General features: G+C 37.8%; 2 protein-coding genes across 3 annotated transcripts; one reads left to right on the top strand and one right to left on the bottom strand.

Annotated features, from left to right (window-relative positions):
- The first annotated feature begins 15,497 nt into the window (after positions 1-15,497).
- Positions 15,498-58,772, top strand: cnksr1 (connector enhancer of kinase suppressor of Ras 1). The gene is made up of 21 exons (XM_067455146.1): positions 15,498-15,696; positions 18,285-18,442; positions 21,236-21,438; positions 21,564-21,648; positions 29,043-29,084; positions 33,850-33,969; positions 35,069-35,128; positions 36,260-36,328; positions 36,877-36,996; positions 42,027-42,115; positions 45,890-46,002; positions 49,879-50,000; positions 50,199-50,232; positions 50,323-50,498; positions 52,067-52,140; positions 52,543-52,614; positions 55,108-55,181; positions 56,107-56,180; positions 56,304-56,406; positions 56,520-56,698; positions 57,132-58,772. The coding sequence occupies exons 1-21, from the start codon at positions 15,645-15,647 to the stop codon at positions 57,450-57,452; spliced, it is 2,340 nt and encodes a 779-aa protein (XP_067311247.1). The 5' UTR covers positions 15,498-15,644; the 3' UTR covers positions 57,453-58,772.
- A 3,339-nt stretch (positions 58,773-62,111) lies between these two features.
- cldn23l (claudin 23-like) lies at positions 62,112-66,484 on the bottom strand. 2 transcript variants are annotated; one of them, XM_067455145.1, is made up of 2 exons: positions 66,153-66,484; positions 62,112-65,144 (listed from the first exon to the last, which is right to left on the bottom strand). In XM_067455145.1, the coding sequence occupies exon 2, from the start codon at positions 65,083-65,085 to the stop codon at positions 64,408-64,410; it is 678 nt and encodes a 225-aa protein (XP_067311246.1). In that variant the 5' UTR covers positions 65,086-65,144; positions 66,153-66,484; the 3' UTR covers positions 62,112-64,407. The 2 variants fall into 2 exon arrangements, with proteins under 2 accessions (XP_067311246.1, XP_067311245.1); XM_067455144.1 differs by having other exon boundaries at positions 62,113-65,144; positions 66,234-66,483.
- Positions 66,485-66,891: the final 407 nt, after the last annotated feature.

The raw sequence follows: 66,891 nt of genomic DNA, 5'->3' as shown, positions 1-66,891 counted from the left end.
TTCGCATGCGCGCGTTACGTATACACCGAAAAGTAGCTCCGGCTACTGGCAGCGTGACGTTTGTCGGCCAATAAACGAGAAAAAATAACCACGGGTCATTTAAAACGTAAAACCTCTGGGAAATCACCGATTGTAAACACGAAAAAACGTTGTTTGATTAAACATTTGCTCTGCTTTGAGCACCGTTGTGCACATTCATCCTCAGAGTGGAGCAGAGCAAAACCACAACCTAAACAATTCTTCCGCGAGACGCATTTTTTAACCGCGCGGCTAGAGGGTTACATAGTGCACACACATAGGTTATATAGTTAATTGTTAGTTATTAGTATAGTTATTTAATATAATTGAACTAAGGATCTAATCCTGGCTTATTCTAAGCTGTTTCTGTAAAACCAGGCCACACACATCAGAATCTCACAGGACAAATGAGGTCATCCGAGTACTTTTTGCCTGCTCTTTTATGAATACTGTAAATTTGAGCATTTTACTCGTCACATATTGTTTTTCACCTAGCCTATACTATAAAGTATGGAAGTATGTGATTTCGGATGCAGCCTTATTGTATTTAGCCTACATTGACACATCATACACGGTATATAGCCAGTAGCCTATATTAATGTAAAAAGGTATTTACTTCAAAGAATACCTCTATAGTTAATTTTCAAAATACATGGTAGGTAATCCAATGCATTGGTGCATTTGGTAGTTCAAGGGCTTTTGATTAGGGTGCATTCTTATAAAATATGCATACTTTAAAGTAGATCATAAAAAAGCAGGCAAAAAGTTGTATATCCGAAATATGATATTTTTTTCATATTCAAAATATATTAATTTCATTATTTTTATTGTCTTGTCTTTTATTTTATTATTTTTCCTTTAAATGAATATTAAAATTTTCTTTATTAATTCTAGTTATTGATGCTATGCTATGCAATTATTTATTCACCATAATCAATAAATTCCAATCAATCAATAAAGTTGATTTATTTTACATGTTATTGATTTTTTAACCATTTACATATTGTACAATATACAGTGATTATATGTCTGATTATTTTCAAATGTAATATCTTTTGTCTCTTCTGTGCGGTAAAATGGAGTAGATGTTTTCTTTAAGAATTAATTATGCGATGTGTCTGAAATAATGCAAGATCTGTGATATTCTCTTAAAGGTCTTAAAGGTGTTAAAACCACAGTTGCTTATTAACTTATTCCGTGTGCCTTATAAGAACCATGGTGACCTAATAAGACCTGCCAGGGTACATTTGATATCTTGACTGCATCATTAAATGATTGCAAGAGCAAAGAACTTCAATAGGTTCTTTCCCTAGTCCCTTCCTGTTACAGTCATATAAAATGTTTAGTTTCAGATGACTCAGGGCTTCTTCTGCTGCTGCTTTTCTTTTTCCTCTCCTTGCATTCTGCTAATATATTTTATGCTATATACTTTCTCTATACTCTGATCTTCACAAACTTCATCTGATAGATACAATACTTTAGATTTTTATATGTATACATTTATTTTATTTATTAATTTTGTGCATTTTATTTTATAAAATGTGTTATTCCTCATTCAAATTTGGATACTGGAAACATTTTTTTATTGAAAAAGTATCCCCACTCAAAAAGCAGATCATACAAAAAGAAGTTTGAATGTGATTATACAAATTCAAATGAATTAGCCACCAATTCACCAAAACAAAAAATACTCTGTGTGTGTGTGTGTGTGTGTGTGTGTGTGTGGGTGTGTGTGTGTGTGTGTGTGTGTGTTTGGATGACTTGTCCTTCCATCAAGATTTCAAATGGTCTATCCCAATAGAGTAGTGCTGGTATATTACATCACTTTGCGGAAGTGAGTTAGCAGTCTAGCACTTCCAGTTCACTCATTGCGTAATCATTGGGTTTTATTAAATGGGAATTTGGTTAAATGGCTGAAATAATGGTAAACACAAGCTTATGACACGTTCACGTTTTATTCTAAGACATAAAATACATCAGTATTATCTCACTCATGATTTTTTTTGAAGCTGCTATGTCTTGAAAAAGGCGGTTGCTAACAAATGGCTAAATGGGACTACAGAGACTGTCGAGGAGATTAAACGTCATCACAAATGAAGATTGTTATGTTGAAATCCGATGGCTCAGACAGACCTCTATTGACACCAATGTAATTTCCTCTCTCAAGACCCACAAAGGCACTAAAGATGTCGTTACAAAGCCCATCTCACTACAGTGGCTCTACAGTCATTTTCTAATGCGGCGAGAATAGTTTTTGTTTGCAAACCCCCCCTTCCCCAAATAATGACTTATATAGTGATAGCCGATTTCAAACCACCACTTCCTGAAGCTTCGGAGCTTAATGATTCGCGTATCAATTCATCGATGTGTGTCAAACTGCCAAACTGCTAAAATCAAGTGACTTCGGCGATCTGAACTGCTGATTCGATACACTGATTCATAACAGTTCAAAGCTTTACGAAGCAGTGTTTTGAAATCGTCCATCGCTATATAAGTCGTTATTTCATTCTTTTTTATACTATAATAAGGAACTTAAACAACTGTTTGTCTGCACAGCGTATGTGAACGGCCTGATGACGTGTGATGTCTGCGTGAACAGGTTTCGCAGTGGTATGCTAACACACATTGACTGGCAGGGAACACATGCTATCATCTCATTCAAACCAATGCAATGATTGAACAAACATTTTATGGCTTTTACGCCTTATTGCCATATTTATAAAAAAAATACATTTAGAACGCTTAACACAGTGAGCGCTATCAGGATATGAGGAGACTTTCAACCAGCATAACCAAAAATGTTTCTGTAGAGAATCACCTTTAATGAACTGAATATCGCTGGTTCTAAAAACAGCCGACAGTTTGATTGAAGTTTGTCAGGGAAAATGTATAATATTGTAGTGTTTTTTGATCCATAAAACAGTTTTGCTTCTCAAAAAAAACCCTCTACTCTCCAACAGTGACATAACAATGCATTTCAGTTGCATTTGACTGGCCAAATAATCATAGTGCATATTGAGCAGTTTTTCCTCAAATACTATCAAGAAAAGTAGAGATCGATGTAACAAAGTATTCCCCAGTACTGGCACAGTTTCCTTTTCATCACGCCAGGGATTGCTGGTCTGTATTGTCTTGTAAGCTTGCCCATTTTGTTGCAAGGCAGCGATATGCCAATACCTCTTGACTTTTTATTCTCTCAAAGGAAGCAGAGAAGAGCAACTGTTGCTTCTCGCTGAGAGTGGTTACCACTGGCAACCACAGACCATCTGCCAGCGTGCCGGTGAATCTGTTGCCAGAGTAAAACAGTGCATGAATGGTTGTCTTTATGAGATGGTAGTGGGTGGATATGGAGTGTGCATGGTGAGGGTGTTTCATTGAGTCAAATGATAGCACAAAGCACAAAATGTTTTTAATGGCACTCAAATACAATAATGATAATGTAGGGCTATGTCAGGCTAATCTGTGACATTTTTAAAAGGCATCATGAAGACCTCAATGAAAGACATGCAACAATCCTTAGTGCAGACATAAAGTTAATTGTCTATCAATCTTTTGCACAAAAATAAATAATAGATATTACAAACACTTTTGTTACCCTCTGTTGTGTGTGTGTGTGTGTGTGTGTGTGTGTGTGTGTGTGTGTGTGTGTGTGTGTGTGTGTGTGTGTGTGTGTGTGTGTGTGTGTGTATTCTGCACTATGCAGCAGTACAAACAGCTATTATGTACGCCACTATCAGATGCACTTGCTCAGCTGTACCACTGTCTTAAATACTCTTTACTGTTGCTGTTGACTGGGCCATCGAGGACCTGGCAATCTGCCTGCCAGCCTGTTCCCACAATTACTGTACTGTAAGCCTCTTGGAATCAAAGGGTCTGCTAGGACAGCAAGTGGTTCTAATGCAGTGTGAGCACCATGACTTTCTGAGCAAGGTGGTTCTCCCTATTATTTAGTCTAAAGAGCTTGCAAGAGCCTCTAAACACACCAGCAGGCATCCAAAGGTTTTTTAAAGAATAAAAATAAATCTGAAACCCACATACTTAATGCAGGAATTATTTTTTATTTGGTTGGTTTGGTATTTCTAGTTCCTTTCCAAAGCTGTTTCACAGCGCCAAGTCTTTTACAATTCATCCAGTTTGACCTTGAATGAAGTGCAGAAAAGAAAGATTAAAATGCACTGCTGAAATACTAGATGCATACAGGCAGTAGAAGCTGAATGAATTCAGATTGAGGTATATATTTTTGCTTATATAAAATAGTACATTGCATACCATTTATATAAACATACACAATTTCCATATTGGGAAAAAATACATATATAAGAGAAGTGTGAGAGTCTTTGTATGAGCATTAAACATTAAGAACAAAAGGTTTCTTAGCTCCAAATCTGTGTGTGTGTTTTTGTTTTTTATTACTATAATGATATTAGTGGATTAGTGCTCAATAATGCCACCTAGATGCCGGTGATATATCGCACACTGCAGATAATTACAGCTCATTTGGTCTGGTGTGCAATTGATGTTGATGCAAAGCCTTGCGAAAAAACCTGGCCAGCCAGAACCCTCTAGAGAGTATTGTTTGTTTTATTCCCCATTTAAATAATCACATTTGTTGCCCTGAAATGAATCAAATTAATTATGAAGCTAAAAGCAATCTGAAATGCAGCACAGGTTTTTAAATATAAATAAATAATGATGCAGCTGTCAGTCATATCCAAAAGTAGGTGGAAAAATATGTAGTTTCTATTAAGTATATATATATCAAATGTCTTGTTATTTCATTCATTTATTTACTCTTTTTTTTTACATGTATTTACATTTTTCATTAACTTATTTATTTATTTAGTCATTTATTAGTTATTTCTTTTTTTATATAATCTTAATGGGTTGTTTATATTAATTTTAATTTGACTCTTTTTCTTTAAACATTTCCACATGTGGTCCCCAGACCCTAGTCTATGGGTGTATAAAACTTCAAGATGAATTCCTGTTTAATTAAAGATTTAATTAAACAGGTCTTGATCTTTTGACATATAAGAGGACTTTTACTAATAGAACACCAAGTGCCATAGCTTCCTCAAAACATCCTCCTCGTGAACAAATTATTTATGTATTAAACCTTTAAAAGCGCTTGTTTGAATACTGTGTGATTGGTTATGTCAAAATGGACAAAATCATTTGAATATGACTGCCTCCTGAGCGAGACATCGATGAAAAGTTTAAGCATGATGAATCATTTTTAGACATGAATTGGCACCTAATAAATGCTGTGATGTTATTTCCATCAAGAGGCGCATACATTTTTGCTCAAGATCTTCTATTGACAATGCAAGAGTCCAGCACTCCTCCTGCACATCCCAATGACTCTCAATGAATTTAAGGTCTGGACTCAGAGGTGCCAATTCATGTGTGAAAAGGGTTCTTCATGCTGCCTCCCAACCATTCACAGTTTGAGCATGACGAATCTTGACATTGTCATCCAGAAATATGGCCATGACGTTTCTTCCTACATGGTTATTTAAGAAATGAAAAGCTACACACTCCATCAAGTTAGAAGAACTGTTGCCAAAATGCCAAACATACAAAACAAATAACATGCTAGAAACATGATAATCACTCCAATAATGATCCAGTCATTGATTCATTTGTCTATTTAAAGGTGGCGTATGTAAGAATGACAGCTAGTGGTTGAAATGGGTACTGCACTCCAAATTTTAAAGGTGTCATGAACTGGCTTAGCCTAGAAATCTAGACGCACCCTAGCGGCAGCAAATCTAATCTGCCCGCGAGTGTCGTCTAACAACTGTCAATTTACTTCTGAGCTGTAAACGCCAAACTCTGGTCGGGCCAATCACATCGTGTATAGAGTCAGTGGGCAGGGCTTAACATAGTGACGGCCGAGTTGCGCTTGCGTGCTTCTTGTAAACACAGAAACTGGCGAACGCCGGTCTTTCGAATCAGCTTTGACCGCGACTCTGGAAGACTTGGCGTCTGGAAGACTTTCTAGAACAAAGAACGGCACTGAAGTCATTCTTAAGAAGGGAAGATGTGTTCTGAGTTTTGCCGACCGGATACAGTGAAATTTTAATCTGTCAACGAGCTCTGCTTCACCTTTGTTGCTCTGGTTGGTGGTAGCGCTATCCTATCGCGTGCAGAGGGAGTTTGAAAGACAACCGTTTATCCCTTCCCTCGGATTGAGCCCTGTCAACGGTGAGTTTCCAGACCAAACATCTTGATGTGGGTCTAGCTTGCTTTATATATATATATATATATATATATATATATATATATATATATATATATATATATATATATATATATACTGTTGTCTGGGGTAAACTAATGACGTTTGAGTGGTTTTTACATTCAAAAACATCATAACTAATAAGTAATAGGCTATTTTCTACACTGGTTTTGAGGCTTTCTCCAAAACGTTGGGTTCTGATGGACATGCAGCACTGGAGACTTAGAAGTAAACGCCCACGACTAGGATTGGATAATATTTGCATATTTAGTGAGCTTAAGCTCCGCCGTCAGTCCACATGATGGAGAGGAGAGAGTGAGGGAGAAGCGGCAACCAGAATGATTTTTTTCGATCAGGGCTCGTAATCGTCTTTATCAAACAAACACAATGTTTTATTTCTTATCGGCATGCGATTGATTGGACTATTTTTATATTACACATAGCCCGCAAGATATAAGACGAGAAAAAAAAAAAAGCGCGAACCGCACGCACACACATACACGTTCGGGTACTGGATTAGACGTGCTGTAGAGGTGTGTGTTTCGTTGCGCACTGACGTCAGTATAAAGCACAGGACCGTTTTCTGGGCCTGGTGTCTATAAAAGCTTTTCTTTGACTAACAAGGAAGTTTTCAGCTCTGAAACTTACCGGATATTCTTATATTACCATGACCTTTGATATATCAAAAGCTCAAGGGAAAGTTGATTCCTCAATTCATCACCCCTTTAAATATTGTTTGCCCCGCCCCCGCCCCTCCTCCTCAGACTCGGGTTGCCAGTTTGAGGACACAGTCAACAGGAACGAGCCCAATTGACAATGGATACCGAGGCTTTTAGGTCGGGTAGAATCTGCGATCTCTGACCCAGTGTGTTTGCTGGCTTCCATGGAAGCAATATGCTGTGTTTTCCAACAAATGGCAACCTGTGGTGTCGAAATACTATTGGGTAAACTGGCAATGTGCGTTTGTGCATTATCACACGGACAAAAGCAGAGCTTCTGACACAGACCGCACATTTCAAAGTAGAAAAACTGCAACTGTAAAACTGTATTTTCAGAGAAACAAGTATGTGACCTTAGCATCTTTCCTAAATCTCTTCAAATGATATTTTGTGCTTTAGTACAGACAAAAACTTACATACAGCACCTTTAAATCCCAAAAATGTGTTAGGCAATGTATAGATGTATTTGGGTTTTTTGTGTGTGTGTGTTTTTTTTGTGGTTGTTTTTGTTTTTTTGCAAAACCTTTATTAAGATTATAAGTGAACCTCTAAGTGAAAAAAAATGTATATAATGAAACAACCCATCTAATGACCTCTTTAAACATTACACAGCATTTCTGACGCTATTTTGTGCAGTGATTTTACATCCCTACGCTGCTGTTATGTGCCATTTATTTGACCTTAAAACCTGCCTAGGAATTACCTGCACTTCCTCCAACCATGGGTAATTGTCTGTGTGCTTGGTGCTGTTGATCTGATTTCAAGCCAAAGGGCTGCATCGCTTCACCCTCAACGACCCCGGGGAGTCCCTGTCTGGATCACACTCAGGCTTCAGGAGAAGATGACTCATACTTAACACATTACATTGCAGATGTGCACAATATATCAAGACATGCCACAATAAAAACCCTGGACCATTCACGCAAAAATACATACAATTGTCTTGCATATGCTCGCTTTATTGTATTTCTGTGTGTCTTCCTCCATCTTCACACACACACAGAAACTATTCAACAGGATGTCCGCCCGCCTCCCACCCACACTACATCACACACACCCATGCGTGCATGTGAATTGTTGGACTATCAGTAGGAGGTGTGTGTGGGCGTGAAACAAGCATGCAACAGACTGCGGGAGCCAAGAAGCTGCTGTGGGCAGAATAATCACTGGACTGCATCAACATCTTAATGACAGTTATGAGTGACATAATTGAACATGCACACTAACCCTGCTTTATTTGAAAGAAATTTAGCATGTGGTGTGTTAATAGTATTGATGTTAATATTCCAAATGCATAAATACCTAATATTTGCATTATACAGCTTTAGCAGTCTTTCTTAAATGCAATGGGTCTCTTGTCTTGTTTGGCAGCATACAGTAATTTGTAACATTTATATAGCAAATGTGCAGCACCCTCCTGGATGATGCGACGGCAGCCATATTGCGCCAGAACGCTCACCACACACCAGCTTATGGTAGAGAGGAGGATATGGGGATCAGGATATGGAGAATATTAGGAGGCCATGATAGACAGGGGCCAATGGGCAAATTTGGCCAGGATGCTGGGGTTACACCCCTAATCTTTATCGAAGGACATCCTGGGATTTTTAATGACCACAGAGAGTCGGGACCTCGGTTTAACGTCTGATCCGAAAGACGGTGCTCTTTGACAGTATAGTGTCCCCATCGCTACACTGGGGTGTTAGGACCCACACAGACCACAGGGAGAGCGCCCCCTGCTGGCCTCACTAACACCTCTACCAGCAGCTATGGTTTTCCCAGTTGGTCTCCCATCCAGGTACTGACCAGGCTCAGCCCCGCTTAGCTTCAGTGGGAAACCAGTCTTGGGCTACAGGGTGATATGGCTGCTGGTAGTGCTAGTTTAACAGAGTTCAAACCCTGCAGATTTATGAGCTATCAAATCACCATTGTGTGTGTGAGCATTCAGTGTGTACTGAGGCACTCCCCAAGTTACTAGAGTGTAACAAGAGCTAACTGACAAATTAGTCTATAATGGATGTAGTAGGCATAAAGGCATTAGAAAATGTATTATTATATATAATTTAGTTCTGTATGTTTTGACAGTATAGCAACCTGCTGCATACTGCACAATATAAGAATAGTGTTGTCACATGACCTCAGTGCTGCATTTTTTTTCTTCCGGTAAACACTATTAGTTAATTGCTCAAAAAATAAAGGTGCTTTTTTTGTTGTTTTTTGTTTTTTGCCTTTTTGGATCTAATCCTGCATGTGCAAAAAAATATATATTTGGCAATCCAATCAAACAATGAGTCATGAACATGTTTGGGTTGAATCTAAAAATTAAGTAACAGTCATGATGTTTTTAAAGGATTTGTTCACATGTTCACAAATGAAACTGATGTCATTAATGACTCACCCTAATGTCGTTCCACACCCATAAGACCTCCGTTCATCTTCACACACAGTTTAAGATATTTTTAGTCCCAGAGCATATGCAGTCAATGCCCACTTTACTGTCCTTTTCAGAAAGGGAATAAAAACATCATCAAAGTCCATATGAGACATCAGTTAGTTAATTAGAATCTCTTGAAGCATCGAAAATAAAAATTTTGTCCAAAAATAACAAAAACTAAAACTTAATTCAGCATTGTCTTCTCTTCCTTGTTTGCATTCAAACCTCAAATAAAGTTTCAAAAGGTTGTGAATCAGTGAATCGATCGATGATTCAGATGATTCGCCAATGTCATGTGATTTCAGCAGTTTGCGGAATAAAGTCGTAGTTTTTGTTATTTTTGGACCAAAATGTATTTTCGATGCTTCAAGTGATTCTAATTAACCAACTGATGTCTCATATGGACTACTTTGATGATGTTTTTATTCCCTTTCTGGACATGGGCAGTATAGTGTGCCTACACTTAGATACGCTCTCGGACTAAATATAAAATATCTTAAACTGTGTCTGAAGATGAACGGAGGTCTTAGGGGTGTGGAACGACATTAGGGTCATTAATGACATCAATTTCATTTTGGGGTGAACTAACCCTTTAAGGACCCAGATCGCAACATTGTGTCAGCCCAGAACCGGCCTACATCTGACACACGTGGAATGATGATCTGGCCCACATGTTGCGTGGAATGATGGTCCCCTCCTTGCCAGGCCATTGCAATGCCACATGTCAGCCAAGAGCAAATATATAAACCAGAACTGACCTTATCTGAGCCACAAAATGGACTCATCTCAGCTTCACTAAACCTATTATCATCATGAAAAAGCCTGACGATGGCATCATCCCACTTTAGCATGTGGGCCAGATCATCATTACACATGTGCCAGATGTGGACCAAATCTGGGCTGACACAATATTGCTATCTGGGATACTGCTCTCATTTTTTGACCAAAAAATAAGGCAGATGTAAAAGAAAAAAAAGAAAAGAAAAAAAACACGGTGCACCACTTTTCTCCCTTCCTAAAGGTTCTGTGCTAAAAGTTTTTACACATGTGCGTTGTTACTCAGTCAGCGTGTCCTAGACTGCCTGAATCTGAAAGAATACCCAATTTGTGACCTTTCAATCTGAATTGAATGTGATAGGGTAACACAGCATTTACCACATATTGCAATGGTAACACTATTTCTGTACATTCTGTTCCTGAAGGCTGCATGCAAAAGCACAAACAAATACAGCACACTGATCAAAAGATAGATGTGAAGCTTTAAAGGGCTTTGGCGATTGTATGTATATAAAAGGAGACCAAATACATTTGATTCTTCTTCTAACTTGTAGTGGTGTTGTATGTGTGTTTATGCTTTTCTATCCTGATGGGGACTTCAACCTGAATGCACACAGACCCATGGGGACTCACTGTGCGGCGCTTAATTGAAGTCCTCATGTGGAAACAAGCTTATAAATCATACAGAATGAGTTTTTTTTGAAAATGTAAAAATGCAGAAAGTTTTGTGTGATAGGCAGGTTTAGGGGTAGCGTTAGTGTAAGGGGAGAGAATATACAGTTTGTACACGATAAAAACCATTACATCTATATGAGCGTCCCCACAAAGATAGTGACTCAGACACGTGTGTGTGTGTGTGTGTGTGTGTGTGTGTGTGTGTGTGTGTGTGTGTGTGTGTGTGTGTGTGTGTGTGTGTGTGTGTGTGTGTGTGTGTGTGTGTGTGTGTGAAAATCTTCCCACAAAAACATTTTTTGGTCAAAAGAAAACAGCTTGTAAAGCTAAATCATATTAAGTGATTTTTTTTTAATGCAAAGTAGAATAGTTTGCACAGTATAAAAATCATTAGGTCTATGGAAAGTCCCCATAAAACATGAAAACATAATGTTTGTGTGTGTTTTTCTTTTTTCTATTTCAACTTCCATTTAAAATACGTTATTGACATGAAAAGTGTACCAACAATAACAATACAAACATTTTAGTGCTAAATAATAAATAAAATATTGTAAAACACACACGCACACACACACACGCACACACGCACACACGCACACACGCACACACACACACACACACACGCACGCACGCACGCACGCACGCACGCACACACACACACACACACACACACACACACACACACTTCAGCTGTTGCCAAATGTTCCCCCACCCCCATGAAGTGATGATTCAGTGATGTCGGTTTCATTTTGTGCACCGGGCTCCCCCGCTGGAAAAAAAAAATCTTTTATGTAATGGTGAGTTTCCAGTTCATTCATCATCACTCTGGAAATGTAAAGTCAAGCTGAGCACATTGCATTGTGGGATTCAGTATTCAGTGCATTGTGGTGGGTTTGTATGCTGCACATTTCGGCAAATATATAGTCCATGTCCATATAGTACTGTGCACAGTATAAAACTGCATACCATCTCCCTTTAAACACAGCATGCCATTCTCAATAAGTTATTATTGTTCAGCTAGAGAGGCCATAGTTGGGAGGCAGAAGGGAGGTTTGGGAAAGTAATGAGTCTCCAATCGAAAATATCCTGCAACATTTTAAGCCATCTTGTGCATTAAATACATCTTATATGCAAAACACAATAACAGTGCCTTTAAATGCTATCCAAAACTATAATCACAGCCCATTTGAATACATTAAGGTAGATTAAAATGAAATAGCATGGTTTCTTTTTGAGAGTAAGAGAGCGAGTGTGGTTGATTTGCTTCAAATGTGCATTTCTTGTGCCATCAGGAAGTTTATCCGTGTCCTCTGTCTGCCAGGTGTGAATTCATTCGCTTCGGCGTTGCACAATTAGTCTTTTCTTAGCAGCCACCTTGAGAAAAAGAACCTGCAAACACTAATTATGAAAAACACAGAATGGATCAGGCCATAATAGATGTCAACATCCAAATGAAAGCATCAATAAAATTGTGTTCAAGAGAAGTAGAGCGATTAGGAAGTGTGCCAGAGGATCACAATAAAACTAGTTAATTATTGGTTAATCAGACATTTTCCAAATTTCAAATTATATGACAAAATTTAGTTAGTAATGTAATCCACTGTAAAATGACTCATTTTAGGAAATTTATTCTTACTGGTTTTACTTTTGACTCATTTATGACATTTATTTGAATAGAATAATCATGTACCACATTGATATAAAAATACAAAGAGAAAGAAAATATATTCCATTCCTTGTTATCAACAACATGGAGTGCATTCAATATTACATTACATCAGGCTTTCCTTGACTGCAGGGGGTTGAGTTAAAAAGCTACTAGTAATTAAATGAATTACAATTACTTCATTTTTGGAATCTGATTACCTTATTTCAAAGTGGCAAATGCATTAAAACAAATATGTTTAACCTCAGAAAAGGCCTGTGATTGTCATATGGTTTTTTTTAGGGAAAGTGACGTAGAATTCTTCACTGTTTATTTGGATCTGGATTTGGGAAGTGTGCTGGCAAAACAGCAGTTTCTTACATTTAACATGAAGAACCTGATGAGTTCAGACACGCAAAAGACTGAATGGTATTTGGCTACTTCGTTTGAAAGGGAGGACGAAAGCCTCAGGGTCTATCTGTTATATTTTATACTGCAGTTAAGAGAACCAGTACACAGCTTGAAATTAGTTCAAAGTTCAATTTCAAATGGATGTGATACAAAATAAATGTTGGATAAAAACATCGCAGCCAAATTCTTTCACTGGAACAAACATTCATATTATTTACCATTTCCATATCATTGGATTAATGAACTTCTATTGAAAGAGGAAGCGTGATGTCAGCCGAGTAAATTTACAAACAACTTTATTGAAAGTGCCAATTTTCAACCATCAGGTCTTCATTTTGTGCCTGATGAAGATCTTATGGTCAACACATTGTGCTTTCAATAAAATTAGTTTGGAGCTGTAAATTTAGGGCCCTATTTTAATGGTCTGGACTGAAGCGTATGGCACAGGTGCACTTCAGTGTGTCGAATCCACTTTTGTTTAGCCTGACAAGCCAGACCTACATCAAGATGTTTGGTCTGGAAACTCACCATTGACAAATGGGTTGTACCAATTAATAATCTTAATGAGTCAGGGGTGTGCTTTGGACGTAGCGTGCAATAAAATAATCTGAGTCTCATCTCCCATTCCCTTTAAAAGCCATAGCGCTTGCACCATGGCGGAATTTGCGAACTGAAAGACTGAACGTTTCTCCAGAGAGGAATCCTTTTATTTTTAATACTTAAAAAGTGTGCGCTGCACGTCCCGTGTGTAATAACACGGGCATTAAATAACACTAAAAATACTGCGCTAGTGACTTAGAGCAGGTTTTTGTTGGTCAATAGTGTAGTCAGTTGCCTCAAATTTGCAACGTGCCAACAATGCACCTGAACACACCTTGCTTTTAGACCATAGACATGAAAATGAAAACAGTTGCATTGCACCGCACTGTGTATGATAGGGCCCTTAGTGTGCAGAGGCCACGCTTCATTTTGATATATTATTGTTATTTTTGTTGTCCTGCACCTAAGCCCAATTAGGGTGCATGGAATGTGCCCACCTTTTTTGTATTATTGATTCTTCATTAATGAACTTCTATGCATTGCAGCAAAATGCAAAACCTTTTCGTAATACTCTGTCGCTCGTGAATCTGTAGAGCTAGATTCTGACTGAGAACAAAGGATTTTGAATGATACCCGGTCAGGACATCTCTGTGGACACAATGCCGCCATAACTCAGTAAAACTATTATCAAAGAGTTCAAGAGCTTCAAGGATATGTTTCATAAGGCCACTCAGTGCTCGGCCGCCTCTGTGCTCTGCAATAGAATGCAAATCAAATCATGCACTTGCTCTGCTTTTGAAGCGACTGCTCTTTTATGTTGCACTATCATCTACTGCTCCATAGCCATATGTCCTGATTCATATCATCTCTGTGTTATTGCCTTATTGCACATGCATAAAGGATGCACTCTGTTTATGCTGGATCCAAATGGGAGGAGTGAATTATAGAGCTTATGGTGCATGGTGCTTTTAATACGTGTCTTATCAGATTTGAACATTGCCGCATTTAAAAAAATAAAATAAATGTATTGTGCACTTCCACACACATAACACCTAAACCATGCATCTATCACACAGACATTAGGAGGCGCTAGAGGGTAGAACAAAGCCCTGCTAATAAAAAACAAACAAACAAACACTTAAACCAGCCTAATTGTTTTTGCTGGTTTAAGGTGGTCTCCCAAACCTCTTAAAGCATCAAATTGCATTAGACTGGGAGACTTAAAATAAATATTTTTTAATTATCACTCAAGAACTGTTCTTTTTTCATAGGGCCATGTAAAGTCTTGACTTTCTTAAACTATTAACTAGACAATTGGTTTTCCGCATGTGTAAAATGTGTTCTGCAAATAATGACAGATGTTAATATATATATATTTCAATATAAAACCATTTTACGTTAGTTTGACCCACCATGCCACTTTGATTTAGAAAATGATGTCAGGTTATGTCAAACTGATAAGGTTTTTGGGGCTTAAATAAAGTCAAATACACAATGTAAACAAGTAATTGTTAACTATTGCTTTATTGCATTAATGTATGCGTGGATGATGCCACAAAAGACTTTTTGCAAAAATAAATTAAACAAACAAATGGGAGCATGTCCTGGGCCCCCCGCTAAACGGTTTTACACCTCACAACCAAAACTACGCCCTTGCCTACGGGAAACTATTTAACTCATTAAATACCAGTTTCCCCCATTTAACCTGTATTTTGTCATTCGTATAGGGCCACCAAAAATCCTCTCAAGAATCAATTATGACAATAAACAGCAGTGGTTAAAAACCAATCGGAAAATAGGCTATACAGTTTATTTCCATCATGACAGTAAATATGTACATTTCGGCTTAGCTCGGGAAATTGGATTTAAAATAGTTTTACTCGCTAATGCCAACAGAAAGGGCTAAGTCGAATGACCTACAGAGTTAATTAAGCTGATCAAAACACGTGCAAGTTGGCAGGGAGGGAGTCTGAAAGACATCAATCTTGCGGGGCAGCGAGCGAGTGAACAGATGAACCCCGCCCAGCAAACTGAGACAGGCGCAGTGCGCGCGGACACCAGCGCCGCACACCATTGGCTGAGAGCGCAGCTTTACCTGTAGGAAGGTGTGCCAAACAGACAGACAGCAGGATGAACTTTTCTTTGCTCTGATCAACTTCAGGGATTTAATTTTATGCTCCTAAGGTCATGGAGCCCGTCACGTCTTGGAGCTCCGAGAGAGTCAGCGAGTGGCTCAAAGGTAACGGGCTGTGTTTATGTTCATGTCTGTGTCTGTGTGTTTTTAGAGACCGATGGGTTATTATATGTAAGTCGCCTGAGAGATATGGCCGAATAAAACAGGAACGACACAAATCCCTAAGGAACGGAAGGTGTTGGTGGAATGAGGAAGCGCGTTTTAGTTTGTTGATAAACGCTCGGGCGCAAATAAGTTACGCCAGCTGAACACAAGAGCGAGTTAACAAACTTCACGAACAGTACTGTATCGATACGCCTTATATAATATGGAAAGCGATAAAATCTGCTGCTGTCATTCTCTGCGAGTCCAGACTGGCCCACACATCGTTCTGTATGTCTCTGTTGCTCTCGCCCAGTTCTGATCCATGTTCTGATCCATGTTCTGTGGTTTCACTTTAACACTCGTAGCATACTCTAAACAGTTATTTATTTTATACTTTACTTTAGTTATTGTGTCGCTGTGTGTTTGAATTGTAGTTACCTTAGTACTGTAGTATTGCGTAATACTAATGAATCATTATGTGGTTATGTTGTGCAGTTGCATGTGAGTACACAGCCTATATTGTCCAACCCTAAAGTGTAAAGTATAACATAAATTCTGCACTGCTGAACTGTGTTTTTACATTGTTATTGTCTTTACAGTGGCTTGGTATACTATGAGTTAAAAGAACATTTTATTTTTTACTTAAATTAATGTTTCTGAAAATCTATTTTAGTGTAGGCACATACCTTAAAGGCACAGTTCATCCAAAAATGAAAATCCTGTCATTTACTCAACCTCAAGTTGTTCCAAACCTGAATGAAATTCTTTCATCTGCTGAAAGAATCACATCAGTTCTACACATCAGTTGTTTGGTTACCCAAATCTTTTGGACTTCTTTGAATAAATATTATATCAGCACAACTTATGTGCTGCTTATAACATTTGATCAGCCTCAGTCAACTCCTAATTTACTGCTCATTAACAGTTATAAGGTAGTTAGCGCTTAAGTTAATTTAGGTATCAGGTAGGACTAAGGGATGTAGAATAAGGTCATGCAGAATAAGGCATTAATATGTTCTTTATAAGTACTAATAAACAGCCAATATCCTAGTAATAAGCATGCTAATGAGCAACAAGCTAATAGCGAGAATTTAACCATAAAATAAAGTGTTACCAATTATATCAAACATATATGAAAACAAAGTCACATTCACTGTGGTTAGATTGCATTTTATATGGAATTTAATTTGAATTTTAAAACAAAACATGGTAAAATAATGTATGTGTGTCATAATTCTAGACTAGAGAATAGTCTCACTCATATGGTTATAAAATCTTTTGGCTGTGGATGTAGTTGCGTAAAAATCTTACACAAAGGAATTACCTTCAGGGCCTAAAATCTTTGTGTTTCACCAGCTTAGAGAAAAAAGCTTCAACTCTGAATGTTTTGAGTGTCACACGTGTGTATGAGGATACAGTAGTTTACAGTAAAGTATGTGCAGACAAGAATCCGTCTAGTAGCTTCAGCCGGATCTTCATTTTGATCATTCCAAAGTTAACAACAGAAACTGATTTCAGATCAGGGTTATAAAGTGCTTTTTCCTAAAGTAAACACATAACAGGTGTGTGTTTTAACATGACTTTGTTTCGACAACAGCTGGCCGCATGGGCACGGCTTCAGTGTGTGTGACCCAGATGTCTCCTGGGCACCTTCTTCGTGCTCATTTCCTTCCATTATAACAGATCTGTGGAATTTTTTTCATATGTGTATATGTGGATTGTTTAGTGGGTTGTACTTGGGCTCCTCATGAAGCCATTTCCTTTCTTTCATAATGTGTTGGCATATCTCTCTTTCTACTCGCTACTCGCTGACATAAGATTTTTATTTTATTTTTAATTAAATGTATTTATAATTTTCAATTCTCTGTTATAACAGTGACAGTTAGGCCATATATATTTTCTTTTAACTTTTTTTGTTAATCTTTTAAAAAATGCATTTAAGTACAGAGTAATATTTGTTTAATGGTTTTCAAAAAGGTATCTCACCAAGGCTGCATTTATTAGATAAAATACAGTAAAAACTTTGTGAAATATTAATACAATTTAAAATAACTGTTTTCTATTAGAATCCATTTTAAAATGTAACTTATTCCTGTGTCAGAGGTCAAAGCTAATTTTTCAACATCATTACGCCCAGTCTTCAGTGTCACATGATCTTTCAGAAATCATTCTGATATGCTGTTTTGTTACTTGTTAATAAGATTTCTTCTTATTATTATTATTGTTAATATTATTTATGTTGTGCTGCTTAATATTTTTGTGGAGATTGTGAATTGTTTTCAGGATTTTTTGATGAATATTTTGTAACAATATGAAAGTCTTCCGTCAGTGTACATCCTTTTGGAATAAAAATATAAACAATTATATTAATTGAATTATAGCATGCTGAAATGTATTATTTTATGTATTTTTAATTTTTTAATTTTATGCAGTAAGATTTGGTACTGTGATGAACTCTCTCATGTGATGTGATGAATTCTCTCTTGAACTATTGATGAACTGGAATTTTTCTGTGCTAACTTTGTGATATTTCTGTGTGTGTCTGTTAGGTCTGGATGCTCCTCTACAGCAGTACTCAATCTCTGAGTGGCAGCTCTCTGGCTCAGATCTGCTGCAACTTTCCTCTTCCAGGCTGGAGAAACTCGGAGTGAATAAAATCGGACATCAGGAGCTAATACTAGAGGCTGTGGAAAAACTCTGTGCTTTGGTAGGATATCTCTCTATGTGTGTGTGTGTGTGTGTGTGTGTGTGTGTGTGTGTGTGTGTGTGTGTGTGTGTGTGTGTGTGTGTGTGTGTGTGTGTGAAAATCTTTGTGAAAACTTCAAAAAATGCTCCCAGTTGACTAAATAATACCTTAATTCACACTTCAGCATGCTTTCAATTCTACATTTAGTCTATTTATTATTAGCCCTTTGTTTAGAACAACGGCTGTGAATGGTACGTTTGGATTTGAGTGTATGATTTGTGAATACAGGGTGTAATTGTTTAGTAATAATCCTGTTATTCAATCCATTAATTTACAGGAATACTGTAGCACTTAAATAACTATCATTTTTTAAACAGTTATAGCATTATAAATGTCTATATACTATATGTATATAGTCTGTGATCGAACTACTCTGTATACCATCTCTCTCTCTCTCTCTCTCTCTCTCTCTCTCTCTCTCTCTCTCTCTCTCTCGCGCTCTCTATCTCTCTCTGTGAATTTCATTGCATCTGTGAGAGTTGCGAGAGTGAATTATAGTGTACTTTATGTGCCGTTTTAAGAAATAAAAAGTAGTCATTTTAATTTCATTTTCAGAGTATAAATGAATGTGTTAATTTCTGTCTCGATGACTTAAGCTTCCAGTGAGCTGACAGTGGATGTGCTCCATGTGGTGTAAATGTTTTGCCCGCTGGGAGGATTAATGTGGGCCTGATGGTGCCAGGACTCCCTGTGTGTGTCATAACAGCAAACTTAATGCTGTGTGTGTGTGTGTGTGTGTGTGTGTGTGTGTGTGTGTGTGTGTGTGTGTGTGTGTGTGTGTGTGTGTGTGTGTGTGTGTGTGTGTGTGTGTGTGTGTGTGTGTGTGTGTGTGTGTGTGTGTGTGTGTGTGTGTGTGTGTGTGTGTGTGTGTGTGTGTGAGAGAGAGAGAGAGAGAGAGAGAGAGAGAGAGATAGGAAACATGGCAGACAAGACATTCCTTTTTTACTAGTGAGTGCAGGACACTATAGTTCATTTATGTAAGTGAGCATAGCAAAATAAAGTAAACTGTGACATATTTTTATCCAAAAATTCTTCATAAAGTGGCCTAACAGTAAAATTGCACACAAAAAATGGTACCAAAATAATTTAGACACTTTGACCTGACCATGCTTTGCTCAGGTGTTTTTCTTTAATTGCTAATGCGACCTTTTACACCACAGACTGAAGAAAAAGAAGCATCTCTTGGTAATTGGTTGGCATAAATTGATATTATCTAATTGTGTACTTAAATTTAACAGCTGACTTGTGCACTGTAAAAAAAAAAAAAGTCTCCAATTGAACATTTTCTAGTGACTGATCACACTGAATTGAAATTCTGTGAACTGATGCAATTTAGACCATATTTATGACTTGAACGACAACACATGAACGCATGAACGACAACACAAAGTTGCAATTACAAGTGGTAACTCTGAAGTTTCTGAGTTGGGGGAGTCAGTGTCTGTAATGATAGTAAATTTGTTTAAATGAAGAGCAGTATGACAAGAGAAGCATGTCAGAATTCATAGTAGGCAAAAAGTGCCTGGATGAAATACTTCATCCGGCGAGATTCTGAAGTGTGCATGTTATGGACACTTTACTATCTCATGAGACCGTGGGCAAATTCCATTCGGAAGTGAGCATCCCTATGCCCTACTCACTCTGAAGGGCATAGCCAGCTCTTGAAGTGGGGACTTTGGATGGAGCAGGGCACTTGTGTCATAATGAAGCCGTTTGGAAGGCACTTAGTGAAGGGAACAATGAAAGACTATGTCATTTCCTCATTAGCTTCAAATGGAATATTGCCATGACAACACTAGGCAGCGACAACAGGAAAACCATTATTCCTGTTAATATAACACAAATAAGTGTACATTTATATTGACTTTTTATATAACTTTTTATATTCTATAATATTGTACATAGTCATGTCGCTGGATTTTGAATACTCACTGTCCCAGTGTGTACAGTGTAAAAACATTTTTTGGTTTACCTTAAAAAAGTAAGTAACCTGGTTGCCTTAAAACTTTGAGTTTATTGAAATTAAAAATTTGAGTTGATACAATGAAGGACATTTGTTTAATACATAGAAACTCAAAATATTATTGTATCTAAACCACATTTTCAAATCATGAAAATAGCACTATTGGGCATCTTTCACTGGGTCATCAGAAATAAAACACACACAACTACCCAATATGCTTACGAAATCTTTTAATAATATTTTAATAAAGGTTGTCGAATCTCAAAAAATGTTCATTGTATTAAATCAAATTTCAATGAACTCAACCTTACTTATTCATGTACATGATAGGCCTACTGATTCACAAGCTCAGAAGCTATAGGGAGCTAATCGAGACACACACCAGATTCATTTCATACTATATAGAACATACTTTTTAGCACTCGCAAGGAAAGTAGGCCTACTTCAAAATACGTTCCTGCTTAAAAGAGTATGTGATTTGGACACAACCTTACAAAATGAGCAGAGGAGGATTGAAAACCACAGGAATATATAACAATTACATAAAAAAGCAAACAACACACCTGATGCGCATTCTTTATTCATTATTTTCTTGAATTAAACTGTAAAAAAGCTACATCGCTCTCATGCTCCAAACAAAGTATAAATGCACCTGATGCCAAAATTACGACTTCCCAACTTGTAAATTTGAACTTAGAATACGAATGGAGCACACCATTCCACTTTAAATGCAAAAACACGTTCTGAACACTGTGTGAATGGCACCTTACATATTCCCCATGTCTGCGCAGACATACAGTGTTGGGGGTGACAGTCTGCGCAGTTTGACGGAGAAGCTGCGTGCAGTGGCTCACACTCTGCAGATGAGCATACAGGGGCGCTGGCGTGTCAATACCATCGATGGACAAAGCGCCACCAAGCTGCCGGAACAGGTACTGCAGGCGGTGGTGGACGTGATCACAGCGTCCAATGGACTTGCATCCATGCTCAGCAGGTGAGAAACCACAGTCTGAACCACAGAGCAATGTTTACCGTGTTCGTATTCAGGCGATGAGTTTGAGCATTGAGTAGTGTTATGATATTTTGTTCATTCTCGGCCATCATGCATGTCTTTCATAGGTATCAGTTTGCAGAGCAGACTGGATACACAGCAAATGAGAAAGTCACCACTCTTTGTAAAGATCTGGATACCGCAGTGCATAAGGTGAGTGTGTTCATGTTACAATGCTTTAAAGGCAGATATCACCCAATAATGAAAATTGTGTCATTGGTTGCTCCACCTTAGTGTTGTTACATATGACATACATTCCTTCTATGAAACACAAAAGGAGATTTTTATCGGAGTATCCAAGTGGCTTTTTCCATGCAATGGAAGTTAATGGGGCGGTGGCTGTCAAGCTCCGAAAAAAAGAGGAAAAAACACCATAAATGTGTCTTCTGAAATCATTCAATAACTTTTTGCAAGAAACATACAGAAATTGAGATTATTAATTGAGAGTATCTAAATGTAAGATCAGGCAATAGTGAATTAAAAATCGGTATGAAGTGAACAAGATCAAATGGATGTTCTAGCCTAAATATTTTTCAGATGCATTTTGCATGATGTCCAGTAATTTCTACGTTTGTTTGCTTTGTGCCTGATGCTGACATTATGTGTATTTATTCACTGGACTCACTGGACAGGCTAAAACTGTTTGAGAGGGAGAGAGTGTGAGAGAGAGAGAGGAAGAGAGGAAGAGAGGGGAGGGGCATTAATAGACAGTCTATGAGAACTGAAAGAGGTTTTGCTTGTGTGTTATTCACCTGTGGTGAGCGTACAGAAGAAGAGGTCACGTGGTGTTCACTTCTTGAGAAGAGTATCTTTCAACTGGAGGTGGGATAGTAGGTTTGTTTTCTATTTGTTGTCTATTGACAATTTTATACTTCAATAGGTTTTGATTGCTTTCTTTTCTTCTCGTTTTCTGCCATTCATTCAATTATTCAACTATACTTTTACCTAGAAAGTTTCATAAGTTTAACAGTCTAACTGTACTTGAATGCACACAGACAGACCCAGACACTCAGACATATCAAGGATAAAACATGTTGACTTGCTCGCAGTGTCGTTGGTAATCAGATAGCATCTATTTCAAGATTTGTGTTTGCTTTGTCATTCGAAAGGCATCTGAACCATTTGCTCCATGTTTCTCGCAGATGTCTTGTTCGCTTTAAAGTTTCAAGGACTTTTTTGGGTGCTGTTTGTGTAATTACAGAGAAAAATGACAGAAAATGGTTTGAATTGTTGGTGATGTGACTCAGTCTTCCACTCTCAATTTAGCATTGCTAAAGAGGGGAAGGAAAGTGTGGAAATGATAAAGAAGCTAAGTGTGTGTGTGTGTATGGAGAAACAATGTGCAATGTGCACACTAAGTGTGTTGACACTTGATGCTATCAGCTCCTTTCGGTCAGCTGTCACACACACTCAAACACACACCTTGTAAATCACTAGGTAGTTGTTTTCTCTCCTGTGTTGGTTTGTCGCTGAGTTCATTTTCCTAAGGATGATGGGATCATTTCCAATTGAACTGCATTGTTTGTATACTTCCTGTTTACACTACAAACCATATTCTGTGTTTATTATGTGCAAATGCTTTCTTGTGCAGCAATCAGTAACTTTTTAATGTAAGAATGGTAGCTGTAAAAGAAGAGTTAATGTGCAAACTGAGGGCTGTTCTGGGTCACTGATCAATCTTACATACGGTGGGGTCCAACACTCTTGAGACCACCAGTGAAAATACACATTTTTTTCATGAAAAAAAAACTTACCGACCCCAAACTTTTGAATGTTTTTGGAAGATGTCTGTTATGCTTACCATGGATGCATATTTGATCACACGTTACAGAAATCATTTTAAAATGCTTATTTGGTGCTCAAGAAAACATTTTTGCTGCCTAATAGTTTTGTGGAAACCGAGATATATATATTTTTTAACTTTGATTAATAGATAAAAATAACAGAATTTATTTGAAATTTTATTTTGTAACATAAAATGCCTTGACTCCTGATCAGTTTAATGCATTCTTGCTGAATAAAACTATGAATTATTATTTTTTAATCACACCTTTTCCAAACTTTTGAACAAAACTAGTGCATATATATGTTCAAATAGAAAATGCAACATACAAATATGATCCAATATTTGTTTTGGTTGCATAAGATATTAGATCTAGAACAGATCTCGAAATGTAATATACTGTATAGTGTGTGTGTGTATATATATATATATATATATATATATATATATATATATATATATATATATATATATATATATATATATATATACATATACATATACATATATATACATATATGTATATATATAATATATGCATGTGGTAAATCAAAACAGATCACATCTGAATAAGGCAAGACCATTCAAGTCTCTATTAATAATTACAGTGGAATTTTAAGTCTAAAGGTTTCTGGGAATAGAGTGTTTATTCTGCTTACATTTTAATAAGTTTGTGACATTTAACGCCATAAGGGGGAGTGTTAGAACAGGTGTTAGGGGACAGGTGGGCCTCTGAGCGTCATAGAAACCACGTCACCTGAAGCCAAAGGTTACCATGTCAAGCAAACCTTTTGGATGATACCAGTGTGTGTCATACATGGATGACTGTGTCTTGCTTACTGGTGGTGAGTGCTGGTCTTGATGAAAAGATGAACAAATATTCAGTGTCCCCAGGGTTAACCCAGATATGAAGGGAAGCTCTTTTTTATCAGAGATATAATTGCATCTGTGCATGTTTTGGTGTGTTTGTCTGTATTGGCAGCGCTCCCCCGGGGAGTGTGGAATAATTAGCAGTCAGCTGATGACTTTTTCGAAAATAAGAGAGGGAGGAGTAATGAACTTAAAAAGAAGGAGAGGTGAAGGAGTGCAATATAAATTAATTAAAAGAGAGATGAGAGACGGGGAGTTAGACATAGGGTGTAAAATGGAGATACACACGCACGCACTGTACTGAAATAACACATCAGTGATTAAGAAGAAAAGGTCACGTCGATCAGTTAGAGGTACTGTGTGTGCTTGTTTTATCTGTTTTACCCTAAATACACTTTCCTCTCAACGTTCATGTCTGAAGTTGCTACAGAAATATATTTTGTATAATATTTGCTGGTTTGTATGGAGAGGAAATGGTTGTTTTATTTCATAAACAGTCTGTCTCGTGGATTTTTTTTTGAAAATGTCTCTTCTGTAGAAGGCCTCAAATTAAGGTTAGAGTTGTAGAAGGCAGTACAATATGTAAGCTTCATAGACATACTGAAAGGCCTGATTGATAATGTTAAAGTGCCCCTATTATGCTACAGTATTTTAAGGGTTCTGGAGGAACCTTTTGTTTTGGAGGAATCCTACATGTTTACATGCATCAAAGGTCAAAAAACACTTTTCTCATAATATGCATTGCACATCACAATGTTTTTCAATGATTCTCAAACGACTCGACGGATGAATCAGTCTCTCTAAATCCCTCCTTTCTGTGAGCTACTCTGCTCTGATTGGTCAGATAGCCCAGTATGTTGTGCTTGGTCTATCGCTTACAGCGCGTGCTGAAAGCGAAACGCCTATTAACATAACTGAACTTCAGCTCAGGAGGTTTCCTCAGTCCTCCTCAGTGATTGTAGACAGTATCGTTAATGCTGATTTTACCATATCAATCCGAGTGCGAGTCCCATGATGAAGCATTGGAAGAACTAGTTATTCAACCCGAATTTCCATAGCAAGGATGACTTGAGCAGGATATTTCTCGAACGCTACTCATTTTGAGGTACATTAGATGTTGCAACTGTAATTCCTCATCAGCTTTTTCAAGTGTACATCCATCAACAAACCCATGTATTTCTAACTTATTGGTGTGCATATGCGGGAACTGTATCAATAACAGTGCATACGTTAGCTAAGCACTAACGTGAATAATGAATGTAACATTAAGTTTGTAAAACAAGTCTTTCTCCATCCTTTATCTTTTCTCAAAGTAGTGACCCACAGATGATTAGCAAACGTACTTCAGTAAGACATAACATGAGTTAGCAGGTTAGCAAAAAAACACAAAACTACGTATTTTGACCTAGTAGAAAATACATCAATAATTATTCATGCTTACAGGTTGTGATTCTGAGGATCAAGGTGGTCCAAATAAACTGTCCATTGACCCATCTTTCAAGAGCAAGCATTTGCGAATCTCGCATTGAACTCTGAGATATTGAGAAGCAGTAAAATCTTGCGTTGAAGGGCTTGTCAAGTTGTTCTTGTATGTAAACTTTATTTATTGTGCACTTTCAACTTTCGACTTCGGCAGAATGTTTACATTCACAAACTATATTACACACTGCTTGAAAGGGTCAAAGTCAATGGAAAGTTCCCACCATGATGGGAAAACAAGCAAGTGTGTTGTTTATGCCTTGGAGAGCTGTAAATGAATCCATGCAGGATGTGAGGCAGATCTTTTTTTAGTATCCCTAGGTCTGCTGGCCTGTGACCCCTTAATAGAGCATTTGATTTAGCTGTTTGTCTCTGCCTAGAGACAGACGCATTTATATAGTTTGGTGTGCTCCATTTTTGTCATTTATATGCAGCTGCAAATGCAGTTATTTGTCATGCCAGTAAACCATAGAAAAAAGAGAGGGAGAGGAAGATGGGGAGACAACAGCTGACCTGTGTTTTATCACTGAGGGAAGCTATCTTTCTCTTTCCGCAGTGTTGAAAACAGAGTTAATGACCATTTATACAGTGTGAAATGAGGAGCTTTGTTTAGAACTAACAAGGTAAAAGCTTTTAAACCGAACGAAGCTCCTTTGTGTGAGGATGTCAGCCTCAGTAGAGCTAAAAGACAAGGCAAACAGCAGAACTGGGGAGAAAATTAATATCAGGTGTGTCTCACACAGATGTCTCTCCTTTTCACTCGTTGCATGCATGCAAAGAAAATAAGGCAGAAACTAGAAATTATCAAGACAAAATTTCTATAGTGACCCCCCCCCCCCCCCCCCCCCCCCCAAAAAAAAAAAAGGTTTTAAATAGCAGGTACTACCCATTGGTTGATTGGCTTTTGAAAGGTGGGAGTTCCATTAAAAAAAAACAGATGTACTCTAAATGTGAGCTTGCAGTTGATTTATACAAAATGTTTAGAGGGAAAGTTCACCCTAAAATGAAAATTGTGTCGTCATTAACTCACCCTGGAGTTGTTCTAATGCCAGATGCCCTTCTTTCTTTTATGGACAACAAAAGGAAAACGAAAAAAAGAAGTCACGCTCGTCCGTATAATGGCAGTAAATGACAACCAGCAAGCTTTTTTATAAAAGATCAGCATCACAAGTATCGAAGAATGATCCAATACGACATGTGGCATATATTACAAGTGTTCACATGGTAAATGATGGGTTTAGTGAAAAACAAACCAAAATTTAATGTATTATTTAAACGGGACCTATTATGCAAAATTCACTTTTAATAAGGTGTTTTAATATGTAACATGCATTGATGTGTGTCTGTAGTGTGTGAGAACAACCAGACTATAATGATAATAATCCCCTCAAATCAAATTCCCATAAATCAAAAGCAGTCTCTTTCTAACGAGCTGATTCGATCTGCCCTTTTAGCATAGACCCAGCCCTGAGTGAGAAGCAGAGAGTCCGCCATTTCTGTATGCTTGCTGTAGCAGCAGGGGCCTATTGCAAAAAACTAGGATATGGGATTAAGCCGGGATATCTTGGTGATCCTGCCTCAATTTATCCGCTAATATACAGTTATCTTTCGTTATTGTTATCGTTCTTGGTATGAGTGTGCCTTCAGGGTATGTTTAGAGCGGCAGCTGTGTACTAAATTTTGCATACAGATGACAAGATCACCAAGATATCCCGGCTTAATCCCTTATCCTAGTTTTTTGCAATAGGCCCCTGTAGTTGTACAATGTCTGTTTTGATGCTGGTCGCCATTATATGGATGAGTGGGACATCAAAAATAAAATAACTTAAAAAATTCAGTTGACAGTCAGTTCTGTGTAAATCTGTGTCGTTCCTAGCTAGTTCCTAGTAGTATGAGATTTAATGTGGTAAATCAGCAAGATGGCTCTCAAATCAACACTAAGTACTGACCTGTGCTTGAACTGCAGCATAATAACCTATAATAAAAAGACTCTTTGGCAGTTTTCTTTGACAGGGTGTGAATTTTGAAGATATATGCTAAATTGCATTAGAGACACGAGCAGTGTGTATGTGTGTCCTGTTTGACCTTCCACATCCTGTCATTCCATTCACTTTTACGTTTACATCTGTTTCCATGACAACGGCACACCATACTTCCAAAAGCATAAAAACCTGCTTGGAAGCACAACTTATGCTTATCCAAACACCTGCAGACAAAGCAGATAATTTCTACCTTTTAAAGTGAAATCACTGCTCTCTCTGCTGTGTTAAAGCACCAACTCTGTCAGATCACATGTTTTAACTCTGTTTTGTTTATAGAATATCTATCTATATTTATCTATATCTGTCTATATCTGTATCTATCTATATCAATCTATATCTATCTATCTATATGTCTGTCTGTCTGTCTGTCTCTCTCTCTCTCTCTCTCTCTCTCTCTCTCTCTCTCTCTCTCTCTCTCTCTCTCTCTCTCTCTCTCTCTATCTATCTATCTATCTATCTATCTATCTATCTATCTATCTATCTATCTATCTATCTATCTATCTATCTATCTATCTATCTATCTCACTGTGTGTCTGTGATCTTAAAATTTCTGTCTATCCATCCATCTGTCCGTCCGTCTATTTCTCTGAATCTGTATTCCACCTGCTGATATTTTAATATTCTGACTTGTTCCTACTTGTGTGCGTCGCTCTGTCAGGAGGGGAAGTGACACACTTGTTTAATGTAACGAGAAGTGAGCCATCGGTGTCACACACGCCCGCAAAATTCTTCAGCTGCATGCCTTGTCATATCCTCTCGCTCACACACACCTGAGTTCAGTAAGTACATACTTGTATGTCTTAGATGGACTAACTGAAACCGTTCAGCTTATTCAAATAGATCTGAGGTTGGATTTGAGATCTTATTTGTTTTGGTTTTATTTGTACTGAACTTCATGGCTGAGTGAGTTGTATATTGGCTGAAGTGAATCTGTTATTGGTCTGTTTTTTCAATGTTTATCTTTAGGGATGTTACATAAGATTTGGCTCATCAGTAAATCTGGTCTAAACACTTTCTGTTGCCACCGATCCTCAGCAGCCACCCTAATCCTTTAATTAGACTATGATCTACATGTTCCGGGTATTATGAGAGGAGAGTGTGTTTGCGTGCATGTAATCTTGCTCTTAGTTCAGCTGCTGTTGTGGATTTAATGGTCTGATGGTTGTTGGCTGTATGTTAGTGGTGTGTAGCGTCACTTTGTTTAAGGAAGTGTTTCATTGAGAGGGCTGAATGAGCTGAATCAGCCAAGAAGTGAGTGGGCTAGATGAGCTCTGTGTTTGTAAATCTCGAAATTGTGCATCAAACTACTCAGTGGGTGGAAGCACTAGCATTTTTAGTAAATGTTCTCTCTTCTCTCTCTCTCTTCCCTGTAGGAAACCGCTGTGTTTGAAAAGGAGAAGGATATCATCTCCAAAGTAAGAGATCATGGGTCTTCTGTTTTCACTCTTACTTTCCACATGCCGTTACCTTCCACATGTCTTACTTTCCACATGTCAAATATATACTGATCAGGCATAACATTATGACCAGTGAAGAGAAAAACACTGATTGTCTCTTCATCATGACACCTGTTAGTGGGCGGGGTATATTAGGCAGCAAGAGAACATTTTAGCTGCGTTTCCACCACAGGAACTTTACCCAGGAACTACGAACTTTGGGGTGGTACTTGGTGTGTTTAGACCGCAGGAACCAGGGTCTAAATGAAGTTCTGGGTAAATATTTCCCCCCCAAACGGCCCTGCTCGTGAGATAGTACTTTTTCAAAGTTCAGGAACTTTCGAGGGCGGGACTTGGGCGCTGAACATGCTGATTGGTTTAGCATTTTATTTCAACCAGCATCAAGTCTTTTGCAAGGTTCGTTCTGCGTTCAGTAAATATCAGTCTTGCTCTCTGTCTGATGGCGTGCATTCGTCTCAGCCATCTCACGTGCAATGTCCGTAATAGCTGATAATAATATACATTGTCATTTTAAATCTAGCTTTACAAGCTTTCTGAATATGCTAGTGCTCTTCCGCCGTTTGTTAATTACCTCTTTAGTAAACCTATACATAACCAGCAAAAGCAGCACAGCTTGAATCTCTTCCATACTAGTTATTAATTTTTTACAGTCTTTACAGTACAGTCTACAGTCTACTATGTAAACGACGTGTGCGTCCTTACATGATGTGACAGCGCGCGCCGCGCTCATGTTGACGAGAGAGGAAAGTTCATTTTTCTGAGGGGTAAACTCTTTATTTCGTAAATTATGAAGATAATGTTGGAATAATGACACAGCGTATATTGTCCCAGGCAGTTTTTACTTTAACCGTAACTGCGCCGACAGAAGAATAAAAAATTTTCTGAGATAATTATTACACTTTACAAAAAAAATAAATAGCTTATATAATGCTGTATTAGTCCTGGTGGCCGTTAAGAGTTGCTATGGCTACAGTTAACACATTCCAGCTGGTGGAGAAAACAGCGTTGACATTTTTGATGTGGCAGACAAACTGCATGTCACAAAATGATTGCGATCGGTTTAGATAACGTCTCAGGTAAACAGTCCACTAATTCTAACAATCTGAATGAAAAAAAAGTAAATGTAAATGTAAATGCCTGTAAATGTGGATAGTATTGCGCAAAAATGATTACTGGCCGTCACTGACTTGGAGGAGCAGTCGCGCGCAGTCCTACATCACCAGACTAATCTGCCTAATCTTCTCGGAACTTTAGATCGCGGTGGAAACGCAGACAGTTGCAGGTCTGGGGGGAGAAAAGTTCCTGTAAAAAAAAGTTCCTTGTACAAATTGTTACAAAAAAACCCACAAAAAGTTATTGTGTAAGAAGCAGGAAAAATGGGCAAGCTTAAGGATTTGTGATAGCTAGACAACTGGGTCAGAGCATCCCCAAAACTGCAGCACTTGTGGGGTGTTCCCGGTCTGCAGTGGCCAGTATCTATCAAAAGTGCTCCAGGGAAGGAACAGTGGTGAACTGGCGACAGGGGAATGGGCGGCCAAGGCTCATGGATGCACGTGGGGAGCAAAGACTACTGTAGCTCAAGAAGTTAATGCTGATTCTGATAGAAATGTGTCAGAATACACAGTGCATCACAGTTTGTTGCATAAGGGGCTGCATAGCCACAGACCGGTCAGGGTGCCCATGCTGACCCCTCTCCACCGCCAAAGCACCAACAGTGGGCACGGAGCATCAGAACTGGACCACGGAGCAACTGAGGAATCTGTGGGATATGCTGAACAAACAAGTCCGATCCATGGATGCCCCACCTCGCAACTTACAGGACTTAAAGGATCTGCTGTTAAAATCTTGGTGCCACATACCACAGCACACCTTCAGGGGTGCATCTATAGTGGAGTCCATGCTTTGATGGATCAGGGCTGTTTTGGCAGCAAAAGTGGGACCAACATAATATTAAGTTATTAATGTCATTCCTGATCGGTGTATGTATATAGTATATATATATATATATATATATATATATATATATATATATATATATATATATATATATATATATATATATATATATATATATATATATATATATATATATAAAATATATAATATATATATATATATATATATATATATAAAATATATAATATATATATATATATATATATATATATATATATATATATATACTCATACATATACAGGTCCTTTTTTAAAAATTTGCATATTGTGATAAAGTTCATTATTTTCCATAATGTAATGATACAAATTAAACTTTCATGCTTTACCTTTAAACATACAGCTCATGAAAACCCAAAATTCCTGTCTCAAAAAATAAGCATATCATGAAAAGGTTCTCTAAACGAGCTATTAACCTAATCATCTGAATCAACTAATTAACTCTAAACACCTGCAAACGATTCCTGAGGCTTTTAAAGGTCCCGTTCTTTGCGTGTTTTCGAAGCTTTATTTATGTTTACAGTGTGCAATATATCATGAGTTCATGTTTCGCGCGTAAAAAACACAGTATTTTTTACACAATTGACTTATCTGTCCAGCGCTGTTTTCTCTCCTAAAAATGGCCTGATGATTTCCTTGTTCTATGAAGTCCCTCCTTCAGAGACACGTAACGAGTTCTGATTGGGCCAGCGCTTCCCGTGTTGTGATTGGCCAGCAGCTAAGCGCACTTTGCCCGGAAAGGTCCCGCCTCTTACCATAACGGGGAGATGCAAGCGCTGAATGCGCGCTCTTCTCCACGTGGGAGAGCAACAAGACCACGCCCCCTATTTTACGTGTCCTTGTGGGTGGACGGTTCTAGTGACGTCATTCATGAAGGAAGTGCAGGGGTGTAGTCCAAACCGGCCGTTCGCTGTAAGCTTTGAAAGGGAACTTCTGGTAAATAAAATATCTCGCTTGACATTGAACTTTGAGCTTTATAATTTTACAGGTATTATTTATGCTCTAACAGCAACATTACACACTAACTAAAGTTTGAAAGATGGAATCGCGAAGAACAGGACCTTTAAAAACTCCCAGCCTGGTTCATTACTCAAAACCGCAATCATGGGTAAGACTGCCGACCTGACCCTGTCCAGAAGGCCATCATTGACACCCTCAAGCGAGATGGTAAGACACAGAAAGGAATTTCTGAACGAATAGGCTGTTCCCAGAGTGCTGTATCAAGGCACCTCAGTGGGAAGTCTGTGGGAAGGAAAAACTGTGGCAAAAGACGCTGCACAACGAGAAGAGGTGACCGGACCCTGAGGAAGATTGTGGTGAAGGACTGATTCCAGACCTTGGGGGACCTGCGGAAGCAGTGGACTGAGTCTGGAGTAGAAACATCCAGAGCCACCGTGCACAGGCGTGTGCAGGAAATGGGCTACAGGTGCCGCATTCCCCAGGTCAAGCCACTTTGGGCTACAGAGAAGCAGCACTGGACTGTTGCTCAGTGGTCCAAAGTACTTTTTTCGGATGAAAGCAAATTTTGCATGTCATTCGGAAATCAAGGTGCCAGAGTCTGGAGGAAGACTGGGGAGAAGGAAATGCCAAAATGCCTGAAGTCCAGTGTCAAGTACCCACAGTCAGTGATGGTCTGGGGTGCCATGTCAGCTGCTGGTGTTGGTCCACTGGGTTTTATCAAGGGCAGGGTCAATGCAGCTAGCTATCAGGAGATTTTGGAGCACTTCATGCTTCCATCTGCTGAAAAGCTCTATGGAGATGAAGATTTGGTTTTTCAGCACGACCTGGCACCTGCTCACAGTGCCAAAACCACTGGTAAATGGTTTACTGACCATGGTATTACTGTGCTCAATTGGCCTGCCAACTCTCCTGACCTGAAGCCCATAGAGAATCTGTGGGATATTGTGAAGAGAAAGTTGAGAGACGCAAGACCCAACACTCTGGATGAGCTTAAGGCCGCTATCGAAGCATCCTGGGCCTCCATAACACCTCAGCAGTGCCACAGGCTGATCACCTCCATGCCACGCCGCATTGAAGCAGTCATTTCTGCAAAAGGATTCCCGACCAAGTATTGAGTGCATAACTGAACATTATTATTTGAAGGTTGACTTTTTTGAATTAAAAACACTTTTCTTTTATTGGTCGGATGAAATATGCAAATTTTTGGGGGTTTTCATGAGCTGTGTGCCAAAACCATCAGTATTAAAACAATAAAAGACCTGAAATATTTCAGTTGGTGTGCAATGAATTAAAATATATGAAAGTTAAATTTTTATCATTACTTTATGGAAAATAATGAACTTTATCACAATATGCTAATTTTTTGAGAAGGACCTGTATTATATAAACACAAACTTTTGTTAGATATGATTAATTGTGATTAATTAATTTAAAAGCCCTACTTTATTTATATAAACATTCTTTATATTCTTATATTTTTACAAACGTAATGCATATCATAGTTATTTTGTTTTATCATGTGAATGGTATTGGCACAGAAATTACTTTATTTTTTGTACTTTATTACATAAAATGTGATAACCTTCATTAAAAATGTGGTATAGCTGAAGATTTATTTACTGTACTAAAAAAGAGTCTGTACTGTACAATGTTTAAATTAAACTAAGCATTTATTTGAAATATAAATATTTTGTAACATCATAAATGTGTCACTGTTTATTTAATCAAATGTGTCCTTGCTGAATAAAAAGAGATTATCCATCTTCAGTTAAACTGACATCTGTTTTTCTTTTTCTCTCTTTCTTTCTAGTGTCGTCAGTTGGTAGCAGTGTGTGATGAGATTTTGACAGTTAGTCCGTTGTCTCTTCTTACCCATACTGCACAGCTGGAGAGTGTTGACCTGGTCCCAACCTCACCAGGCGATCACGTGGTAATGTATCTTATCATATATAACTCAACTTATTTAGAGTAATTCATTCTTTCTCTGTTTCATCATCTCTCTATGTTGTCCAGTTTGCTTCCCTGTATTTCTCGGGCATTTTAGCAGTATAAGATTCAAATCATTTTCTAGATTCATAATTTATTAAAATACTTTGGTGCTGTTAAATTTACACCTTAGTTTTGCAAGTGTTAAAAAACGAATCATGCTTATTATAGATGTACAGACGGAGTTAAAACCAAATGCATCTTCTTTCTCCACTCTATCTCTTTCGTTAAACACATTTCATTAAAATGACCATAAATCATTTCTATTCAGACAGTCCTTGTACTTTGTATTGTATTCAGCTAATATGTTGCTGAGGCTGAAGCCATTTAGAGAGAGTTTAATTATATAAAGCATATCCTTTCTGTACCTTAAAAAAACACTAAGCAGCTCCACAAAAGAGAAGCTTTTCTGTGAGGTGTCTTTATGTTTTGTATCTCAAACACACAATGCAACATGCATGATTGCATTGGCAGTCATCTCTGGAGAATATCTAATAACACTACACTGTTCGGTATGGTACATCATACTTTAATGTCAAAGAGACGTCTGTCTTGTGATTCTTGCTAATGAAAAATCTGGAAGACTCATAAGGTCCACATTTTGATACATTTAGCCTGCGTGCTTTAGAGAAACAAGAGTCAGAGGATATAATAACAGGACATGATTGATTAGTATTGATCTGGCAGATACTAATAGAGATTGGACCTCCCTGGTTCATTGTCTCTTAAGCAGGCTGTCTCTGTATTTACAGCACATTTTCAGCAGAATCAATACTATTTAGATCAGACTTTGTTTGGCATCTTTTACTGCAACCGATTCATTGACCAGCCCCGGTTTGAACATACCCCCTCAGTTCTCCCTTTGAATTTTTTTTCCCATAATGCTTGCCGATCTGGTAGGAAGGCTGAATATTATAGTGAACCAGCAGGGTTCACAGACCAATTAGCAGCCCAGACTCTCTTTTATATACGCCGTTGAATTATAGTTTAGCTGAGGTCTAAGATAATCTTGGCTTGATATGCACATTATTTCTTTCACATAGGGAATTGAGATCACCACCACAGGATCCACAAATCATTTTGTCACTGGAACAGCAGCTGAGGTAGGACAGGTTAATGGTACCCCAGTGCTTCATTTTTTTTTTTTTTTTACCAAGATGGAAAAGTTTTGTTATTTAGGTAGAAAATTAGTGTTTTTCTAGCATAAACATACCTCTGTCCTCTGGGAGATAGATACGTGAGGGTGCTTGTGAGGGTGCTTTTGAAGTCTGCTGTAAATGATCCCGTAAATAAATTGACGGCACATATGTCAGTCAAACTCGGCTCTCAGAACAGTGTGACCTAAATCTGAACTGCCTCTTTGGAGAAAATGGGCTAGTTGAAATGAGAATTTTGTGTTTGAATGTTTTTTTGTTTTTTACACATTTTTCTTTCCTTTATAAGAAGAGAAAATGATGTAAGCTGATATAAATCAAAGTAAACTGCTTTCCTTAGGGTCAGAAATGGGGGGAGAGGGGAGTTATGATGTCATTTCCTTTAGTTTCATTAAATATATTGGATACAGAAAAGAGGCATATTTAATCATTCACACAAACACAACTTCTAGGCAAACAGTTTTTACATAATCTACACTATCATTCAAAAGTTTTGGGGCAGTGTGATTTTTTTTTTTTCTTTCCAAAACATAATAACATAACAGTAAAAAGTAATATTGTGAAAACATTATTTTAATTAAAAAAAAATGTATACATGTGATGGCTAGGCAGTGATTATGCCAATCTTCAGGGTCACATGACCCTTCAGAAAACATTCTAATATGCTGATTTGTTATCAGTATTGACAATGACAGGATTCAAAAGAACAGCGTTTATTCGAAATCGAAATCTTTTGTAACGTTATAGAAATTTGTACTGTCACTTTTGACCAATTTAATGCATCCTTGCTAAATAAATGTATACATTTATTATTTACAACATAATAAATGTATACATTTATTTAAAAAAATATACTTACTGACCCCAAACTTTTTAAACGGTAGTGTATAATAATCATCCAACCTTAAAGATGGAGGACGGAGATGTTGTATACAAGATGCACTTGGTTTCAAAAGGGGCATGTGTCAATTTGAATGGGCATGATGCTTCTGTTTGTGGGTTGTTCCTTCTAATATTCTCAGTAGTAGTGTGTATAAGAACACTTTTGTGTTGTACATAATCATAAATCCTGTCTTACAGTCTCCTTCAGAGGTCTGCGAGAAGGTTTTAGCAGGAGATGAGGTCATTCAGGTCAACGGACAGATAGTGGTAAGTGGCAGGTAACAATCCAATGCTAATGATAACTGTACTAATAGTAATATGCTTGGTTATTTACACAAACACTTCTATAAGGAAGGAAATTAGATAGGGTTCTAATGAAACGGGCTGAGTCCCAAGTTAGCACAGTGAGACTTCCGTCCATTTGATGACCTGCCCACTGGATTTGAGCAGATGTCTTTAGCCCACTAAATTGGATTATCATTAGTTTGTGGCCCAGTGCCCTATTATTACTGAAAGGCACACTAGAAGAAAGACAAACGTTGATGCTTTTTCATTACACTTTGTGAACTGATACTTTGTGAATATAACAGGGTTGGCAATATGTTTTGAATAAGAAATGTCTCTGTGCTCTGTGCTCCGTGCTCTGTTATATAACTTTTAAAAAAATGTTTTTAATGATATTAATTAAAAAAAATCTACCACATTTTTCTGAAAATAGAAAGGTGCCACATCAAGCTTAAGGCGCAAAAAAATCTCCATTTTGGATGCACATATACATTTATTTAATCCAATGTGAATGATAAATACAATTCCAGATTGGCTGGAGCAGGACGAACCTGGTTAAAAAACTGGAGGAGAATCCAAATGGAGTAACTCTGGTTTTGAGGAGGCTTCCAGGTTTCCTGAAACGTAAGGAGAGCCGAGCCAAGTCTGAGGTAAAAGCTCATCCTTTTATTTAACAGATGTCAGTTTAAGCATTTTCAAAATACTTAACATATACAGCGCGCACGCACGCACGCACGCACACACACACAAACACACGTTTGTTTTTGTGAGGACATTGCATAGGTGTAATGTTTTTTATACTGCACAAACCAAATTGTCTATCCCGCTACACTCTAAAAAATGCTGGGTTAAAAACAACCCAAGTTGGGTTGAAACTGCACCGACCCAACAATTGGGTTGTTTTAACCCAATGGTTGAGTTGTTCTTACCCAGCAATTGGGTTGTCTTAAGCAACATTTAACCCAACCACTGGGTTAAAACAACTCAACCATTGGGTTAAAACAACCCAATTGTTGGGTCGGTGCAGTTTCAACCCAACTTGGGTTGTTTTTAACCCAGCATTTTTTAGAGTGTACACTGCCCCTAAACCTACCCATCACAGGAAACATTCTGCATTTTTACATTCTAAAAAAACCTCATCCTGCATGATTTATAAGTCTTTTGAAAAATGGGGGCATGGGTAATGGCCTCATATTTCACCCTCTCCTTGTAATACCTATGTCACACCCATGTTATTATACACATTTGTGTTCTGATAGTCCACAAAAACAAGCACACACACACATAGTCAAACCAAAAATTATACAGACACCAGATATCATTTTTTACTAGTGATTGCAGGACACTATAGTTCATTGATGTAATTGAGGATAGCAAAATAAAGTAAACTGTGACATATTTTACCCCAAAAATTCTTCATACAGTGGACTAAAAGTAAAATTTATTTTAAAAATTTGGACCAAAACGATTTAGACACTTTGACCTGACCATGATTTGCTTAAGTGTTTTTCTTTAATTGCTAATGTGACCTTTTACACCACAGACTGAAGAAAAAGAAGCATTGCTTGATAATTGTTTGACATAAATTTAACAGCTGACAGATGATTGGTTGATTGTAATCCATTACATACCTTTCTGTCAGTTATCTGACATTATCAAGATGAATTTGTTCTGACACAATTTAACATATTTGAGTTCTTATTATATTTTATTAACATTAAACTATAGTGAATAAACTGTGATGATGTGACAAAATGTTCACGGTGTCTGAATGTATTTTGGTTTGACTATATATGTATATACATTATACATTAAAATATCCACATTATTATCTTACAAGGGATCTAATTAAACTCAACACAACAACTGAGTTTGTCCCATGAAAGAAAGGACGGATTATGAGGTGGCTGAAATGGTTTTCATAAATAGGGAGGGGGAAATAAATGTATTAATAATAATGATGGAGTTAAAAAAATTATGTGCGAAAAATTTAATTTTCCTTAATTGTGATCAAGTCAGTATAAAATAGACAGGAAGCGAAGTAGGAAAGAGGGACGATGGGATTGGGAAAGGTCCGCAGGCCATGACTAGAACTTGAGATGCCGAAGATCAGTTGTGCTACATGTTGGTGCTTGCCATCAGCTATCAGCTCTGGCATTCATTCAGGTAGTGTCAATGACAACAACAAAAATATCTGATTTCATAATTTCAACCAATTACAAATGTGCTTTGGATGGGGTTTATAATTTTTTTTTTTTTGTATTGCATTTATTTGGTATTGCAGTTTGACGAAACAAAGGCTAAGTGTTTTGACAGTGTTAATAATAAGCTTGACATGAACACATGAGTCTCATATGAGGTGCTGACAGCGTTTTACACTGTTGATTCTTTTAGCGGTTGCTTTGCAACAGATTTATTGACATCACATGTTCACACGTCACACGTGGTCGTGTTTGTTTGATGAGCACATTAATTTCCTCTTTGTGACACCGCTATGAATAGATATTCTCTCTCACATACACACTCAGACTTGCACATTTACAAGAAATGTTTTCAAATGAAAGAAACAATCTGATATTCATTTGAACTTGTTGTTTATTGAGTGCATCGTCATGACAACAGTGACTTCCCACCCTCCAGTCACACACACACACACGCACACTCTCTCTCTCTCTCTCTCTCTCTCTCTCTCTCTCTCTCTCTCTCTCTCGCTCTCATTTATATATATATATATATATATATATATATATATATATGTATATACTGTTCTCAGCAGGATCTCCTTGTTGTTTTATCTAGTATGTGTGTGTTTCCAGTGAAGCAGTGTGTGATGTGTTGTAGCAGTCATGTGGCTTTTAAGATTGGTGACCCTGAGGGACTGATCCATGTGCTTGTGCAAAGAGCTCAGACAAACGCACACATTCTTACCAGAGCCATTACTTACTGATAAATCAGGACACAATCGCTTTCTGGGCTATCAAACCCATTCCAGTGTCATTTTATGATCATTTTTTATACTATTATAATTTTTTATTAATATTATATTAATATTATACTATTTATAATTTATTAATTATATTTTAATAGTAACAATATATATTGTTAATTAGATTTTATTTATGTGTCTGTTTTCATTTTCTGTTAGTCTTTTTTTTTGGAGAGAATATATATATATATATATATATATATATATATATATATATATATATATATATATATATATATAATTTTTTTTTTTTTTTTTTTAAATGTCTACTTTTATTATGTTTTAGATTATTTAGTTTATTTTAGTACTTCAACCTAAACACTAGTTTATTATAATTTTATAATTTTAATGTTTATTTTTATTTTTTTTATGATTTTACTTTTACTTATAGTTAAAATAGAACAACTCCGGCGGATTTTCAAGTTTTTCTTGATCGTTATACCTTGTGAGTATAGTCTATAGAAAAAAACCCGACAGCTGTTACAGATAATGCCCAGAGCCCCCACTCAGCTAAAACGGCAGCTATGGGGCATAAACGTAAAGGGTGTCTTTGTGCCTCTTAACAGACATAAAATGCACATAAAATGTCTGTCCAACATGAACAGGGACCTTACCTGGCAACGAGATGCTTTTAGCCACTTAGCCATTGTTTAAATTCACCTAAATAGTGTTTTAGACGGCTAGCTGTAGTCTCGCGCTGAAGTCCTGTGGGAAAAAAGGCAAATAGTCCAGTTGGGAAGAGCATCGTGTGTGTGAAGAGTAATCTCATTGCTCTGCTCATCGGCTTGTCGGTTCTCAGTATTGAACGTGTCAGAAAGAAACATTTTTCGATTCTGTACTGTTGATCCGAGAACCGCTGCTCGTTCAGTTACACGCGCATGCTCAGTATCAGGTGTTCGTGAGTTCATCAGATCTCTCAGCAAATGTCTCAGTTCAGTGAACTATTGGAGTTACAACATATAATTCAAGACATTAGTTTATTTCCATTCGGAGGGACTGTCACTCAAGTCAGAAAGTGAGTAACTAAACTAACTTGTGGGATCAGCGCTGATTTGAGAGGCGAACCGTTTAGAACGATTCAGTCCGATTTGGTAAACTGATTCGCCCGGTTCACTAAAAAGAATCGGTTAAAAAGAACGATTCGTTCGTGAACCGGACATCACTAGAGTGATGATCCAATCTGGCTCAGAAGGTGAAGAAATGGTTCGCGTTTGTGCCTTTCCGAATTGTGGCAACAGAATGCAAAAATTTGCAGCGAACGCTTGACTAACTTTTACAGACACAACACAGCGGGCCGGTTGAAGAAGAATGTCATTCCGTGGTCGAAGAAGATGGGTGCAACCACTGTGGTCGTAATGCAAACTTTATTTATCCTTCCATTTGGGCACACACGGCTTGAGAAAAGATGTGCAGTAATAAAATAATCATGCTTTACACAAACAACGCTCTTCCCAACTGGGCTATTTGCCTTTTTTTCCGGCTACACTGAGTTCCTACAGGACTTCAGCGCGAGGCTACAGCTAGCAGTCTAAAACACTATTTAGGTGAATTTAAACAATGGCTAAGTGGCTAAACGCATCTCGTTGTCATGTAAGGGCCCTGTTCATGTTGGACAGACATTTTAATTGCATTTTATGTCTGTTAAGAGGCACAAAGACACCCTTTACGTTTATGCCCCCAAGCTGCCGTTTTAGCTGAGTGAGGGCTCTGGGCATTAACTGTAAGAGCTCCGTGTTGCAAGCACCAATCCGGTTAATTTTTTTTTCTATCTTCTGTACTCACCAAGGTATAATGATCAAGATAAACTTAAAAATTCGTCGGAGTTGTCCTTTAAAGGGTCCCCCCCCAAAAAAAATTCTGTAATTTTTTGCTCACCCTCATGTCTTAAATACCCATAAGTCATTTGTTCATCTTCTGAACACAAATGTGAACACAAAAGATCTTTTTGATGAAATCTGAGAGCTTTCTGTCCCTCCATTTACAGCCTACGCACTTTATTTAAAAATTATTGATCTCCAACGCGCGTTCACGAGAGCAGCACAACACATGCGTGCGTTTGAGCAGCGTTTGAGAGCCATGAGACATGAGAGCAGCGTTTGAGGTCAATATATTTTAAATAAAGTGGTAAAAAAAAATGACACTAACAAAGTACTCGTGTTGTTTCATAAAATTGAGGTTAAACCGCTAGTCACATGGATTACTTTAATGATGTCTTTATTACCATTCTTGGGCTTGAAAGGCAAGTTGCGTAGGCTAGGCTCTCAGATTTCATTAAAAATATCTTTTTTTGTTCTCTGAAGATGAACGAATGTCTTATGGGGTTGGAATGACATGAGGGTGAGTAATTAATGATTTTTCATTGTTACCATTTAACAATAATAACCCAGACACATAAACATTTAAATAATGACACATAGACATCTACTGTTTTTATGTAGTCTAAAGCTAAAAGTAATCTTTTGCATTTTTAGAATTAAAAAAAAAATACTGTATATCTAACTATTTTTGGGGACAGTTTTGACCCACTCACACACAAAAGTACTAATGCATGCCACAAACTAACAATTATCGTTCACAAGACACGAACATACACATGCCTCACCACAAAAAAACACTTGACACATGAGAGGAGTCACTCTTTGTGGTGACATTGGGATTTTCCACTCGTGGATCTCATTGATACTTTACTTTCAGAGAGAGGTGGAAGAGGAAGAAGAGGAAGAGAAAAACAGACATTCTCTTTTTGGGAGGGTGGCAGCTTCAGTCCGTTCTCTGTCCTTCAGGTGAGTTTGGCCATCTCAGCTGAATTTCCTCAGACGCTCCTGTAATCGCTGTATTCTGCTGTTTCTGATGCTGAGTTTATTTAGACGCTCCTATAATCGCTATATTCTGCCATTTCTTATGCTGAATTTCCTCAGACGCTCCTATAATCGCTATTTTCTGCAGTTTCTGATGATGAATTTCTTCAGACGCTCCTATAATCGCTATATTCTGCAGTTTCTGATGCTAAATTTCCTCAGACGCTCCTATAAACGCTATATTCTGCCATTCTGATGCTGAATTTCCTCAGACGATCCTATAATCGCTATATTCAGCTGTTTCTGATGCTGAATTTCCTCAGACACTCCTCTAATCGCTATATATTCTGCCATTTCTGATGCTGAATTTCCTCAGACGCTCCTATAATCGCTATATTCTGCAGTTTCTGATGCTGAATTTCTTCAGACACTCCTCTAATCGCTATATTCTGCCATTTCTGATGCTGAATTTCCTCAAACACTCCTCTAATCGCTATATTCTGCCATTTCTGATGCTGAATTTCCTCAGACGCTCCTATAATCGCTATTTCTGATGCTGAATTTCAGCTGAATTTCAGCTGAATATTCAGCTGTTTCTGATGCTGAATCAGCTTCAGCTCCTATAATCGCTATATTCTACAGTTTCTGATGCTGAATTTCTTCAGACACTCCTCTAATCACTTTATTCTCCTGTTTCTGATGCTGAATTTCCTTAGACGCTCCTATAATCACTATATTCTGCAGTTTCAGATCCTGAATTTCCTCAGACGCTCCTATAATCGCTATATTCAGCTGTTTCTGATGCTAATTTCTTCAGATACTCCTCTAATCACTATATTCTGCAGTTTCTGATGCTGAATTTCCTCAGACGCTCCTATAATCGCTATTTCTGATGCTGAATTTCAGCTGAATATTCAGCTGTTTCTGATGCTGAATTTCTTCAGATACTCCTCTAATCACTATATTCTGCAGTTTCTGATGCTGAGTTTACTCAGACGCTCCTATAAGCGCTATATTCTGCAGTTTCTGATGCTGAATTTCTTCAGACACTCCTCTAATCACTTTATTCTCCTGTTTCTGACGCTGAATGTCCTTAGACGCTCCTATAATCACTATATTATGCTGTTTCTGATACTGAATTTCCTCAGACGCTCCTATAATCACTATTTTCTGCAGTTTCTGATGATGCATTTCTTCAGACGCTCCTATGATCGCTATTTTCTGCTGTTTCTGATGCTGAATTTCTTCAGATACTCCTATAATCGCTATTTTCTGCTGTTTCTGAAGCTGAATTTCTTCAGATACTCCTATAATCGCTATATTCTGCTGTTTCTGATGCTGAATTTCCTCAGACGCTCCTATAATCGCTATATTTTGCAGTTTCTGATGATGAATTTCTTCAGATACTCCTATAATCGCCATATTCTGCTTTTTCTGATGCTGATTTTCTTCAGATGCTCCTATAAGCGTTTATTTTCTGCTGTTTCTGATGCTGAATTTCTTCAGACGCTCCTATAATCGCTATATTCTGCAGTTTCTGATGCTGAATTTCTTCAGACACTCCTCTAATCGCCATATTCTGCCATTTCTGATGCTGAATTTCCTCAAACATTCCTCTAATCGCTATATTCTGCCATTTCTGATGCTGAATTTCCTCAGACGCTCCTATAATCGCTATTTCTGATGCTGAATTTCAGCTGAATTTCAGCTGAATTTCAGCTGAATATTCAGCTGTTTCTGATGCTGAATCAGCTTCAGCTCCTATAATCGCTATATTCTACAGTTTCTGATGCTGAATTTCTTCAGACACTCCTCTAATCACTTTATTCTCCTGTTTCTGATGCTGAATTTCCTTAGACGCTCCTATAATCACTATATTCTGCAGTTTCAGATCCTGAATTTCCTCAGACGCTCCTATAATCGCTATATTCAGCTGTTTCTGATGCTAATTTCTTCAGATACTCCTCTAATCACTATATTCTGCAGTTTCTGATGCTGAATTTCCTCAGACGCTCCTATAATCGCTATTTCTGATGCTGAATTTCAGCTGAATATTCAGCTGTTTCTGATGCTGAATTTCTTCAGATACTCCTCTAATCACTATATTCTGCAGTTTCTGATGCTGAGTTTACTCAGACGCTCCTATAAGCGCTATATTCTGCAGTTTCTGATGCTGAATTTCTTCAGACACTCCTCTAATCACTTTATTCTCCTGTTTCTGACGCTGAATTTCCTTAGACGCTCCTATAATCACTATTTTCTGCAGTTTCTGATGATGCATTTCTTCAGACGCTCCTATGATCGCTATTTACTGCTGTTTCTGATGCTGAATTTCTTCAGATACTCCTATAATCGCTATATTCTGCTGTTTCTGATGCTGAATATCCTCAGACGCTCCTATAATCGCTATATTTTGCAGTTTCTGATGATGAATTTCTTCAGATACTCCTATAATCGCCATATTCTGCTTTTTCTGATGCTGATTTTCTTCAGATGCTCCTATAAGCGTTTATTTTCTGCTGTTTCTGATGCTGAATTTCTTCAGACGCTCCTATAATCGCTATATTCTGCAGTTTCTGATGCTGAATTTCTTCAGATACTCCTATAATCGCTATATTCTGCTGTTTCTGATGCTTAATTTCCTCAGACGCTCCTATAATCTCTATATTCTGCAGTTTCTGATGATGAATTTCTTCAGATACTCCTATAATCGCCATATTCTGCTTTTTCTGATGCTGATTTTCTTCAGATGCTCCTATAAGCGCTATTTTCTGCTGTTTCTGATGCTGAATTTCCTCAGACGCTCCAGCTATACAGAAAGTGCTTGTTTCATTTTTACAATTTAAAGAGTATTTTGTTACAGCCAGAGATGAGTGTGTCAAAGTAATTTCCATACAGCAATAATATACAGCCATGAGATAATACATATTATGTGGTTAGTTATTAGGTGTGGGTGTACGTCATGTATTCAGTTAATAGTATAAGAAGTGAAAGTCTCCATTTCTCTGCCTGGCTGTTTCATAAACTGAATTCTTGTTTCATAACTCTTTTCTGTGAGCTACAGTGAGGACATACGAGTACTCCGCTATCTCAGGTCTCTGTCCGGTTGTGTGTGTGTGTGTGTGTGTGTGTGTGTGTGTGTGTGTGTGTGTGTGTGTGTGTGTTCATGTTTTCTATCCTGGTGGGGACTTCAACCTGAATGCACACTGACTCACGGGGACTCGTGTCACCATGGGAACTTAAATTGAGGTCCCTAAGAGGAAACAAGTTATAAATCATATAGAATGAGTTTTTTTAATGTAAAAATGCTAAACGTTTTGAGTAATGGGTAGGTTTAGGGTTAGTGTAAGTTATACAGTATAAAAACCATTACGTCTATGGAGAGATTCCCCACAAAGATAGTGAACCACACTGTGTGTGTGTGTGTGTGTGTGTGTGTGTGCGCGCGTGTGCGCGCGTGCGTGCGTGCGTGTGTGTGTGTGTGTGTGTGTGTGTGTGTGTTTGTGTACAGTATGGCTAAACTATAGTATGTGTGTGTTTGGGTCAGCTTTCCTAGAATTAATGCAGCATCTGTATAAATAGCATTGCAAAGAGCCACTTAGGTGACTCTGTTTTTCTCAATAATTTTTTTCAGTGTAATATGCTATCATGTGTGTGTGTGTGTGTGTGTGTGTGTGTGTGTGTGTGTGTGTGTGTGTGTGTGTGTGTGTGTGTGTGTGTGTGTGTGTGTGTGTGTGCGCGTGCGTTTATGTACCATAGATCAGCATCAGAAGGCACACATCATTTCAAACGGGAGAAATCAGCGCTCTCTAGTGATCAAAGCTCTGATGAACATCAGTTGAATGCCTTAAAACGCCACCAGCCAGGGACAGGTAAAAGTTACTGCAGACTGTTAAAAAAAAAACACAAAAAACATGAAGACATCAGCCCCCCAAAGTTTTTTATTTCATTTATTTATTCATTTAAACAGGGACAGTGTAAAATATACATTAAACCTTAAAAAGGAGAGATGTATTTTACCAGGTTGTAGCACTTGTGCTGATTTACCCCTGCAGTCTCTGGACAGGCTGATGTAAACAAATCAGGTTAATAATACATTTATCCCAGAACAACACTAAAATAATTAAACCCTGCATTCATTTTACAACATGCATTTACAATACACTCTCACCTACACATCAACTACTAAACATTATGTGAACATGTTTGTTGTGAAACAAGCCATTTTTTGATCCAATGTGAAAAAGTGTTCAAATTCACACATGTGGTTAACTCTGTTGGCAACTTATTCCACTGTCTGATGGCTATGCTTGAAAAAGCTGTACTACCAAGTGCTATTTTACGTAGTGGAATCCTACACTCGCCCCAAACAGCCGACCGAGTGGTTCGAAATTGATTTTCTGAGCTCAGTAAGATCAACTTTTTAAAGGGAGCTACAGTACCATTTATATTCTTAAAGGGTTACTTCAGCGATTAGCAAATGGCTTTGTATCAGTAGAAACCCTGGAGTATATTCAAATGATTGTGCTTTTCCCCCCTCATATCCCCTGAGACAAGAGATTTATGCAGTTTATTTCTGGAAAAATTCCTCCTATGATGCAAATTGACGATATCTGCATCATAGGAGGAATGTTTGACCAAAGGCTTAAGACTACAGCCAGCAGAGAGAGCCATTTCCTCATGTTTTGAACCCGCGCATGGGGGATGGAGATTACACTCAGAGCTCACCTCGCAGCTACAGGCACTCATTTAAATGGAGCTATGGTGAGCAATGTAAGTCTTTTAACTTCTCAAATTAATTTCTATGAAAGTTAAGCTTGCAAAGGCATGAACTGAAAACGCGCCAGACTGAACTCGCGTTGTGAATGTATGCCGCGAGTGTAGTCGCGATTACCTCAGCTCTCCTCACGAGAGCTCATCACCTCATTTATCTGACTCCTGCAGTTAGTGCTCAGTGCTGTGATACTCGCGCGGCGACTCACTCATTATATTGAACAGACACGTTCAGTTTTTAATTGTAGTGTCTTCTTCAACTCAGTCACAGTAATCTAGTTGGTGGCTTTGGGAATGCCCTCACAGGGCAGCGAAGCATTCTGGGAATTGTAGTCTTTCATCCCCATTGAGACAAGAATACATTTTCTGTCTTTTCTCAGTCTAGAAGGCACCAAATTCAAAAATAATTTCACATTTCTACTACATTGATGACCCAGTTTAAATACAGATTCATCTTCCCAGCGCTGAAGTACCCCTTTAAACAAAAGACAGAGATTTAAACATATGATTATATTTTCCAAACTTAATAAGCTAGGTTTTTTGAGAATATGACAATGATGAAATAACTGAGATTTCTTATCAAGAACCTTAAGATAACTTTTGTACATTGATTCCAGAGGCCTCAATGTTGTTTTACAGGCCTGTGACCAACTCGTCATGCAGTATTGAAAGTGTGAAAATATAAAAGCATTTAGATATAAATAAGATGCATCCATGGTCAAAGAGTTCCTAATATATCTAAACTGTGCAATGTTCATTTTCAACGTATTAGTTATCTTTTTAATATGTTTTTTATTTATTTAAATTTGGGTCAAGAGTAACTCCTAAATATTTAATTTGGTCAACCCTTGATATTTGTTGTCTTTCAGTTATAATTTTAGATTCAGTTTTACATGACAAAAGCTTACGTTGATTTGTAAAGAACATCAAAACTGTTTTATCAACATTCAACGTTAAGTGAGAGTTTTTCAGCCAACTGGAAATCTTTAATTTCCTCAGTTAACTTTTGGACAACATCCTTAACAGTTTTACCATGAATATACACCACAGTGTCATCAGCATACATTATCATTTTAGCATTAGTACACACAGATGGAAAATCATTTATATAAAGAGAGAACAACTGGGGTGCTAATATAGAGCCCTGTGGCACACCCATGGTGCATGCTCGTAGAGAAGATGATACATTATTTACCAATACACACTGCTGCCTTGCACTTAGGAAAGATTGAATCCAGTTCATTGTATTCTACTAATAGAGAAATGTGCTAATTTATCTATCAGTAGTTCATGGTTTACTGTATCGAATGCCTTACACAGATTAAGAAAGACCGCCCCTACAACTCCTCCACTATCCAAACTTGATTTTATTTCCTCTATTAAATAGCAGCATGCTGTCTCCGTAGAGTAACGTTTTCTGAAACCAAACTGAAGAGGATGTAAAAGAGCATTACAATCAAGATGTTCCACTAGTTGTGCTGCAACTACTTTTCAAAGACTTTGGAGATAGTGGGAAGGATGCTTATTGGTCAATATTTAGAAACCCGGAGCTTGTCTCCTGACTTGTGTATAGGCTTAACTATAGCTGTTTTCAGAGCTATGGGAAAAATACTTTCATTTCTAGACTGATTTATAACTTTAGTTAATACTGGAGTCAAAATTTCCTTGTGCTCTTTTAAAAACACAGAATCAATGACAAAGATGTCTTTAGATTTAATATTATTTAAGTGTGATATTACTTTTAAAACTGTTCCTTCATCTACATAAGATAGTTAAAAAAATTACTCATCACAATTAAATGTATGTACAGAAATTGGTTTCAGAAACATCTCAATAAACATTTACATTTTGTCCACCCAGAGGTAAATCAAATTTGTGAAAAACTTTTCACAGACATCACAATTTATAATATGTACTGTTAGCCTCACATAAACTGTTGGCTTCTGTAAGTTTTTTTTTAAATACTATAATTTAGCAAGGACTCATTAATTGTTTAAAAGGGATGGCATGTTTTTTTAGCACAAAATCAGCATATTAGAGTGATTTCTGAAGGATCATGTGAAACTAAAAAGTGGAGTAATAATAGTGAAAATTCAGCTTTGCCATCACAGGAATACATTACCTTTTGCTATATATTAAAATAGAAAAATCTCAGTAGCTTTGATTTAACATAGTCCAGGCAATCTTTTCACATTATACACAAACACAAGGCTAGGACAAATATCATAGCAGAACATAGGTAAGAGAAAAATTATTAGAGAGAATCAAAAGCATAGTTATTAGGAATGGTTCCACATACCTACCCTCTATATGAAATACAAAATTGTCCCAAGGATGTCCTAAAGAAAGAAAAACATATTGTTCATCAGCTAACATGTCTAACAGCATGTCTACCAGCTAAACCCCTATGTTTATTTCATACTAAGAATGCTACAAATCCATTTACACATTTACTGGCATATCGATTGAGACTGATATAAATATTATTGTATTTGTATTACTACTTTATTGCACAATGCACATTTCTTAATATCATTATTAGTAAGGATAGTATGATCTCTGTATAATATCTTGTCTTTAAATGCAAGATATTTACATTGTACCTAAAGTATACTTACAATACTTACAATACAATTTTTAATCAAATATGCTTAAGTATATCTTTAGTTGGACCTCAGGTCCTTGGCATCAAATACAAAATTAGATGTTGCAATTAAGCAGACTTTAAGTATATCAATTTATACCAACAGTTCAACTGCAGTGTATTTATATTAAGTACATAAATGTGTAAATGTATTTTTATAACTCATGTTACTTATAAGGTAGTCTTTTCAGCAGCCATAATTTAATTGGTTCAATATTGCTGAGCATGTAATTGCTTCTTAGTTTATAGACTATACAGTAATGTAAAGTTGCATCTGCAGCATATAAGCTCTATAAGATAAATAAATGTATATCTGTCTTCACACTTGTAGACTCTCAGCGTGCGAGTCGAAACAGTTTGGAAGTCAGTTCATCTGCAGAAAGAAGTCCGTCGCCACGGATCGAGCTCGACCGAGGCAGTACCAGCTCCTGTCCTGACATGGCAGGACTAAGAGTAAGAACGCAAAAAATACTTTCCTTTGGTATGACATACAATTCTAGTCCTAGTCACAAAGCAAATTGCATTTTGGAGAGATACTCTAAGTATTTATCACCATTGTACCCTTGAGTTAAGTATGGTACACTCGAGTGCATGAATCATTGAGAAGCATCTGTTAAGGCATCTCACAATATAAGTTTCTTCTAACGGCAGGAAGAAAAGGAGAACAAGAAGAGCTCTACTAAAGGTCAGGCATGGATTTGTGTTGACATTCACTCACTAATTTTGCATCTGTTGCACAATAATGAATCTAACCTATATCGTATGTTTACTTAAGGAACGCGGACAGCGATGAGCCGCAGGAAGGTGTCCTGTCGTGAACTTGGCCGCCCAGACTGTGATGGTTGGCTCTGGAAGAAGAGGAAAGAAACAAACGTCTTCATGACTCAGAAATGGCAGAGATTTTGGTTCGTCCTGAAAGGTCCTACGATGTATTGGTATACCAGCCAACAGGTTAGTAAGAGTTTACTTGTAAAGAGGCTGAATTACAAGTTATAGTTGGAGACACAAATTTGCACTTTATAAAAACAAGTAAAAAATCATATTAAGAAGTTTTTATAAAACTAAACTCTCCTTGAAAATGTTTTTATCTTTAGAAGGGATGCATAATTTATCTTTACCGTATTGGACAATATTAGAGATTTTTTTGGATATTGTATTTCTTTGGATATTTTTTTTGGATATTGTGCCTTTAATATCACAACTATTTATATCTGAACATGTAATGTCAAAAGAAGTAACAGAGCCTCTGCTTTAAAATAAAACATTAAAAAAAGATTTATTCTAGCTTCATGCATTCTTTTTTTATCAATACTTGAATGTGGGTATGTTTCATCAAATGTCTAAGGGTGGTTCGCCTACAGTGGTTCAGGCAGCAGGGTTGCTGAATGACTAAAGAAACATCATCAGCAAGATGATAGAAAACCACCCACTGCTTCTTATACCAACAACAGAAATAAGTGCAGTTACAATAGCAAAATATGTGGGAGAGCATTGCTATAGTGTGACGATATTGTATTGCAATGGGTAACACATCAAAGTCAATACCAAATCAAAACTAGTTAGCACACTGGGGCGCTAATATAGAGCACTAGGTTATACTTAAAAAAAAATACAAATAGATGTAGGAGATGATAAAAACTTATACCATTAATCGTACCCAGCATATTTATAGAATGTTTTTTGAGAGAGAGAGAAAGAGAGAAAGAGAGAGAGAGAACAGTAAAGAAAATGTCTTTGTTCATTTTCAAATATCTTTGATAATTTTCAATTCTACAAAAGCAACATTTTGAGTAAAAAATCATAAAAAAAATCTTCATTCTCAGTAGTAACTGAGTTATTTGTAGAGCAAATCTAAATTTCCCGGAAGTTGTCTGGGTTTTCCTAGGCTAAGAAAATCACGTTTTTGTCAAAGACTACATCTGGATCATGTTCTGAACGATGAACATCGATGAAGTAGATCGAGTCCATCAACACACAGTCCTAACTACTTCCTGGGTCGACATTTCATTCATTAACATTAGGCAGGTTTTGATTTATCAACCCTTTAAGGTTGACGTTCATGTTATTTTACATATGCAAATGGTTACATATGCTATTGCTTGTTAACTTGCATTTAAAAGTATTAACTTTATTTTCAAGAGTTTTGTTTTTAAAGGGAAAATGTAAATGCTATGCATAACTTTATGACCTTCTTTCGTCTATGGAACATGAAAGAATATATTTTGGAGAATCAGTGAAATAGTTTCGGTTCCCATTTACTTCCATTTGTATTTTTTTCCCCTAATGGTAACCAAAACTGTTTACCAACATTCTTCAGAATATCTTATTTTATGTTCTGCAGAAGAAAAAAAAGCACACAGGTTTGGAAAGATATGAGAGTGAGAAAATTAAGAGTTTTTATTTTCTGAGACAAAATGGTGTCGAATTTCAATATCGCACACTACATGACACTAATTATCAGTGTATCAGTACCAGACAGAATTTTTATATCTTTGTATCTTCTTCTTTTGTTTGTGCAGGAGGAGAAGGCGGAGGGCTTAATCAAGATCGGAAGCTACAGTATAGAGAGTGCAGGAGAGCACAAGAGGAAGTAGTGAGTATCTTTTGCACTATACAAAACATGCTTTACACATTCATTATTTGATGCTAAATCAAAGTCGAAGCATATCTATTGACTGAACTACATTAAACCCCATTCAGCGTGATTGTTTGTGTTCACACCGTCATAAAGAAACAGAAGTCGCAAGGCCCCTCGGACTCTGTGTTTGTGGTTGGCTGTGAGAGTGAGAGGATCTGGCACAGGAGGGCAGTTAGCCGGAGATGTGTGAATAACAGAATTACACTTTACATTCCTCTGATTTCCCCCGCAGTCCACAGACGCTGAAAAGCACAACCTGCCACCATGATGACAAACGAGTTTTCATTAAGCTGCTAAAGCTTCTGCCATAAGATTAATGGTTATTATCATCTGATCTCTTTTTCTTTTTTCTCCTAGTGTGTTTAAAATGCGCCACCAGCGCTTCCAGGATTTTTTCTTCGCTGCTGATAATGTAAACGACATGAGCAAGTGAGTCTGGCTGCATACAAACAAGCATTTGCCCTACCGCCGCGTCTAAACGACAGTCATTCCTGACATTATGTCTTGGAGAGCATTTTGTAAAAATCATTGAGTAACAAAATGTCACAATGATTAGATCTAGCTGTGCGCCTGCAGTTTCTCTTCATGTGCAAATGACTACTTTGACCGTAGAATTTAAATAGATGTGTTAGATGCAAAGACATTGTATTTTTAAAGGTGGAGTGTGGAACTTCTCTACTTTATGCGCATAACCAAGTGTGTGTGTGTGTGTGTGTGTGTGTGTGTGTGTGTGTGTGTGTGTGTGTGTGTGTGTGTGTGTGTGTGTGTGTGTGTGTGTGTATATATATATATAAAAGTGATTAATTGATTCACAGGTTGACTTAACAAAAATTGTGGGGAATTCAGAACAAATTGCATATACTGCTGACAGCCGAATTAATGTGTACTCTGCCCTGCTTTATTGATTTAGAAAAATATGCAAATCAGTTAATGGTGCAAACACACTCACAAATCTGTGCTTAGTGCAATTTGCACATTTCTTTATCTTGTGGGTCAGTTCCAAGTGCTTATCGCAATCTAGTAGATTTAGGGCCCTATCATACACCCGGTGCAATGCGACACCCGGCGTAACGCACGTTTTTGTTAGTTCCAGCCCAACGCAGTTTTCTTTTTCATGTCCAGTGCCACGTTTGTTTAGACTGCAAATGCATTGGTGCCCATGGGCGTGTTGGTCTGAAAAAAGGTGTGTTTAGGTGCATTGTTGGCGCGTTGCAATTTTAAAGGCAACTGAAAACGACTGCGCCATTGATCAGCAAAAACTTAGGGCCTGCACCATGATGGTAGTTTAACAAACTCAGGGTTATCAGCTTTTTCTGTCAACTCAGGCTTTGATCCTGAGTTCAGGAGATTAGCTGTGACAACAGCCAATCACATGCTGTGGATCAACTGAGATTCACTTCTCGCGAGAGAAGCACTGAGATTAATTTCCCTCTTCTGCAGATTATTACATGATTTACACAAATTTTAAATCATGTAATAATCTTTACACATTTTTTGTAACATCAAGAAGAAAAATAGCTGTTTATGAAAACGTCCTCCGGCTGTTGAGCGATAGCAATGTGTTGTGTGATATTTCTCTGCACCCAAGTAGCAGTGCTTCGCCTGTGCTTCCACATACTAAAGTCCCAAATCGATATCTGCCTAGGAAATTTGTACTCATTGTGAATACGCAGGCCACAAAAAGTTTTGAACACTTTTACTCGGGACATGCTAGCTGGCAACATAGGATTCCATTCTTTATGCTAATCTAAGCTAGCGGCGACCCTGCCAAACTAAAGCAACGCATGCACTGAGACAAAGATGCATTTGCCCACATATCTAAATGTAGGAAAGAAGTTGAATAAGCCCTATTTCTAAAAACGCTGGAGTGCTCCTTTAAAACAGGACGAAAGGGACAGTAGTACCAATTTCTTGCCATTCTCTTTTGGTGGCTATGGCACAGAAATTGATGTAGTTACGTAACTAAACCATAATCCTAACCCTTTAGTAAGTACATAGTTAATATTACTCAGTACTTAAGGGTAGAATATAATTGCACTTTAAAAGACACCTTAAAATAAAGTGTAACCTACTATTTAATATAATACAGTAAATCAGCTGGAAATGCTTGTATTTGTTCTTTAAAAACATATTTTTTGAAAATAACCTTTTAGTTTAGTTTAGCACCTCTGCAGTAATTCAGGGCTGAGGGCTTTATGTAATAGCTCTACAGATTGGTGCTCTCTTTTACACTGCATGATTTGTCCAATGACCAGTCAAACCCTGGTGCTTCACACATCTAATAATAGAGCCGATGATATGATGTTCCGGAGAGAACCTTGGGCAGTTATGTTAACTATTGTATCATGTATCATTCCTCTACTCATTAGACCAATCAGGTGACTTTGTCTCATCTGAAGAGATTTGCCATTTTATGCCATTTATGTCCATTATTTACAGGCGTGATTGTTCAGATATTCTATTGCTAATTTGCACTGGTTGTTCTGAGCTTCAGTGTGAAAAGCTTTAAACTTTAAAATGGCTCTTAATGGCTTTGACCTCTTGAGCAGCGCTTGAGGATCTGCAGTATAGCAGTGAGTCAGCAGACTCTCAGAGTCAGAGAGAGAGAGAAACAGTGTCAGTCTGTCGGCGGCGCTGGAGACATGTGAATGCCAACACCTTTAACCTATTTAACAGTCCCACCTTGTGTTAACCTGCATATTGCTGCTCTTTTCTACTGCACACACACATAATCACTAGTTTTTACGCATCCAGGATCTTTCACGCATTACCTATGCCCTCTACTGGTCAGAGCCTAATACAACACAATACAAATCACTTCTAGTGCAAACTGGAAACTGGTGGTGGTGAGACATGTTGATTGGTGATAAATCATTTTTTTGGACACACTCTCTCCCTTTCTCTCACTCTATTTCTAAACAGATGGATTAATTGCTTAATTGCAGCCATTCAGAAACACAAGAAGTATGTCCAAAGTCAACCAGACAGCGAAGAAGGTAGGAAATGATGTGTGTTAACACACTGGGGAGACCGGGAATTTTTGTTTGTAACACTTTTTGTTTGAGCATCAGTAACTCAGTGGTTGTTTGTGCTAGATATCTTAAATTTTGATACACAATAGCCACATTTGTCGACTGCAAAGAAAACTCACCTTTATGTGTACCTCATAATCACAGATTATATGAGTTAATGTCAAATACAAAGAGTTCCGTTGTTACAATCTACCTTACTACAGGGGTAGATGTAACACTGAGAGGTAATTTGCTGAAATAACATCCACACTATCAATTTTCATAAACATCACTGAAGAACAAAGAAAACAATTTAAACTAACAAAAACATTATATTGGATTTTTCAGTCACATGCCATTTTTTCTGTGCGCTCAAAAAGAAGATAGGAGTGTATTGTATAGATGGTGTTACCATCTTTTCTGACCCGTCAAACTTACAGTGTTACTTAACGGTGTTACCCCTTGTTACCGAACTCCCCGGTCTCCCCTATATATGCCAATACATATGCTGTTTCTATGCTACATTTTTTATGTAAACAGTAATAGAGGATTGTGATTTTATTCTAGCATAGCTGTAAACTACAAACTTGATGCCTTCAGCTGGGTTTGTTATTCATTCCTTTAGTACACAGATGCCTGCTTCCCCATTGCCTTCCAGTAAACTGATATATACCATGCTATAATACCAGTGTCACCATGTATAACTTATTCTATTGTCCTTTTGTCCATATATATAATTTTCTGCTGAATATTACATTTGTTTCCTTATTCCTCATGTGTCATTGTCTTTTTTTTTACTTGTCTTCCAAGTGTAACTTGTCTTAGTTATGTTGTGTTCTATCATTTAAAAAAAAGTTTTAAGAGATTCTGGCAGTGCTGGATTCATGATGAATGATATTTCTGTTGTCAGAATGTTACAGTGAAACCGAATCTGAGGAGGAATCATCACGTTCACCGCTTTCTCATCGGAAGAAACCCAATACGGTGAGGACAAACACAGACACACCCATGCACAAAACAAACAGGAATACAGTAAAACCTCCAATTAAAGGGGTAGTCCATTTACTTGCCCTGTTGTTTCAAACCTGTGATTTTATTTTGTCACAGAAAACCCCAATTCAATCAAACACGCTTCCTCGAACGAAGGGTAAACAGAACAGGATATCAGAGCCATTAACCATTTCACAAGCAGGGGGCAGTAAAATTGCAGGTAAAGGATCATCATAAACTGTATCATCCTATCAGCTTCTTTCTATCTTGTATCTTTAAATCCTTTGGAAACTTTGTCGAGATAAAAATTTATAGACAAATTCTCTGTCTCAGGAAATGTAGATGAGATGGATGAAATGTTCCATAGCCTGAAGAAAGGAGGAGTGTCTCTGATTGGTCAGAATCATCCGACGACTCACGACCAGCTTCGTAAATCCTTCATTAAACGCAACAAAAACCCTGTTATCAATGAGAAGATACACACACTCCGTGCCCTCCAGAGCACACTGAAGGTCAGACATGCATTTACACACACGCATTTGGTTCGCTATCTTTGTGGGGACTCTCCATAGATGTAATTGTTTTCATCCTTTATAACTGTATATTCTCTCCCCTTACACTAACCCTACCCCTAAACCTGCCCATCACACAAAACTTTCTGCATTTTTTACACTGAAAAAAAAAACTCGTTCTCTATGATTTATAAACTTGTTTCCTCATTAGGCCTCAATTTAGGTCCCCACAGTGACACAAGTCCCCAATGTGTCCCCACCAGGATAGAAAACATGAACACACACACACACACACACACACTACCAACCCAATATTAACTGTTATTAGGATTATTTCCTACTCAAGTCAACAATAATATATGGACAGCGTGCATTACTACATAATTACACATTATGGTCTCAACAATTGCCATTGGCTGCCTGTGTTTCTTAGGCAAAGGAGGCGGAGCTTCACCTGATTAACAAGATCCTAGAGGATTCTGAGCTCTCGCCGCAAAAGTTCCGTCAGTGGAAGCAGTTCAATGAAGAGCTGCTTCAGGACATTGAGAAACAGCAGAAACAGAAGGAGTCGCCAAGCATAGACACAGTGTCCAGGGTCAACGACGAGGCAAGCGCACTGGCCCTGAGTGATGGAGAACAGCTGGTAGATTCAGAGGCACCTGATGACGGATGCTCCATTCCTGCAGATGCACAGGTGCTAACGCATACCACAGTCATGGGCGAAACACCTACAGAGAACTACTTTTACATATAACACGTGTACAGAATGCACAAACACAACCGCTTTCCTCTTATACTGTAATTAAAATAAATAGAGAAACGAGAGTGCAACACTGGGACAAATGTGAGGAGCCGAGTTGCAGCCATCGGGCACGGAGCGATGGCTGTTTCACAAGAAGTAAGATCTGGAGCTTTTCAGAACTACTTTGTACTTCTACTGTACATTCACTATAATCTATCATATTTGACGGACTGCAAAATGCTGGCAAAAGAACAAATGTAACTTTAGGCACTTGCTAAAGGATGTTGATTATACTGATGTAATTGTATGTAATTTTAAATATATATTTTAGATTATTCATTTGATTATAATGCATATCTGTTTTTTTACGTTAGGTATGTGTGTAAGGTTTGCTTAAAAAATGTTTTCGGTATGTTCAGACACAATAGACAAGTATTTCTTTTATAAGAATTTATACTTTTTTATTATGTAGAAAATTTAGCAGGTTTAGCAGGCTCAAAAGCTATATTTCCTGAGGAAAAGAAATGAATACCTCAACCTCGCGTTGCGTTTGTATTAAATGCCCAGCGTTGGTCATTTTCCCAGAGTTGCCACACAGTGGCGCCCTGTGTTTTGTTCATGAGGTGTAGCGTATGCCTCCTGTTCCTTTTAGTCTTGCAGTGTTCTACTGTATATTCATGCGTATAATGGCTGCACGTTTATATGTTGTCACATCTGAATCTTATCTCTTTTATTTTATTCTAAAATACTTCCGGCCAAATAGATTGAATTTTGTTTGTTTTCTTATTTCAGTTGATCAAAGACAAAAACTGGTTAGACATTTTTGTCCTAATCCGCAAAGAGCTACAAAGAGCGGAGCGAGTGTTTAATGACGTGTGTATCATGCTCTTGTAAACAGATTGGAATCACAATGTGTTATAATTTATTTCATGTTGCTTTTTAATTTTTTTGTTCATACAATGTATATACGCAGATTAAAAAAAGGATAAAATATAAAGTTGATATTTCAATGAGATTTGTCCTTTTGCCTTAATGTTTATATAGTGTACTATTACTGTTTATGCAGAGCCAATGATAATCTCACTGCATCTGTTCCTCTGTATGAATCAATACTTATCAATTCATTGAACACACCTTTAGAAAGTTCAGATATAACAAGGAATCTAAAAATATTATAATGCATTTTACCTTGGGTTATGCTTATTTATTAAAAGATATCATGTACGCTATGAATACCTTTATAATGCATTATACATAAAGGCTTTAAGCATTAATTCTTACCTTACAGTAATTCTACCATGCTCATAAACCATTAAACAATGTTTTCCTTCTTGCAAAGATATGTTTTGGAGTATTTATTTATTGTAACAATTGATCAGATATTTTAAATCAGAAGAATATTCCATTGTTTCAATCCAAAACATATGCATAAGTTTTAAAAGAAACTCGGAGGCCAGTTTTTTAGGAATTGATTGTTCCTGTAATGTGGGACTATATATTTACCAAAACAAGCTGTTTAGTGTAAAATCATTAGTTGGCATGACAAACCAAAAGTAGTTTGAGCAGATGTAACGACTAAAATATTAAAAGCGCTTAAGGTAGGGTAGGTAGGAATTGGTTAAAAAACTTTTTTTCCAAATTTGTTTAAACTTTCTTTATATATCAATACATAATTAAAATGTAAGTACTCTGAAAAAGAAAGTATAAAAATTGAGTGTCTGTAGACCTCTCACGACTGTTTTAAAGACAGCTCATTATTTCCATTCACTCCACCTTCTCCCTTCTGGGCTCTTTCCAAAGCCACGCCCCCAAAATACATGAACGCGCCTCACCAGCCACTCAGCTGGAAGACGCATTATTTACCTCAGAAGAGCAGTGTGCATGTAGTGACATCATGTCAGAATCACATGTAATAAAACATCTAACTTTATCAGTATGAATATAAACAAATAAGATGTATTATAGTACTCACTATCAAGCTAGAATACCGATAGCCTACTGGTAAAGTTTAAAATATATTTTTGTTTGACTTGGTAACGAGCTAGTTACATTTATAAGGCAAAGAAAACGGGTAGCATCATGTTTTTCCAATAACATCAGTTATACTGTAATGAAGATGAATTTCGTGTAAAATTCTTAACATATACTTTGTTTTGCATGTAAGAGTTTCCATGATGAAAGCGTTGTTGATTAGCAGTAGCTAAAGCTAACTTAGCTCTTAAAAAAAGTTCCTGGATGCGGTGTACTAGCTTTTACACATGCATTTTGTTATCTAAAGTTAATTTTTGCGAAATTCAGCACGACAGCGATCAACTTGAGCTAAGCATATAGAGTATTTATCATCTCTACTAATGGCTATTGTTACTTTATGCTAAGTAATGTTATGTTAGCTATATTAGGCAGCTTCATGTGCTCTTGATAAATGCTTCATGAAAACATAAGCCAAAAAAAAATTATAATCAAAATGAAAGATTACCTGTCCAGCAGAAATACAGCCAGCAATGAGTCGTTTTTCAGGTCCCTCAGTTCTCACCATCGTTGAAAAGCCACGCAGATATTTACTCGCGTTTGATTTCTGCGTTTATCCAAAGACTTTCTGTGCATTGCCTTTTCTCGTACTGTCTTCATTTTTTGCATTCACTTTGAATTTTGAATGCTCTTTCTCTGCCATTATTTTGCTAGGTTTTGTGGTGGATTTAGTTCGACTCTGTTTTGATTACGTGGACTTAAGTGTTGCACTGATCTTATGTTGATTGCTTCGGGCTGTGGTCTCAGAGTAAAAAGAGAGTGAGAGCACAAAGCACAGAGTCTCCGTCTCATTTATCCGTTATAAAGTATAGTAGCAAAATACTTTAAGATATTAGCCTACCACGCTGCTGGCGGAGATGTTAAACGAGGACACAAGAACACAACAGGTTTCTTGCCTCTTGAACTGCTCAAATCAAACGAGAGCGCGCATGTGGGCAGATCCTGTGGCGAAAGCGGTGGTTGCCATGGTAGCGAGAGTGACAGTCGCCCAAGCCAATCATTTGTTTCGTCCTGAACGAAAATAATGAGCGGTGTTTATTGCAGATTAAAAAGTCTAGAGTCACTCGATTTTTATACTCTCCTTTTCAGAGTACAAATTTGGACAAAAGTGTTTTAGATCAGTCCTACCTACCCTCAGAGATGGGCATAAATACATGGAAATGTATTTAAAATACAAATACAAAATACTGTGAGGAAAAATGTATTTAAATACAAATACAAAATACTGTGTGGAAAAATGTATTTAAATACAAATACAGTATTTTGTATTTTGAAAATACACCAAATACATGTGAAATTGGCAATTCAGTGAAGGTATCCATATTAGGCTGTAATCTATCTGGGCCTATTCTGAATGCCAAAAAGCATTTAGATGTGTGCAACTGCTTAGAAACTTTCGTTTTCAATTTGAATTTGAATTTCCTTTAGCGGCAGTAATAATAACACAAATTATGTCAATAACTCATTCGCCCTCACTTCTTTTTCCACTCCAACATTCCAATTATTCTTGCCCACTAAAAGCTGCACAGATATATGTGCTTACCCCGATAGGCCTATCTATGTAAATGATTTAGAAAAAGTTCCATCGATTCACATTTTATATTATTGCTACGAATCTACGATATGTATTGTCATATGATATCACTCATCCCTAACATGCAGTAACGTTAATACTTCAAACACATTTGACAAGCTACTTTAATCAACAAGTAGAATTGACCATGACATCCTCACCTTATTCCAACAATTTTGTAAAGTTGCCGATCCAAGGCTGGGTTGTACTAGCCTAGAAATCTAGACGCACCCTAGCGGCAGCAAATCTAATCTGCCACGAGTGCCGTCTAGCAACTCTCAATACACTTCTGAGCTGTAAAAACCAAAATCTGGTCGGGCCAATCACATCGTGTATAGAGTCGGTGGGCGGGGCTTAACATAATGACGGCAGAGTTGCGTTTGTGTGCTTCTAGTCAACACAGACGCTGGCGAACGGCGGTCTTTCGAATCAGCTTTGGCCGTGACTCTGGAAGACTTGAGTTAAGCTTTTCTCTGAGAAAAGAACAAAGAACGGCACTGAAGTCATTCTTAAAAAGCGAAGATGTGTTCTGAGTTTTGCCGACCGGATACGGCGAATGTTTAATCTATCAATGAGCTCCGCTTCACGTTGCTCTGGTTGGTTGTAGCGCTATCCTATCGCGTGCAGAGGGAGTTTGAAAGACAACCGTTTATCCGCCCCTCGGATTGAGCTGTCAATGGTGAGTTTCCAGACCAAACATCTTGATGTGGGTCTGGCTTGTCAGGCTAGGGTTGTACAGCTGCGGCTCACCTGAATGAATGTTGGGGGGAGGGGCGTGTCTGGTCTGAACTAGTAGATGCATGAAAACAGCTCCTGATAAAGAGGTTGCCTGGCTCAAAGTATTTTGAGTATTTTGAAAATACAAAAATACTCATCTTAAATGTATTTAAATACAAATTACATTCGATTTTTTCCAAAGACTTTAAAATACAAAATAGTATTTTGTATTTCAAATACGTATTTTAAATACATGTATTTGAAATACTGCCCATCCCTGCCTACCCTACCTTTAAATTGACATGAGAAGCAGGAAGAAGCATTGCTTTGAAACATTTAATCAGTAGCCTTGCACATAGGCATTACAGTCATTAACAACACATATTTACAACAAGTACAGTTAGTAATTAGTAATACAGATCAATATATTACAGATATGCGATTGGTCCAAATATTAAAGATGTATCAGTCATAAGGCTTGAGCGAACTGACAGGACACGTGTCTTGTGCATGAGTGGGAAATGCCTAAATTGCCTACAGCCTTGTGACACTAGCCTACAATGCTTACATTTCACGACAGCTTTGGAAAGAATAATACAGTACTGCCATGATAAACAGTAAATAAAAGCTGTCATTTTGAAGGCTAGCTGTGCCCTCTAATGGTCTCATTGAGGTCATTTCAGAATAACCAATACAAAAAAATTATTTAAATTGGCATAAATTAATATTATTTCTTTTTACATTTGATTTGAATGTACTTTTCTAAAATATGGTAGCATTAATAGCATATATGGCTGACAAATGTGACCTCCAGGGGTCGCAGACTTCGAAATGAGACAAAGCAAGAAACACGGCAGGGCATACAATCATTAATGTCTTGGCTACTAAGGAATCGTTCACACAGAATGCATCTTCGTGCTTCAAACGCGAGACACATCGCAGCACAATGGAAAAGAATGCAAGGTCTTCAGATGCCGACAATAAGTATGTAAGATTTTTGGATTAAAATATCCACAAACCACTAGAACAATGTTATATATTTTGTTGACTTGTATACTTGCAGTTTCCCAAATGTTTCCAAGAATGTTTAAATCCAGAGGAATATGCAATTTTAATCAGGACTATGTCCATGCGTCGCCTATCAGTGACATCAAAACCGTTTTACCCTCAATTTACGGTTTTATTTTGTAGAAACCATGGAAACACCAAGACGCTTTATTATATTATGTATTTTATTAGACAGGTGAGCAATTATTTTGATACATTCATCGACAGAAAACTAATGATTGTTATATAGCTCAACACAGTTAGTCTTATTGTTTAAATCTCGTTTTCATGATTTACCTTTTCCACCTTCTGAGGAGGTGAAGACAACAACTCCCATGATTCTGCGAAATCAAAGCATCTTTAAGCTACGCCTTTGTACGGAATAAGCAACCTATAGCAGCGGAAATTACATATTGTGCCTTTAACAAAACTTGACAAGACATGTTAAAAACATGGTGGCATGTGCAAAATGCTGAAAAGTTTACATAGAAAAACAATTAAATGCACTGCAGTGTAAAAATACACTCTGTGTGAACCGGCCCTGAAGGCCCGCTCACAGCAAAAATTATAACTTTAACTATAACATTTTAATAATTGTTCTAATTAATGACAGAGAACAACGATATCATTAGACAACTACTTACATGCTTATAATAAACGATGTTAGTTCAATAGTTATCGTTTTATTTATAGTTAGCATTCATGGTGTGAAAGGGCCTTAAGGCTTCTGGTAACGATTTTTTGTACACGTAACATTTTAATTTATACCATGGTCTGTTTCAATACTTGATTCTGATTGGCTGAAAGGTGTGCAATAAAACAATTTGATGCACAGGTAGTTCCAAGTCAGTTTAATCACCGTTCTATATTAATGCGCTGTTTTCATTGAAGCACGCACACACTGATGTCACTTGCACAACGAGAGCGGAGATCACACTGCACACACACACACACACACACACATTCAGGAGCACGAAAACTTGTTACCAACGCCGCCCCGCGACTTTTAGTCCTTAAATAGATTCGCTACTGAACCGCTACATTATATTTCTCAGCAACGAGGGGGCTACATTGCTATTCTGAAGTACCGGTAATCACACTCATGCAGCTTCATTGTTAATAGAGAGATGCTGAATCTCTCTATTAACAAGGTACGCATTTCTCTCTCTCGCTCTCTTTTGATAATGAATTCAAATAAATGTAATCTTACGCACTACTTTATCTCTGTGTCTGATTAAAAGCAGGCAGAATGCTAGATCTAACAAGCTTGTAACTGACTCAAAATAACTTAATTGTACCCTTCCAGTTAAATATTGCACTGCAAACGTCAATAACAACTTTAAGTTGTCAGTGGCAAATGACCATGGTATAAGCGGCATAATCTACAGCTGTGCATTAAACAATTTTAATGCACTTCATGGAGCCAATTGCCTCCACGTCGTGCATTAAAATAGTTTAATGCACAGCTAGCCATGGAGTATACCTTGCATGTTTCTCTTTAGAAACATCACGCATATTGTTTCACAATACTTATTCATCTACGCTCATTGTGTCTGGACACCATTAGAGTCTCTTCATCCGTCACAAACTTTTGGTGCATGTTTAACAGTGCACCTCATACATCTCAGCACTGTCTTTGAGTCTCTGCTTGTGGCAGAATGAACACTTCATGCTTTTGAACCCAAAGAGTAGTGCGGCCCCTCCCAGCACCTGCACCCAAGCTCCCACCCAGCCGAAGTAGAGCGAGCCGGCCGGGTGTAGCGTCAGCCGGGGTGGCTTGTGTACGTTGAGTCCTTGCGTCTCCGATACGGTCGAATCCACCTCGATCCCCAGCTTCGTAAGATGCCGAGTATACACTCCTAACGCAGCCAGACTGAGCACGCCTGCCAGCGCAACCAACAGGCCGCCGGCTGCCGCTACACTCCTGAGCGGGATGTCGGTCCAGCAGCGGACCCCCACGCTGGCGAGCACGATCCCCGCGCCGCATAGGAAGAGAGACGACAGCACCAAGCCCTGGACCATTCGAAGCCGTGCATCCCTCTGGTAGGACCCCGACACGGGCCAGCACTCTTTGACCTCTGAGTGCACCACCTGCAGGCAGCTCTCCCATAGGCCGTCTGAGCGGAGTAGGAGGAGCTCTGTCGCCCCACCCCGCCCCGCAGCACCTAGGCGCGCCTGTCCCTCCCTCCACTGCGGTGTGATTGCGGCAGTGAACATCAGCACAAGGCCCAAGGGCGCGAACACCACTCCCATCAGCATGGACGCCGGAGTGTGCATCATGTCTTTGTCGAGGTGTAGCTCTTCAGGGCGGCGCTAAGCGTGAAACCAGCGGCAAAGACCTGGTGAAAGAATCAAATTTCAGTTAAACGCATTCTACTCGCATCCGAAGGATAGATTCTAGAAGATGCTTTCGTTAAAATCCCCTCTGATGCCCGCTGGCAGAAATACACTCTGGTTTTGCAGTCTGTTAGATCTAAAAGAGAAAGAGTGCGTATGTGCATGTCTTGTTAGCCGCTGACTCTCCTTTGAGCTCCAAGAAACATCGTCACTCCTGGCAACCAGCACGGTGGAGGTGAATGGCCTGCTGTTGCTAAGAGACGGTAACCTGGACGATCCTATGGCTGCATCTTTTGTGGTACATCTGAAACAGTTCTCTACACAGCCACAGGTGCTAGTCTTGAAGAGTGTCCTCTGACGCAAATGTGTGGTGTGCTGTCGTCAAACTGAACAGATCTTATGGACATTTAAGACAGGAAGCCAGACATCTGGGCGCTGAGAGAGGGGGCTGATGTCTGTTCCACATGCACATTCGTAGACGACAAGGACGAAAGGGGACCTGTGATTGGCTTGATGTTATTTTTAATACATGAACCTTACACAGTCACCTAATATTGTTTGACAACAGCGGTGTATTTTCATCAGCTAATTGGTCGTCTTGATATCACCTTCAAATGTATCTGCGCAAGGCGTGTGGGTGTGCGTTTCAACAGTTTGGTCAATCACTTCAAATACAGTGCTATCTATCATCACATTCATTCCCTGTTTCAGTCACCTTTGTTGCATGGCAACCCAAAAACAAACATTTAAAAGGGTGCATTGGCACCCACACGTTAATGAAAACAACAGAATCTGCCACACCAATGAAATGTGGCTATACACATTGTGAAAGCACCTGCCAGATTTGACGGCTGTCTTCAAACCACACTAGTTATTAAATATCTGGAAAAACAGCTCGACAAACTCATTCCATCGCGAGACGGATCAAAAGGATGAGGCTTCTGCAAACTACTCAGAGCACATACCACAAAGAGAAAGCAAAGACAAGTGCATTGACCTTTTATCCTGACCTGGTTCTGCCTTTGACGGAGATGTTACGGTCATCTGCTTCTCTATTGGAACCGCGCATAGCAGAGATCTCATCCACTTACCTCTCTGGAGAAGAAGAATGAATGATCATTCAGCTGCTCTCTTTGTAAATTCTTAGATGAATCCTTGTGTTTTCTGTCCTTTTTCTCTCTCCCTCATTCTCTGATTCTCTCTAGTTTTGTATATGAGGCTTTCAATACACCCCCATCCTTTTAAACAGACTCACACACATACACAGTACACACACACAAAACAGAACAGAACAAACAGCAAGTCTGACGTGTGCTGACTGCAAAATGCAGACTGCCTGCTGAACCAGATGATCTGATGAAAGAAAGAGAGTCATGGAAATATGGATAGAAAACAAAGATTTGTTTAAAATCCAGTCTATTACCATGTATATTCATAATTCAGCTTACCCCAAGTGTCTAATTTTACCTTTGCACTTCAAAATACAAATATTTTTTACTCCTCAATATAAAAACATTGTCCACAAATCCTTCAGTAAAAAAAACAGACACAACAATATTAGATATTCAGCAGAATAAGTCACAGATCAATATTGTCCAGGGACGCAAAATAATCCATAGCCATTCTTTAACCTTTATGTATATTTTTTTCTTTTTTTTTCCTTCTTTTTTTGGTATCATGTTGCTGTTGTTACATTTTGCATAAATTTGGGCATGTGATTTTTTTTATTCCTTTATTTAACCAGCTGAA

This window comes from Pseudorasbora parva, chromosome 10 (genome assembly GCF_024679245.1).
Source record: "Pseudorasbora parva isolate DD20220531a chromosome 10, ASM2467924v1, whole genome shotgun sequence".
In the NCBI taxonomy this organism is placed as follows: domain Eukaryota; kingdom Metazoa; phylum Chordata; class Actinopteri; order Cypriniformes; family Gobionidae; genus Pseudorasbora; species Pseudorasbora parva.
Note: the sequence above shows the minus strand (reverse complement) of the source record. Positions and strands in the feature narration are given on the sequence as shown.

Excerpts from the sequence above, each read along its gene's own strand:
- cnksr1 (XM_067455146.1), top strand. The coding sequence starts at position 15,645 with ATGGAGCCCGTCACGTCTTGGAGCTCCGAGAGAGTCAGCGAGTGGCTC. Across the intron at positions 52,615-55,107 it reads AATGTAAACGACATGAGCAA|ATGGATTAATTGCTTAATTG; the intron begins GTGAGTCTGGCT and ends ATTTCTAAACAG. Across the intron at positions 56,181-56,303 it reads ATCGGAAGAAACCCAATACG|AAAACCCCAATTCAATCAAA; the intron begins GTGAGGACAAAC and ends ATTTTGTCACAG.
- cldn23l (XM_067455145.1), bottom strand. The coding sequence starts at position 65,085 with ATGATGCACACTCCGGCGTCCATGCTGATGGGAGTGGTGTTCGCGCCC.